Source organism: Akebia trifoliata, chromosome 15 (assembly GCF_017979445.1).
Source record: "Akebia trifoliata isolate Shusen 1 chromosome 15, ASM1797944v1, whole genome shotgun sequence".
Taxonomy (NCBI): Eukaryota; Viridiplantae; Streptophyta; class Magnoliopsida; order Ranunculales; family Lardizabalaceae; genus Akebia; species Akebia trifoliata.
Window position 1 is genome coordinate 22,692,676 of NC_141389.1, and position 72,089 is coordinate 22,764,764.

Genomic DNA, 72,089 nt, shown 5'->3' on the forward strand with positions numbered 1-72,089 from the left:
AAGACATCCATGAGAGAGGGAGATGATTGTGTAATGTATACTTCTTAGTGAGAATAGAACTATATTGATATTTATGAAGACTTTAGAAAGTGCACCAGTGACATATAATACCGACATCTCTGAAGGTTGATTTCAATGTTATTGGTTGGAAACCAACACATCTAATGCCCAGTTCTTGCTAGATCTACCCGATAAATCAGTTGAATATCCAAAGAGTCAAGTCGAGCTTGACTTCATGCATTTTCAGTTTTAAAAAAAATTTGCACACAGAAAAGTCGGAAGCCGATCCTCTGTAGTGTGTTTCCTCTGCATTAGTCTGTAGTGCCATTTAACTTGTAGAGATTGTCATCTTCAAAATAAAATCTGACGACTCAGTCCTGATAAGATGTTTTTTTAAAGTCCAATAAAGCTTTGAAAATGGACGGTCCATGACCTCCAATTTTTTAACGAAACAGGTGTTGAGGAGATGTGTGAAGTAGCTCTCCTTCAACCGTCAAATATCTCTGCACGGTACTGCAGGAAAAGCAACGAAAGAGGATCAGCTCCCCATTAAAGCGATTCACAAAGTGCCAAAAACTACCACCGTGTAAAATTTGGAGGCTCACTGACCCCCCATTTTCAAAGCCACGGATCACGCATTGTGTTTTTTTATTTTTTGTTAAAATAGATCTAAACCAATAAACCAATATTCGTACAAGAGTTTCGTAATTTTATTTTTATCAAATGTGACCATCTCTTGATTGTAATTGAAGCATCATAGAGAGTTACAGGAAAACTGAAAGAGCAGAAATCCACTCTTAGAAAAGTCAATTTAATATTTCACAAATGTCTTATCAACCATTCAATCTTGTTTCCCCAATATACAAAACTATCTTCATTGGGTTTCGTGTGATTAGTCATACCTTATTCTGTGAAGAATGATACTAGAGTGATTTTAAAATTCACGTACATTCACACTTTTCTAATGTAGATGCATGTGTACTGAACGGTAGATGTTTTTCATTGAGATACTAGTTAAAACATCTATGGTTCAGTTCCACATCAGCAAAGTGTGAATCGATGTAAAGTCACTCCAACATGACTCTTCATTGAAATCTCGAATTATAAAAAAATTTCTATTATTTCTAATAGGGTGTCAATGGGTACTCATTTAACTTGAATTGAATTAAAATCGAAACTAATATATGTTTATAAAGTGAGGTTCATATTTTATAAGAGGGGGCTTTACATATTTTTAATAAAGTAAGCCCTTGTTGTCGTTGTCCCCCATGGATCGAATCACACAAAAGAAAAATAAAGGTGATTTTTTAGATCCTATGGCATAAAATCACACATCAAGCTGATTTTTATAGGGTAGATGTGATAAGATCTGAATTATATGTTTACATGGTTGATGGGCCTAAAAGATATTTCACCAGCATTTTAGGAGGCTAACATGAAAATTTTTGGGTGATGTAAGTGCACTACAAAAACGACTTCTTTTTACGGTGGAAAGTTCACGGTGTTTTCTAAAATCCATCGCTAATAATAGATCAACAACGGCATTTAATCTTATACCATCGATAATCCTATCGTCAATATTTTTTAAACTTTATTAATTATTAAACGACGGCTCAAAAATGTTGGTAATACCATACAAATAACGACATTTTTTTAAAAATGTCGTTAATTAGCTCGATTAATTTTTTAAAACATAAAAAGATATTTAACGGCAGTTTACTTGTGCCGCTAATACATATGAAACAACGACATTGTTTACAAAACCGTCGATAATCCTTCCGTTAATAATTTTTAAATTTATTAATTATTAAAATGCATCTAACAACGATTTAAAATTGCTGGTAATACCATACAAATAATGGTGTTTTTAAAAAAATGTCGTTAATTAACTGAATTAATTTTTAAATACATAAAAAGATATTTAACAGTGGTTATGTTGTGTCACTAATACCTATGAAACAAAGGCATTTTCTACATAACCGCCGTCAATTATCTCAATTAATTTTTAAATAAAAATATATTTAACGCCGGTTATGTTGTGCCCATAATACCTATGAAACAACGACATTTCCTACATAAATACCGTTAATTACCTCGATTAATTTGTAAATAAAAATATATTTAACGGTGGTAGGCGAATTTGAACGAATCTTTGAAATTAGATTTAGACGAATTCAACCCGTAGACGAACCAATCAAAGCTCTTTAAATCAGGACATAATTGGAAAGTTAAATTATTCTTAAGTTTATAAATACCAAAGCCTCCATGAGTTGGGGGGCATGATTTGAATCACTTTCTCTCAAAGATAGAGCTCTCAAACCCTGCTTTAGAGATGAAGAAAAATTCTTCAAGAGAAATTTGGATTCTGATTCAAGAGAAGGTCAAGCTCAAAAATCCTTCTTCAAAAGTCAATAAATCATTCTCAACCGATAAAACGTGAAGTCCAGAGAGAAAAAAAATCTACATAAACCTCTACAAAAAATCAAGCATCAAAAGTTGCCTTCTCAACCGATCAAATGCAAAGTCCGAAGAGAAGAAAGCTGCACATGTTGATCTGAGATTTATGCTGGAGGTGTGCCTTTCGCAACCTACGTGCCAACGAATCGAAATGCGTAAACCCCAATCAAGTTCTTCAATATATAGACTCACCTTCTTTATCCTCTCTATTTGGATCGACTAGGGTTCTAGTTATTAATGGATATCACAACATTCTAAACCTTATAAGTATATTATGTGTGTCTCTTACCATTATTACTATGATAGATTGTCGATCCACTTATATAGATAGAGATAGAAGGCCTAGAGATCCTCTCTTCGTAAGATTCCTATCTATCAAGGTTTCCTACTAAAATTTAAATAGTATATTTCTAATTTTAACAATATTAGAAATCATCTTTAATATATAGAATCCTTGTGCAAGTAAAGTTACTAAAACTGTGTAAGTCAATAGGCCACACTGTAGATACCCCATTTTTTACTTTGCCTAATTTGACAATTCGTCACCTGGTTGCCGTGAATTCTTAATGATGATCATAAAGCACTCAAAGACTTGTGAGTATTGTCCCTGATTCCTTCCATTTCTAGTCTTTTCATTTTCCCACTAGCTACGACTCGACATAGAAATTTATACACGCTTAGGATTATTACACTTTACACTCGATTTAGCAAACATGTACATTTAGGTTCGATAACTTAGAGACCTCGCTACGCTAGGAAAATATGACCTCGAAACTTAAAAATAATCACATTGGGAATGAAAGAAATCTCATGTCAAAATTCGTAAAAATTTGTATAAAAAAAAAAATTTAACAAAATGACGAAAATACTCATGAATTTTAGACCTCCGAAAAATCTCAAAATTACCTCCATTGCACTTAGAATATGATTTCGAGTGTAATGAGATCAAAATCGACGAAAACAGATAAATTTATGAGAAATCACAAAAATGACCGAAATGTCCCTCAATGTTCAATTCTAACTTAGAGACCTTGATCCTTAAGAAAATATGATAAAAAAAACAAAATCAAATCGAAATCAAATTGAAAATTTAATCTAACGAAAATCAAATTTAAATGAAAAATCAAACTCAAATTAAAAATCAAAATCCAATTAAAAAATTCAATTTAAAGATTAATCGACCAATAAAAAAGTTCAAATTAAAAATTACTCAACCAATTAAAATGAAAAATCAAATTAAAAATTAAAAATCAATCAACCAATAAATTCAAATTCAAATTCCATTGAAATCCATGTAAATTAAATTAACAAATTCAAAATTCAAAATCAAACTCAATCGACCAAACCAAATTTAAATTAAATCTTAATTGAACAATCCAAATTTGAAATCAAATGCAAATTCAAATTTAAATCAAAATAAAAATTTTAAACATCAAATTCAAATTTAAATCAAAATGTCAACAAAACCCAATTAAAATTCAATTCAAAATCAAATTAATACTCAAAACAAAAAAAATTTCTCAACCACTGGAATCAAAATTAAATTGACCACTCACAACTCATTGACGGAGGACTATGGTGGTACGAGTAACGTGGAATACTCACCCCCATTCTCCTAAAAAATATGGAAAATTGGAAAGAAAGAAAAAATGGAAACTTTGTTTCCTATAAAAACGTAGAGCATCTCTCTTCATCGATTTCCTCTCTTCCCCACGTCTTTAAGAATTGGACTTCCTCTTCCTTACGATCTCCTCTCTCTTTACCCTTATCTCTCACATCTCAACAGTAGTGAATACTCACAAGTCTTTGAGTCAAATTTGAAGGAATCAACTTGTTGCTATCTCGTTTTATAGGCATGTTTATTTTAATTTTTTTATTTATTTTATTTTCTTCTTTTTCTCCTTATTTTTCATGGAAAATTCGTTGTTTTTTCCTCTCTATTTTCATGTGTTCGTATAATTAAATCTACCCCTACATTAATGTCTCACGTTAATTTTTGGCATCATAATCATCGTAGAGTTCATTATGAAAGAGATTTTTTTTTTTGTATTTGCAACGTTTTGTAATGTTTTATAGTGTCTCACATTATGTAAAAAGGACTCGTGATAAAAAATTTAGGATATGAAACTGAGATTTGAAATTCATATGTAAAAAGTACATGCAAAGATTTTGAAGAAAATATTTTAAAAGTGTTATATATTATTATTATTATTATTATTATTATTATTATTATTATTATTTGAGAACTTGAAAATAAATTAACAATGCAATTGTGAGCTAACATAATACCCCAAAATCTAAATAAAATATTGTCCTCAATATGCAACTAGTAAGAAATAGATTAAAATGTTAGATCACACCTGAAACAGATTGGGCATTAATGTGTAAACGTTTATTATAACTAATTTAAAAATAGTGAAAGTTATAACAATGATAATTTACATAATAGTTTTATATAGAAGAAATCCTACTTAAGAATAGAAAAAATAAAAAATAACCTAACTAAAAAACCAAGAACATCCTAATTTAAGAAATAAAGGCATCCTAATCTGAATCTGAACTCTCAATAGCCCATGTACTTACACACGCCTTCTTTTCCTTAATATAGGCCACCATCTATCTCTACTGCTCAGACAAACAATTGCTGACCAATCTACAGATCCTAGTAACATTGGATGACTAGTTTAATTGAGAGTTAGGTTGGAAAAGAAGAGAATGAGAAAGAGCTTAAGGTTTAAAGGTTTTTAAGTGAAATTTTTCTTGAAAAATAAATTTTTTCCCTTGGAAAATCCCAAAAAAATAAATTTGTCAAGAAAAGATATTAAGAAAAATTCTTGAAATTTTCAATCGTTGTACCCCTTTTTGGTGAGTTCAAATTGAGATAAGAGAAACTAAGGTCCTATGTGGGAGTCTATAATTACAAGAAAACAAAGAAATATTAACTACACTACCTTTCTTAAAAAAATAATAAAAACATATGGTTACCTTTTAGAAGTTCTAAGTTTAACGTCTTCAGTCGGCATATCAAAAAGTCTGATCCTAAGGAATTTTCCTAACATCTAATTTGAGAGATACTTCGATTGATTTTGTACCCCAAATGTTAATCAAACGGATTTGTATCGTATTAAAAACATGAAAATTATTTAGCAAAATGATTAATTTCATTTGTATGTCCTCAGTCATCACCTTTTTAACATAATTTTCAACCATCGGGCTCCAAAAAAAAATGAAAATTTTAATACAACTAAGGTCTTTATAATCTTATAAAACTATTGGTTGGGAGAGAGATGAAGTTTGAGTTGTCTTATTGACCTCCAAAAAGGTTTCGTACTTGGTAATGGTTAGATTTTTAGGAATTGGTGTGACTAACAAATCAAAATTGTTCCTTGATTCCTTTTGAACAATATTCTCCTTTGATAGTGGAATAATTTCCTTAGTCATACATGCACAATTATCTTACTCGTTGGGAGTTTAAAACACAATATGACTTTCGAGAGCTATCTCATTTGAAAATTGATCATTCACTCTTTCTTCTAAGGGCAAGGTTAGTTGATCTAGTTGGACTACCATCATTGCTATAATTGGATTTGTCACCTCATTAATTTGTGTTTGAATTTCAATTGATAAATGATTGTCAATCATTGGTCACTAAGGGTATTTTGAAAGAATGGTAGATTTTTTGGAATTCAAATATCCTCATTTTTAATTTGATAAAATTTTTCTTCTTCTAAAAATAGTGTTAGGTGACTCAATTAAGTCTCAATTTTGATTAAGGCTTAACCAATGTCTTGTTGTTGTTAGAAGAATTATTGTTATTTTATGAATTGTTGTTCTTGATTTGACAATTTAGTCATCAAGGACTCTAATGATGAAGATGGAGGAGATGACAAATATGAGTGATTGGACACTAACTATGGCTCTACAATTCTATATTCGAAGAATTATTGAGAATCATAGAATTGTTAAGAATCATAGAATTGTTACGGAATTATGGTTTGATTCATCATCAATGAGTCGTGCATATATAAATTCTCATAATTACCAAAATGACTACCTTGAGTGAATTCATTCTGTCTAGATATGTTATCAAAAGGAAACCAATTATCTATGTGGTATGGTTGATCAAACTAACTAGGTGTCAGTATCCAATAATTTTTTGAAAATGACACATATTGGTCTGCCTAGCACGAAGCATAGGCAGACTCGGACAACACTTGGGAGAATGACCATAATTATCACACGAGACGCACGTGATCCATTACTCTCTCCTAAACTCTATGATAACATAAATCTATTTGATCTCCCTAAATTGAAATTTTTATCTCTATTTTTACTTATCAAACATGCAATCTAAAAATCACACAAAGAAAAGACTGGACTTATGTAGGGTGCCTAACTCTAGACAACTCCTAACTATTTCAAAGGGATAGTCTAAGCTTCCAACCTAGTTCTCTGAAATTCAAGTCAGCCAGTTTAATCCCCAGATGAGAGGTGACACACAATATTGAGAAAGGGCACTCTTAAATCACCTTCTCGTCTCAAATAGATGTAATATATTCCTCTCATATAACAAGGTACAATAAGGCAAGATTTTGTTTAAGTACTGACCTTAATTAAAAAGTGTAATTGGTACAACTTAGACTAGCTTTGCCTGTTAAGCTTTGATAGGATGTAAAGTCAAGTCTAACAGATTTTAAATTATTTTGAATTTCTATGTGGATTCAATTAAATTAATAAGGCAAGATATCAATGATGAAATCCTATTCTTATCTTATGGTGTCATCCTTGTAAAAGTGCCATCTTTACTAAGTGCAAATCCAAATATGTAGGAATAATCAAGCAAATGTAGTACAGAAACCCACTAGTAGTAGTTTCATGGGGGGAACGAGTCTTACCTCCCGTTCTAGACGGGGGATGAACTAATTGAGTTAACTCGGGCCATTGACACCAATTTAAATATACGAACCTGAGGGGTCAAGATAGTTACATCCTATTATCGTCCTTCCCTAAAACTATTACACTCCGACTCTTCTCGATAAATAAAAAAATTATTTAAAACTAAAGTAAAATTCTACTATAAGTCTAATTTTGAAAAGAAAAGAAGAGAAAAAAAAAATTATGCTATGTTGTTATGAAGAATTTGATCCGAATGACGAAATAAAACTTCAATCAAAACTTCCTTTTAACAACTTGCCCTAAAAATAGTAGACGAATCCAAAGTCAAAATTTTACAATTTAAATATTTCATTCGATTCACAATTAGTGCAGAAAATTTCTACAAAAAATCAAATGCATGTATCTTGAGGATTTACCACGTTGCCCAAAACATTATAGGCAATATGGTAAAATTTTGATATTTCTGAATTTTTTTCTATGTTCTTCCGACAAACTGAGGATTAGAATGAAAATATATTTTTTTAAATTTTAATAGATAAAATTCGGATTCAACAGAAAACCTAATAAAACTCGTCAAAAAGAAATTGAATCAAATTGTTGTTCTCGACAATGGCACATGTTTGTTCAATGTAGATTATTAATAAAAATAGTAGAAAATATATATATAAAACTTTGGTAAGCAACTATCGATCCACAAAGACAACGTTGAACTAGCAATATCTTTTGACTTAAAAATGTTAATCAGATTCAAAGTATTCAAGAAAATTAAATTAAAACTAATCTAAAATAAATAGGAATATGATTCACAATGTAAAAACTAGATTAGTCAAATCCACCAAAATAATTTATCTTATCATGTTATTTATTTCTTATTATCTCGATCCAATTCACAAAGCTAATGTTATTGGATCGGAAGATAAAATCAGTTAATCCAAACATTAATCATAAAATTCTATGATAATATTTAATAAGATGAAATCAAAGATAAAATATTTAATCTCTAATCAAACATAGTTTAACTTGATCTTATCTAAGTTTAAACTATTAAAATCATGTGATTATTTATTCTATTCAATGATTACTACTTAACAAACTGACATCATAGTAAAACATTCACACACAATTGAAATAAACAATTATCTAAGATGATCTTGTTTGGTCTTCAGTGACCTCTCTAACGAAGATTTAGCCACAAATCATATCAAGAACAATAAAAATAAAATAGAAATAAAAGAATAGGAGATTAGGGAAGAGAAAGAAAATATCTTTATTAATCCTGACTTGAATCTGGTAGAATAATCCTTCTATTTACAAAACTTCCATAAAAACTAACCTAAAAATTATAAACTAAGAAAAAAGAAAAGGTTGGAAGATTATTCTTTTCCTTATTTTTTTTCTCATGATATTTTGATCTCTTATCTGACCTCTTATTTATAGAGGTCAGATTAAGGTTTATCTTGAATTTAGATTACTTCCATGTTTTACAAAAATTCATAATCTAATTTGTTTTGATATGAATCACGCCGCCTTATTGATGTACGAATCTCGAGGAAAAATTTGCCAATATCACCGTGCCGCGATGCTTGTGGTCCCAATGGACTTGAATTTTGGTCTGCAACTTTGTCTTGGGTCCTGGATTACAACGTACCTCTTCTTTCGTCCTGATTTATCCTTTTAACTCTCGCAATTTTGACCTATTACACGTAAATAACCATAATTAGTCCGAAAATACGCATGGATTATAAACATATTTTATTTATTTAGGAGATTTTATGCATTTTTCAACCTTAAAGTCTCTGTAATAGGGCCCTAGGATCAACTTTCTAGACCCTGATCACATCGCCCATTGATTTTTGGGTCTTGTTAACGTGTGCCCTTAAACTGCAAGAAATACACTTTGGAAATTGGAAATTGTACCGAAAATGCCCTTAAAAAATCATTTTTACTAAAATACCCTTAGATTCCGATTTCAAAAGTGTATTTATTGCACTTTAACGTATGACCTTGTCACACTTTAACAAAATCCTTGATTTTTACCAAGGATTAGTCTCGAGGCACGTGCAATGCCCCTACATCACATGCACCGGGTAAGTGCGGGTGCGCCCTCATGGGTGGCCCTTGAGGAATTAATGCTCATGCTACGTATCGAACTCACGATGACCTACGGGCATTAATCGTTTATCGATCTAAAATTGTCATTGATCCAACCCCTCGGGGTTTAATCATTATTTATTTTGTATTCCATCATCCAATGATTAACTTAATAAATCGAATTGTGCAATGCATAAAATAAGATTATTTATTTGAAGCATCATCCATTGGTTCTTCATCAGATTCATAAACTAGAAAGTTTCTCTAGTCATTCGCCTAATCGAGATCAAAGTTCTGGAAATTAGAAATGTCAAAATACGTATAACACTTGATATAATTAGTGTAGGATGCAGTTTAACATTTTTCTACTTTCAATTATCAAAATAAATATTTTATGTTCAATCAACTAGCTCAATAAATTGAATTGTCAGGATTCAAAAAATAAGATTATTTATTGAGTGGTAGAAGGGATCCCATCCTTAGTTGTCTCGCATTTGTTACTCCAACACCTCCCTGATTATGGAATCAAACTGTAGCTGTCCCATATTTATGAATCAAAATCGTTTTCTTTTTTAAATGGTCGCACAATCCAAATCTTAAAATACTTCGTTTTTTTAATAGTTAAGAAAGCCAGAGCCAAACCAAATCTTAAAAGACTTGGATTGTAACATTCGTGATATAGGTATCGGTTGGACATGTACTTTTGTAATTTGAGAGCCACCAAAATGGTACATTTTAATGCATTTAGAACTTGGTGGTAAAGAAGTGAAATAAAAAATTCTTATTTTTTTATACAAATATTATTGATTAATTTTGTAAGGTGTTAGCCATCTTAGTTGGTAAAGTCTTTGGGTAATGATACCAGAGACATGGGTTCAAATCCCGTGAGCACCGAGTTACTGAATTCCCTAAAAACAGGCTTAAGAAAAAATAAAAAAAATAGTTGAATAATTTTAAGATTTTTCTTGTGTTCCACGTCAAACATCATAAAATGAATGTGTATCAAGCGAGACAATATATTTGACCAAATGTTGACCCAATTAACTGACCGGGTCAATTCCAACCGATCCAACCGTTGATTCAAATCAATCTGACCTATATCATAAACATTGAGTATATATTTTTAGCTTCAAAGACTCATACTTCTTCAATATATTTCTTGGACCTTAGACCACATGAAAATGGTAGGATTTGGAGGTAGAATATGAGGAATTTTTTATGGAAAATCCTAATTATCAATATTAACATTCTATCTACTTAACCTTGAAAAAAACAATACCATCTTCAATCTATGATTATATCTTCTTGTTCAACCTGTAAGAGGTATGAACATTAGAGCTTGATTTCACTATGAAGACAACTGGACAAATCTATACAATGAATCACTTCTATCACTTAACTTCACCTTCTTCTACGTATCAATCTTCTTAAACCTTTCAACCTCTCTTCTCTTATGTTTTTTATTTATTTAACTACTCTCTCCGCTAGAAAAGACTTAGATTTACGACAAAAGAAAACAAAATCCCTCCTTTTAGAAGTGCTACAAAGTGGGCCACTTATATGAGTTACAAAAGCCCAAACCCAAACTATTTTGGACCGACGTAAAAAAACACACACTTGGACTAGAACTAATTATTTTGAGTCATACTTCAACAATCTCTACCTTGGCGAAAAAACAAAACAAAAAACTCTTCCACGCCTTGAAAATGTTAGAACTTCGATGTGTATATAACACCTCTACCTTGATGTGAAATCTCTCATCCCCATGTACTTGAAATGAGGAAATTCCCTCAAGTCTCAACAAGCAATGAGATTAAACAAATTTAAGTAATGCTCAAACTTGTACATTGTAACTGGCTTAGTGAGAAAATTTGAAGCATTCTCATCTGTACAAACCTTTTCAACATTAATTTATCCCAAATTGACCCAATCTCGAATCCGATGGAATCTAGCATCAATGTGTGTTGTTCTAGCATGGAATACTTGAGTTTTAGCAAGGCAAGTAGCACTTTGACAATCACATTCGAGCTTCACCGAGTCTTGTTTCAATCCCAACTCATTTACTAACATGCTCACCATATAGCTTCCTTGGATGCTTCTGTTATAGTCATATCCTCTGCCTCGGTAGTGAATAATACACTTATAGTTTGTAGTATTGATCTTCAAGAAATCGGACCACCACATAATGTGAAGTCATAGTCCGTAGAGGTTCTCATCTTGTCAAGATCTCTAGTATAATCAGAATCCACATAACCAATCACACAAGCAACCCCATGTTTTCTTGCAAACACTATTCCCCAGTTTCTTATTCCTTTCAAATAACAAATAACCTTATTGCTTTCTATTGCTCTTTTTCTAGATTCGTCGTGTATTTTGAAACCACGCTAATGGTTTGAGAAAGATCAGGTCATGTGCTTACTATAGCATAGATGAGACACCCAACAACACTTGCATATGGCACCTTCATCATCTCTTCTACTTTGACATCGGTGGAAGGACATTGTTTTGCACTCAAAGCAAAGTGTGGAGTTAAAGGAGTAGAAACTAATTTAGCATCAAGCATACTAAACTTTTGAGCACCTTGTGGATATACTTCATTTGAGACAATCACAACTTTCCAACTTTCGTATCTCTCTTTATATCATAGCCACTCCAAAATCTTTCAAGTCGAACTCTCTACTCAATAGTGTTTTGAGTTCATCAACCTTCACTATATCTTTGCATGCTATGAGCATGTCATCCACATACAACATGAAGGGAATGATAATATAAACAACCCAATTCGCACAGGCCCACCTCGAAAAAGCCCCTAAAAATGATTTTTTTGTCAAATTACCAATCAAAGGCCTAAGAGCCCAATATTTTAAATTTCTCACCTTTTGTTACAATGAAATAAGCCCCAGGCTTTTAGTTAGCCCATGGACTTGCAAATGAATTTCTTACTCTTCATTTTGATCCATGTCCCCTAAACCGTCTTTAACTCACCCACCATTTCTTTTAAAATCCCTAAATCAATCCAACTCCTAAAAGTGCATCAATCTAACCTAATCTAAACCAAAACCTCAATTAAGTTCTAACTTAACCCCAAGCCAATTCTAAGCCCAATACCCTACCTATAACTAAATCCAAGCCCAACACTACCTTAAAACCTAAAATCAAGATCCATTGACCAAGATTAAAGTCCACAAGTCCTCAAAAAGCTTATGCTCACAAAAATAAACACATGCCACCACCACAATTAATATCTCAAATCCAATCTATCCAACCTCATCATTACCCTCAAAATCTACATAACTCATACCCCTCAACCCACACCAATGTCATTAGCAAAACTATCATTTTCTCTAAATTTTCATCACAAGTCATCCCCACACCCTTCTCTTTAATTAACTCACATAATTCACACATTTCCATACATTTGTCATATATCATCACCATACTCACCCTCCCAAAATCTAACCAACTAACCTCTTATATTAACCATATTTTTAACCAAACACCTACATTCCCTAACTTAACCGTCACTTAATTTTGTCTAACCAATTCATTTGAATTTTATTCATAGGTTTGGGTCAAAAGCAACTCATTGAACTCCTTTACCACAACTCCCCCTCTCTAACCTCAAAATTCAAACCTCTCGTTCCTAAAAACTCATGCCATTTATTCTCACATTTTACCTTTGACTTTTTTAACCCTAAAAGCAATCCTAAAACACTATATAAAAAAAAAAAAAAAAAAACCTCTCCGATTAAAAAACACATGCTCTCAAACCCCCCTCTCAATCTAAAACTAAAAAATATATATCATTACGCTATCATTTACTCTCCCTCACTCACTCCCTTCTCTTAAAAAAAGGACTAACATAACCACTTCATCTAGCACCTAAGAAGAAGAATGTCTCAAGAAGTAGAAAGAGGAACACAAGCTTGAAGGTAGGTGTAGAATAAGATTTTTAGTTTTATGTCCCCTCTCTCCTCTTTTTATTTAAATACATTTTATATGATAAGAACAATACAAGAATTGAAGTATTACAGTCTTGTACTCTGGTTGATCTCACAATGGGTTTATAAATGCATCAGACAGCCTATACACTCTGTGAATCCACCCTTCGACCTTGGATAGCGAAAATAGGATTGTTCAATAATGTTATTGATGCTGTCAAAATTTTAAATAATCGCCATATTATTACTCGAAGGATCCATTTAATAGAAGTCTAGATCTTATAGTTTCTTCTATCTGAGCCCGTCACTTAGGCAAGAAGGTGAGATTCCCATACATGAACACAAGTTATGTACAAACGGATTCACCAGTAATCCCCACATGAACAACTTCCATTCTTGAAATGGTGGAACCGTTGCATGTCCCTCACAACAATCTCTCGACCAGTTACTAAAGAAATGTATTTAGTAGCGTTATGGCAATCACCACATACACGAAGGTTCTTTCGTAAGTGTATGGTAGTGCCCGGGCTAGTATTTATAAGTCCAAATGCAATTGCAAGCTTCTCACTATGGCTGTTAAGAAGCTGTTCGTGTACATCAGCTTCCACATCATGTATCGAATTGGTATCGGGAACATAACCAACAGCTTTGATCTCATCAACTAATGCTTCTAGCGTTGCATATATTCTCTCGGATTGTAGATGCGTTGTGCAACCGGAATAGAATGTATGAACCTCATTTCTTAACTCAACCAAAGTGCAACCCGGGGTTTTCTGAAGCCCTTTTTTCTCCATTAATGATCTTACCTTCGCAACGTCCCCCCACATTGAAGCATTGGCATATATATTAGCTAACAAGACATGGTATCCACCTTCTTCGGGTTCTAGTTCGAACAATCTCTTGGCCGCCTTCTCTCCCAATTCAACGTTCTTGTGAATCTTACATGCACCCAACATGGCACCAAATATACTAATACCTGGTTCAACGGGCATCTTTTGGATGAAGTCCCAAGCGTCTTCAAGTCTTCCAGCACGGCCGAATAGGTCCACCATGGCTCCATAGTGATCCATCCGAGGATCTAAGCCATAATCTTCTTTCATGCTAGTGAAGTAATGCTGCCCCTCATCAACCAAGCCAGAGTGACTACACGCCGACAAAACACAAAGAAAGGTTACACCGTTTGGTTCGACACCCCTTCTTTGCATCTCCTCAAACAGTTCAACAGCAGCCTTCCCAAGCCCGTGGGTCCCATACCCATCTATCATCGCATTCCATGTCATCACATGCCGTACTTCCATCTTGTCAAAGAGTTTTCGAGCAATGTGGACACCACCGCACTTTGCATACATGTCTACTAAAGCAGTCATCACAAAGACATTCTTCTCCAAGCAGGATCTAATAGCGACTCCATGTATCCACTTTGCTTGGCGTAAAACTGATAAATCTGCAAGGGCAGATATGACACTCACCATTGTGAAAGAATCTGGTTCTACATTCTCTTGTTGCATCTTACAAAAGTGACTAAGGGCCTCGTTTATACGTCCATTTTGTGCATAACCCAAGATCATGGCATTCCATGAGACGAGAGTTTTACTACTCAAGTTTTCAAATATCTCGGCTGCAATGTCTACTTGGTTACACTTGGAATACATGGAAATCAAAGAGTTTATAATCGAAACATCCGATCCAAGTCCAATTTGATTAGCTAATTCATGGATGTACTTCCCCTGTTCAAGATTACCCAAGTCAGCACAAGCATGTAGAGCCCCCATGATAGTAACATCTGTCGGTTCCACCCCTTCTTTCATCATCTCTTGAAAAATCTCCATCGCTTCCTCTGAATATCCCCCCTCTGCATATCCATCAATCATAGAATTCCACGAAACCACATTCCTCACACGCATCCTATCAAAAACTAATCTAGCGGTGCCCACCAACCCACATTTCGAGTACAGGTTCATAAGAGCCGTAGAAACATTCACCAATAACCCAAACCCAGCCCTAGTAACATAACCATGAATAGATTTTCCAATCCTCAACGACCCAATATCGGCACACGCAGGCAAAATGGTAATAATCGTGATTGAATCAGGTCTATGTCCTTCCTCTTGCATCAATAAAACCAACTCCAAAGCTCTCCTTGCCAACCCATTTTGAGCATACCCAGCAATAATCGCATTCCAAGCTACCAAATCTCTGTGAGGCATTCGATCAAACATCTTGTGAGCCTCACCAACACGATGACACTTTGCATACATGTTAACGACTGCAGTCATTGCAAAGATATTAGAACCAAACCCATCAACAATCATCTGAGAATGAAGCTCTTTCCCTCTTCTAAGATCAGAATTATCCCCACAAGCCTTCAATAAATAAGTATAATTATAGATAACAGGGTGAACATCATCGTACTTCATTCTACGAAAGAACGATAGAGCGTCTTCAAGAGACGAGCTTTTAGCATGACCCTTGAGTATAGTATGATACATAGCGTCGATTTTGTTTTCAATTGGATCGAAAACAAGATAAGCTTCACGTAAATTACCAAATTTGGAGAACAAACTAACGAGCTTTGTTTGGAATAAGTGTTCGGTGTAGAGACCATTTTTTATTACGAGAGGGAGGATTTGTCTGAGTTCTTTGATGTCTGAGCACATTTCGAGTAAGATTGCAGAGGGATGAGTGTAGACATGAGAAGGAATGTAGATTCTTTGAGAAAGCATATGTGAAGATTTGGGAGATGGAGAGTGAAGGTTAGCAGTAGATGATGGTGGGCATATTTTAGTGGAATTTGGAGTGGTGGAGAGAGGACTGAAGGTTAACAGAGTTGAACCCATCTCTCTCACTCACTTTTGTTTTTCTTCAAATGAAACCGTTGGAAGTGTGAACAATTGAACAGAATCTTGGCGGGTTTTATTTCATCGAGTCTAGATTAGTGGATTGGTCCTCTATTCATCCAGACCGCTCATCTGTGGGCCATCTCATTTTGTAGCATATTTTTTTTCTAGGATCTAGCATTGCTAAGGATCATGCTTACCCGTAAGAATCAGGATCAGCTAAGGTGTCGCGTTCCTACAAAATAGGAAAGAGTTGCTCAATTGACACCCCTCAATTGACAGTCTTAGAAATCGTAGATCTGCTCTCCTCGAAATAGAAACTGCACATTGTTATGGGAAACCGTAGTTCTATATCTTGAGGAGAGCAGGTCTACGGTTTCGAACCTGTCATGTTAGGGGTGCCGATTGAATATGCCATGTGAGTAAGTCAAATTATTATGATTCAATAGGAAAGGATTCTATGTGACACCTTTTGATAGAATTTAAAACACACTATGCGTTAAATCTCTAACCGAACCGTGCCACATAGACACCATATTTGGCTATAGGAATGGGACACCATTCTAGCTCAAGCAATAATACTTGAACACCTGTGGCAATTTACTATGGTTGCATTGGTCAACACTAGAGAACATAAGACTCCCTCCAAACTGGACCCTCTAACCTTTAAAAATGCAAAAGAAAGTCTCGGGAAAGTAAAGTCCTACAAAGGGACATGTTGAGATGGATGACTGAAAAAATTAATAAAGATAAAATTACACTCGAAGGCATTCATGAAAATGTAGAAGCCGAGTGGGATAAATTAAGAGAAACTCGATTGAGATGGTTTGATCATGCCACAATCAAAAGGGATATGCAAGTTTAGGGTTACAAAAAGGATCATCGTGTAATATTTTCTTAAGGGTTTTTTCTATTTTTGGGAAATAAGTGACATAGGCACATTGTTGAACCATGTTAATTCTTGTGGGCTGATAAGGTCCCAATTATTCGATTTTGGGACCGTAATTGCATTAAGATTACCATTGCATAAATGTTAGTTCCTTTAAATAATTACAAAATTATTTTATTTATCCAAATTAATAAAGTTAATGATATATTAGTGTTAATTGTAGCGCACATGGAAGCCAACAAATCGCGAAACAATTACGGTTACAATACACGAGCCGAAAGGAAGCATCCAGAAAAATCTCGATCGATTTGGGCGCCACGTCACCGCGCCGCGGTTAGGCATGACCGCGCCGCGGTCATCTCGAGGAATTTGTCCTCGAGATTTTCACAGAAGCTTCCAATTACTTCGGTGGTTGTAACTGAATGGGTAGTTCGAAGCAAATCATCCGAAAAGTTGACCCGATTACTCGAATACAAATATTATAAATTGAAGGGTTGATTTTAGAGAAGGGTCCCTCTCCTTGCTCTCTTCTTCTGCAATTTTTGATTGTTCCTCTCTTTAATTTTCTGTAATTTTCTATTGAGAGATCTCTTGAGTGTAGTGAGAACATCAAGAGTGCTCAATTCTTTATCTTTGTAATTTGTTGGAGAGCTATAAATAAGGATTTTAGATTGATTATCATCTTCTTCACCCATGTTCTTCATTCTGTTATTAATTTCTGCAATATGAATCTTGCGATGATCGGCTAGACTCTCCGTAGAGAGGTCAAGAATGCCGGAGCAATTTCATCCTACTTATGTTGTTTTAAATTCTTTCTTTCTACTTTATGTGTTAATTCTGAAATTCCTCTTAGAACAAGACTAGCAAGCTTATACATTCAAATCAAGCTTAGATGATTATTACTTAGATAAGCTCAAGAACAATCATGCTATGTGAAGAATTGAAGTATAAGTCAGTTACACTTGTTTGAAGTTGGAATTCTCATGAATACTCTTTGGTTACCATCAATGTTTAACTCGATTTATCTTCCGATCCACGAGCAATGACTTGCTACGTGGATCGAGTTATAATTAGAACAAATCAGCATTTTGGATGAATTGCAAAGGTTGAATTGACCTCTCCACACCCTCTTTCCTCAATCTCTATTTGTAGTTTCAATTTCATTTACAAATTAGTTGTTAATTGTTTCTCTATTTTAAACAAATCAATTTTATTTTTTAAGAAAAATCTGTTTTCCAATTCTGTTTTGGCATTTTTATCCGAATGAATCCTTGAATCCTCATTGTCCCTGTGGAACGAATTCGACTTACCCAAAGTCCATTTCTTAATCTTAATCTCTGCATCTCTATTGCAAGCTTTACAATCGATCATGGGCATTTTTTGTCTCTTTGTTATTTCTTTTTTTCACATCTTGAATATGATTTTACTGAAAGCTTGATAAATTTGTGTCACGAAGTTACACAATAGTGAACAAGAAAAGTCATTGATTAGTGATAATTGAAAGTTTTTATTTAACTAACTTTGATCCTAAATCAGGAAAACCAAAGGCATTGATCTCTATTGAGCATGGGATACATGAAGTTATTTCATCACTCATAATAGAGATAATTTCATAGATTCTACTTAGTTCAAACAACTTTACTCGGATACTTCAAAATTCAAAATGGACGTTGTGCCCATGTGGAGCACTTCGATTTGATGCGTGATGTGTCTGCAATGTACCCTTGTTCAAGTCTACGTTGTTACTCGTAAAAATAGATGGAATTATATCAGTACTTGGTACCATAACATTGTCTTTATTCAAATGCGTGTAATATGCCTAGCAAAAACTGTGAAATCTAACAAATGAATATGTTGAATATTTTCAAAATAAAATAAGTATTTTGTGATTTTTTTGGTTTGTTTTTCCTTAAGTTAGATTTTGAGGTTTTTTGTGTATATAAGATTTAGTCCCACATCGCTCACAAGTAAGAAAGTGGTGTACCTTATAAGTAATAATCAACATAGATAGTTGTATTTGTGTCACACCTTTAGGCTTTGATCCAGTGCTTCGAGGTGGTGCGAAACACCACCAGCGCATGCACACGTGCGACGTGTAAAAGGGCAATTAGGCGTTTAGGGCGCATTAGGCGCGTTGGATCAAGGTAGTACCTGATCAGAACGATCAGGTGCGATGGATCGATATAGTACCTGATCAGAAACGATTAGATGCGTTGATTCATGATTTACCTGATCAGAAATGATTGGATGCGTTGATTCATGATTGTACCTAATCAGAATGGATCAGGTGTGTTGGTTCATGATTGATATCCGATTAGGAACGATCGGATCCGTTAAATCCAATGGCAAATGATCGGACGCGGTTAGAGCCACTAGATTGAACAGATTCAACTAAAAGGTGTTAGTTAAAAGGCATGAGACACATACCTTCGATAGGGTGCAATCTGGATCATTAGATCTCAGATAAAACACAATCTAACGGTATTAGATCAAGGGACATTAAATCATGACTCTTGGTCAACAAACATAAAAATGACTATAAAAAATCAACCAGAATTCAGTTTTCTTCACTGAAAAATTATGTGTTCTCCTTTCTCAAAGCTTAAGATCTAGGCATCATCAGTTTCTTGTTTTTTCGAGTGTTCTAGGCTAAATTAAATTGTACATAATCTAATTTAGTAAAATTGAAAGTAAGGCTTCTTTGTATCCTGAAGGCATTTGTTCATTGATCCCTTGTGTACTTTGATTCAACCAATAAGGGAGAATATTTGTCTAAAAGAGATCGAATTTTTTCAAGCCTAGAAGTTATTTTTCTTCCTTCATCGTATTACTCCCGATAATTTTTTCCAACAGTTTTAGACAGATATCCTTTTTATTTGATGGAGGCTTCAACATTTCATTCTCTCCAAATGATGAATCAAGACATGTCTCGTCTTGACCGATTTGATGGACAACACTTTACTAGATGGCAACAGAAAGTGTTATTCTTCTTAACTACACTAAACATAATCTACGTTCTAGATGATGATCTAGAACTTATTCCTGAGGCTACTCCAGAAGATAGTACATAATTGAATGAAAGGCGTAAGAAACAAAAAGCGGATGATTTTCTATGCAAAAACTACATTCTCAATGCTCTCTCCAATTCGATATACGATATCTACCTTATAGTCAACTCAGCCAAAGATCTCTGGAAAGCCTTGGAAAACAAATACAAAATAGAAGAGGCAAGTAATCAAAAATTTCTCATTAATAATTATTTTGAGTTTAAGATGTCCAACGACAAACTGGTTCTGTCACAAGTACATGAAGTTCAATTAATCGTTGGGGATCTTAAAATTGCCAGAATCGATCTTCCAAAAGATTTTCAAGTGGGAACTATCATATCAAAGCTTCTTCAATCCTGGAAAAGTTACAAGAAGAAGATAAAACATGAGGAGAAGAAGTATATTTTGGAATCTCTACAACGTCACCTTCGTATAGAAGAAGATATTCGTAATAAAGAACATAAAGATAAAGAAATAGAGAAAATCAGAGTTAACTTGATTGAGGGTGATAAGCCCAAGAAAGTTGATTTTAAGTTAAAACCTAATAAAACTTCCTCCTTCAAGAAGAAATCTGATAAAAATAAAAAGAAAAACAACAAGTATTTTTATTGTAACAAGTCTGGTCATTATGCACGAGAATGCCAATATCGAAAGAAGGAATTCAAGAAAGAAACAAATATAGTAGTGATAGAGGAACCAATGGTTGCAACAGTTTTCCATACTCGTTCACTTGCAAATGTTGTGTCAAACAAAAGTGATTGGTGGATTGACACTGAAGCAACAGATCACTTCTGTAATGATAAAATTCTCTACACAAGATATGAACTTTGTGGTGAAGGTACAAAAGTGAAAATGGCAAACAGTTCTCTTTCCAACATTCTCGGAGTTGGGACTGTAGGTCTTAGATTTACTTCTGGAAAAACTGTACTTCTTTTCAATATTTTCCATGTTCCAGAACTCTCTAAGAATCTCATGTCAGAAGACTTGCTTAATAAATTCGGTTTCAAGCTTGTGTATGAATCGGATCGACTTACCTTGTCCAAGAACAATGAATTTGTGGGACATGGTTATTCTTATAATGACATGATACGTCTAAATTTAGATAATGAAATTTCTTATGTTTTGTATATTGTTGATTCATTATGTTTGTGGCATAGTAGATTAGGACATGTTAATTATGGTTTAATTAAACATATGATTAATTTAGGACTTATTCCTAAATGTAACTTAGAGAATATTTCTAAACGCCAAACTTGTATTCAATTTAAGATAACTAGAAAATCCTTTAAATCTGTTGAAAGAACTTCTACTATCTTAGAGCTTATTCATAGTGATGTATGCGATCTCAATAGTAAAACACGTGGAGATAATAGATATTTTGTTACCTTCATTGATGATTACTCAAAGTACGCATATATTTATTTAATGAAAACTAAAGATGAAGTTTTTTAAAAATTTCGAATCTTTAAGGCAGAAGTTAAAAATCAACTTAACCATAAAAGTAAGATTCTACGTTCTAATAGGGGTGATGAATACTATCCAAATGAGTTTGTGAAAGTTATGGCATTATCCATCAACTTATGGTTCCTTACACGCCGCAACAAAATGGAGTTGCAGAAAAAAAGAATAGAACCTTAATTGAAATGGTAAATGCTATGATTATTAGTTCGGGATTATCTTGCTCGTTAGTGGGTGAAGCAATCATTTCTACTTGTTATATTTTAAATAGAGTTCCAACAAAGAAAAATAATGTTACCCCTTATGAACTCTGGTTCAAAAGGAAGCCTAATCTTAATCATCTTAAAGTGTGGGGTGTCTTGCCTATGTAAGAAAACCCAGTCCTAAGAGACCAAAGATAGGAGTTAGAACCTACAAGTGTATGTTTATTGGTTATTCTCAGAATAGCCTAACTTATCGTTTTCTAGATCTGGAAACTAGTGATATCATTGAATCTGTAGATGTAGAATTGTTTGAGAATTTGACTAAGTCAAATCCTCAAATTTCTGAAAATTTTATTCCTAAACAGATTCATCAACCTATTCAAGATAACACTAATGGTGACCCAGGTTCTGATCAACAAGATCCTGAACCTAGGAGAAGTAAGAGAGTTAGAGTTGAACGCACATTTGGACCTGACTTTCTAGTTTATCTTGTTGAAGGAGATAAATATGAAGTCAAGTATATTACTAGGTTCTTATAAATGTAGAGAAAGATGAACCCTCTATATTTTCTAAGGCTATGAACTCCAAAGATTCATTATTTTGGAAAGAAGCCATTAATGATGAAATGAATTCGATTATTTCTAATCAGACTTGGGTTCTCTCAGATTTACCCCTAGGTGCGAAACCTATAGGGTGTAAATGGATTTTTAAGAAGAAATTGAACGCAGATGGATCAATAAATAAGTTTAAAGCTAGATTAGTTGCTAAAGACTTTAAACAGAGGCACATGATAAACTATTTTGATACATATGCTCCAGTAGCTCGAATATAATCTATTTGACTACTTATTTCTCTTGCTTCAATTCATAAAATTGTTATCCATCAAATGGATGTAAAAACAGTTTTTCTAAATGGTGATTTAGAAGAAAAAATTTATATAGAGCAACCGGAAGGTTTTGTTAAACCTGGTCAAGAAAAGAAAGATTGTAAACTTATTAAATCTATTTATGGTTTAAAGCAAGCTCCTCTTCAATGGCATGAGAAATTTGATAAAATAGTTTTATCTCATGGTTTCAAAGTAAATGATGCTGACAAGTGCATTTACTGCAAATTTAAAAATAATGTTGAAGTTATTATTTATCTCTGTGTTAATGACATGTTAATCTTTAGAACTAACATTGAATATGTAGAAGAAACCAAGAGGTTTCTATCTACTAATTTTGATATGAAAGATTTAGGGGAGGCTGACATAATGCTAGGAATTAAAATCCTAAGAAAAGACAATGCAATGGTTTTGTCACAATCTCATTATATTGGGACAATTTTAAAAAATTATGGTCATTTTGATCATAAACCAGCCCTTACCCCTATGGATCCTAGTATCAAATTAATCAAAAACAATGGTCGTGCTAAAGCTCAATTAGAATATACCAGTGTTATTGGGAGTCTTATGTATGATATGCATTACACAAGACCTGACATTGCACACGTAGTAGGTATGTTATGTCGTTTTACTAGTAATCCAAGTACCGAGCATTGGAATGATGTATCTAGAGTTTTAAGGTACTTGAAGGGGACTTTAGAGTATGGACTACATTATCAAGGATATCCAAATGTATTTGAAGGGTACAGTGATGCAAGTTGGAATAATGTCAAGTCAAATTCAAAGTCTACAACTGGTTGGATCTTTAAGTTAGGTGGAGCTGCTATTTCTTGGGCATCTAAGAAGCAGACTTGTATTTCGGACTCTACCATGATATCAGAAATAATAGCATTGGCAGATTCATGTAAGAGGCAGAGTGACTTAGAAATCTATTAATGGACATACCATTATGGAAGAAGCCCACTTCAGCTATAATGATCAATTGTGATAGTTAGGCAACATTGTACAAAGTTAAAAATAAAGCATACAATGGAAAATCAAGACACATAAACCTTAGACGCAATTTTATGAGACAATTATTTAAAAGTGGAGTAATTACAGTCGACTATGTGGAATCCAATAGGAATTTAGCGGATCCTTTAACTAAAGGACTTCCAAGAGATATGATATCTAAAACTTCTAAAGGAATAGGGCTAAGGTCTATAAAATAAATTAATCACCTTTGATGAGAACCCAACCTTTGTCTTGAAATAGATAGATAAGGTTCAATGAGTACAAACAAGTCAAATAAGTGATTTAGCAGGACACTAGAACTAATTTACCCCACTTTCTAAATCTAGTGTTGGTTTCTGCAAGATAAAAGATGGATGCAAATCCTTAATAAGTTCTAAAATTTTAACTAGTGACTCATAGAATCACTTCAAGTGAACTTACCATATGAGTGAGGAAATCAGGCCGTTTCTTATGAAAATTAGACCGTTTCTAAAAACACACATGAAAACAGGATATAGTGTATGGCCATTAATGTGCGAAAAAAATAGAACACTCAACCTTATGGAGAAAAGTATGTGTGAAGAATCCGGCTCGTTTCTAAGGGTCCTTGGTTCAAGATACGTTCACCACAGCACCTTGACAAAGCTCTGAATATTTACACTAAGTGAAGGTTCAGATCCAAAAGATACCTCTCATCTATATACTAGTCTCTACGATAAGGCCAAATGTTTTTGTAAATTGATGTAATCGTTTAATCATTCTTTAGTTGTAAGAACTACAGAAGCTTGATCCCTATTAGGTACGTAGGCAGTCACTTAAGTGGTGCAGCTATTTTAATATTATATATATGGGAAATGTTCAGCAACAAACATTTTAACAAACATTTTGGCAAAACATTTTTCAAAACATGGGTTAGAGGTTTCAGAATGGGGTGATTTTTGGTGAGGATGATCTCTACGATGAGGAGATCATCATTACCAAAAATCAACTCATTTCAAAACTTCCAACCCCATCAAAAATAATTTACAAAAAATGGACGGTCCACGATTTTTCAACTTGTAAACATAGGGCTAGAAGTTTTGGAATGGGCTGATTTTTGGTGAGGATGATCTCCGCACCGTAGAAATCATCCTCACCAAAAATCAACCCATTCCAAAACCTCTAACCCATGTTTTGAAAAATGTTTTGCTAAAATGTTTGTCAAAATGTTTGTTGCTGAACGGGATATATATATATATATTTTCAACTATTTATATTTTGAAATAGTGGGGGATTTGTTGAATATTTTCAAAATAAAATAAGTATTTTTTGGTTTTTTGGTTTGTTTTTCCTTAAGTTAAATTTTGAGATTTTTTGTGTGTATAAGGTTTAGTCCCACATCGCTCACAAGTAAGAAAGTGGTGTACCTTATAAGTAATAGCCAACATAGTTCGTTGTATTTGTGTCACACCTTTAGGCTTTGATCCAGTGCTTCGAGGTGGTGCGAAGCACCACCCTCGCACATGCGATGTGCGAAAGGGCGATTGGGCGTTTAGGGCGCTTTGAGGCCCACTTTGCACTTCGCACGTACGCATCATCGCGAGGAGTTGGGGAGCCTTAAAGTTTTCAAGATACGAAATCATCTAACGGTTGTGGTTGATCCGTCACGTGTGATGGATCAGGTGCGATCAGCACCGCACGATCAAGTTAATATTCAATTGGGAACCAATCAGATATGATGGATCGAAATAATACCGGATCGAGAACGATCCGATGCATTAGATCAAGGTAATACCTGATCAGAACGATCAGATGCGATGGATCGATATAGTACCTGATCAGAAACGATTAGATGCGTTGATTCATGATTGTACCTGATAAAAAACTATTGGATGCGTTGATTCATGATTGTACCCAATCAAAATTGATCAGGTGTGTTGGTTCATGATTGGTATCCGATCAGGAACGATCGGATCCGTTAGATCAAATGGCAAATGATCGGAAGTGATCAGAGCCACTATATTGAACAAATTCAACTAAAAGGTGTTAGTTAAAAGGCATAAGACACATACCTTCGATAGGATGTAATCTGGATCGTTAGATCTCAAATAAAACACAATCTAACGGCTATTAGACCAAGGGACATTAAATCATGACTCTTGGTCAACAGACACAAAAATGACTCTAAAAAGCCAACTAGAATTTAGTTTTCTTCACTGAAAAATTATGTGTTCTCCTTTCTCTAAACTTAAGATTTAGGCATCATCAATTTCTTATTTTTCCGAGTGTTCTAGGATAAATCAGATCGTAAATAATCTGATTTAATAAATTGAGTGTAAGGCTTCTTTGTATCCTGAAGGCATTTGTTCATCGATCCCTTGTGTACTTTTGTTCAACCAATAGGGGAGAATATTTGTCTAAAAGAAATCGAATCTTTTCGAACTTAGAAGTTATTTTTCTTCATTCATCGTATTACTCCCGATAAATTTTTTTTCCAACAGAATATGGGGTATGTGTATTGCCAAATGCCCTATCCTAGCTTTGCATACCCATCATCTTCTTTGTCTTTCTGCTCTCATTGCTACCTTCGATTCTAAATGGTAAAGATTCGTACTACTTGCGCCTATCATATATTTTCTCGATGCCTACTTAAGTGAAATCTTTAAAACAAATTTACACATATTTCCTTATCAAATTATTCTATACAGCCACCGTCTCTCCATCTATCTACTGAATTAATGAAAATCTAAACCATCTCACCATCTTTTCCATCCATTATCTCATTCTTCTCCACCATCTACTTCTCCCTTTCTCATTATTATTCTTCATATTCATCTTCTTCTAAGTTTTATAAGAGGTTGAATCAATAGAGATTAGGTTTTAGGGTTTTATTTCAAATTATATTATTTCTTTGAAATTTCTTTACTTTTTTGCATTTAATCATTTAGGAAGATGGAAAAATCCACCATTAAAACTTCAAAAACAACAATTTTGAATAAAAAAACTTGAATATTTTTTGATAGATTTTACTCGATAGGTTCAAATCAAACTTGTTTTAGCAGATTCGATAAGTATCCTATTGAACATTACAAACCCAATTCTTAAATACTTACCGAACATTACAAAATAGATTCGGTAGACTTGATTGAGGTGTTAGGGTTACAAAAGAAAGTTTGATTTAGTAAGTACTTATCGAATCTATTTTGTAATGTACGGTAGGTACCTACTGAATCGATTTTGTAATGATAAAAAGTTATATTCAGTAGGACACCCACTAAACAAAACTTCTCATGATTGGTATGATGGTACATATCGAATTGCGTTTGTAATTTTCAGTTAGTATGTATTGAATCAGCTAAAACAAGTTCAATTATAAACCTACTGAAGGTCATTCAATGACTTCTAAGATTTTTAGTAAATGGGCGTAAAGAGTATTATGAAAAATTAGGTGGGTGCCACAAGTAAATGTGCGCCGAGAGCATATATGATGGGCACGATTAGCATGAATGAATGGTAAATATTACAATGAGTCAAGCTAGACTAACTAAGTAAGATTTCAAATCTTACTAAGGGTTGTAACGCCCACATGGATCACCAAATTAGCAAATCTAACAACACAGGCCTCTAGATTTCAAGGAAATACTCGTATCTAAAACAAAATTTAAGAAAAAAAAAATTAGCTTGATCCAAGGTCTTCTAATTTAAGACTAAATTCAATGGTAGAAATTAACCTTTTATTTTATTTTATTAAGTTCTTAGTATTATTTTTCCTCTAGTATCTTGTGGCATCGGATCATAGTTTTGGATTCAATAAAGTGATGCGGTGACAAAAATTTCCTTACTAACTTGATAAGGAAAGTGTTTTTCTATTATTTTTGTCATCTCATGCCAAAAATTGAGTTGACACACTTGGGTCATCTCATATAGAAATAGTTCAACTCACTTTACAACATTTATTAACCTAGATTTATATTCAAATACTTATAATTTTGAATACAATAAGGTGATTGGAAGATGTTTAATTACAAAATTATATTTATTTAAGATAATAAATATTTAAATAAAAAAATATAATTGACTCGATCGAGTTTATTGACTAGGATGATATTTTTAAAGTAATAGACGAGTCAAATACGAGGGTTGGGATTGTACACAACTCCTTGGATTGAATCTTATATGAAACCAAACATTGGAGTTTATTTGAGGAAGTGGAGCTAACTCCAAGAACTCGCACTCTAACTAACTCCAACGCCAATTCCATCTACCTTCCTCTTCCAGACATATCCTAAGTTTAGATAGATAGGTGCAAGTGCAGCTAGCTTAGTTGGTAAGTTCTTCGGATGAAGATAACAGACCCGCCAGCAACAAGTTACTGAACTCATTAAAAGCAGGTTACCGATCTAAAAAAATAATTTAGGTAGATAGTCAGATCTATTTCATCCTTACCTTCTCCTTTTCATCACCTAAAAGGTATTCACACAAATAAAAATTGAGTTGACTCGTTCAAGTCATATTTCATTAGATGAGTGAAATCATTTAAATCGAAATTTTTATAAATATTGTAGATGCAATTTCTTGCACTACCTTGAGATCCTCTTCAACTATTTAGATCTGCAATCTTTGAGTTCCTAGCTGTGCTTGCAATATAGCCTCTTCGACGTCCAAGTCAAATTAAGTACAAAAAAAGTAGGATAACAATGAGAGAGAAAAATTGTCCCTTATGATGTGTTTGGTCATGTATTTATAGGAGTAAATCCTTAGGATCTTCTTGATCTTTTTACCAACTTTGTTCGTATATCAATTAGGAATTCGAATCTAAATTAGAATATGTCTAATTCAAGTTATGTCCTTATTCATTCCTTCAGTTTAGAAGTTTCCCTTATCTGGATCAATTCCTGGTTTATTGGGCTAATAACAGATTGTGTCTTATCTCAAATCTCTGATTTTTTGGGATCTAGATATTGCATTGCTCTTATGCTTCTCACTAGAATACTTATACAAGATCCAGGACTGCAACAATCATCTGATTTTTAAAGGAGGATCTTATCAGAGTTCCACCAAGGGAATCTGTATCTTCAAACTTGGGTTATTCTCTCTGAAATGTTGAGTTAAGTCGGATCCCCCCCCCCCCCCTGGTGCCACATGTTGTTACCTGGTGTTTCACAAAAAATGTCCTCAGACAAATATATATTTTTTAAATTTATTGTACACACATTTATCATAACTCATATTGGTATCATTTACAAACAAATAGGATATTCACTGTGTGAATTAATATTCACATTGAATCGTCTGAAGTCTTTTAGGACTCGTCCAATATTTTTAAAATATCCCCCCCGCCCCCATCTTTATTAATCATCCATGGATATAATTACATGTTACATCGTCTAGAATGATTCTCATGAACTCTTGAGGCATGACACCTTCATCTTCAATTATAAAAACAAAACAAAAAATCTCTCTCTGGCTCCTAATTGAGCCAAGAAATCAACTGCTCTATTAGTTTCTCTCATGTAGAACTCAAAATTGGAAATGGCAATTGAGGTGACTAAAAGTTTAATTGCCTCTACTTCTTCTAAGTACGTCTAAGATATCATGATTTCACCCTTAATCAATTTTATGGGGTATAAGGGATCAGATGAAATTAAGATTTGGTTAAATCCTCTTAATTTTGCATACCCCATAGCTTCTTCATCGCTTTCAACTCAATGGAGATCAAGTCATCATCTTCACAACCAACCCAAAAATTCTCTTAATTTTTTTTTACAGGATCAGAAACATTAGTTTTGGATTGCCAATTTGATAATTCATTTGAGCTCAATGATCCTTAGTAAGATTTGAAATCTTACTAAGTTAGTAGGAAAAATACTTTTCTAAAATATTTTATTGTTTTTGACTAATCTTGGGCTCACCTTTTGGCATTCAAAAACATGATCGGATGCTTCAATATTATAGTGGACAAAAATATATGAACTTTAAAAATACAAATCCCAAAAAAATAGTTATTTTTCACTATTGTATTTCAATTTTTAGTTTGAGAGTTATTTGAAAGTTCAGTAGCCATCAATTTTCAAAAACTTTGATTAAACTCCAAAAAAAATTTATTTCTTGAATTTTATTTTTTGATGAGTTTTTTAATAAAACTTAGAGGGTTGTGATAGTGTTGGATTGGTGATGTCGTTATCCATATGAGTAAAAAAAACCTTAGTAAGGATTAAAATCTTATTACGTTAGTAAGACAAGTGTTTTACTATTTCAATTAAATGTTTGGATTTGAATTTAATTTATAAAGAGTATAAGAATTATAAACAAAATTAAGATGGAGAGGGACTACCCTAAAAATATTCCAAGCAATCCTCCAATAGCATCGCGCGTTTACTATCCGTCAACAAATCGCACTCACGTGCATGTATCAAACAATTTCCTTGGTTTGAAAGATTGGTGGACGTTAGACCACCTCGCAAAAAATTCAGGAGACTCGGACTGGTGGTTACTACCAATCCACGTGAAGCTCAGCTACTCCTATAGTCATCCTATCTTTTGCCATATATTCATGATTGAATTACAAAAATACCTGGCCCGATAATACCCTCTACATGTTTTGGTGAATATTTGAAATATTCCTATGTTTTCAAACTATCGCTTGACCTATGTCTTCTCTAATAGATTAATGAAAATTACATAAATTCCCTCACCTTTAACCTTTGATTAAAAAAACCCCTTCATTTCATTTTCTTACTAGGGCAAAGTTGAAAATGCAAGATTAGGTTAGTCTCAAATATGAAACATGACTCTCAACAAGACTACTCAACATGACTCGCAAATGATCCAAGTTAGCAAAATTGGGTTGAGCCTTCTTGAGTTGTAATGGTGTCGATTTGTGTAATTCGATTATTAAACAGGTTGTGTTTAGATTAAGAACATCAACTTGTTTGAACCTATTTAATTATACTGTCATTAACGTGTCATGTAGACCCAAATACAATCCAATCTCATATATAATTCATTTAAATCACGGAATACAAATTAAGTAAATTATAATCATATTGACTCACATACAATCCAATCAAACCCTATTAAGAAGTTTATAAACATATTATAATATTGTCGTGTTCACAAGTTATGTGTGTCAACCTAAATGCAACAGAACCTAACCTGTTTATTAAATAAGTTACATGAATTGTGTCAGGTTACCTATTTAAGAAAGGGAATTTTTTTTTAAAAGGTTAATTTTTAATTAATTATTAAAAAATTCAAAAAATTATTGAAAACGATTAACACATTGAACTGTTCAATGTTTTTTCAATTTGCTTAGTTGTCCGACATTTTAGGATTCTTTTATATTTTAGTGGAAGGAGTAACGCTAGCCTAAGGGTCGTTGAGTTCACCTTGTGACATCCAAAAACATTATCTAATGCCTCAGGAATGTAAAGGACAAAATCCAATGAACTTTAAAATTAAAAAGTTTATTTTTTTGTGTTAAATTTAAATTTGCAAGTTCAATGGGAATTTAGTAGTTGTCCATTTTAAAATCTTGGGTCAAGTCCAAAAATCCTTTCTTTTTTTTTTTCATCTTGGTTTTTCCACGAAATCTAGAGGTGTGTAGTGTTGGATTGTCAATTTTGTAATTCATCTAAGGTTAACGACTCCTAGTAACATATCATTAATAAGGAAAGTATTTTTTATTACAATGCACATACTCTCAGCCAACTCCCCTTAGCATTTAGAAGATGTTGGAAAGGCTAGATGCTGGACAGTCCAGCGTATTTAATTGGTGGGGCTTGTAATTTTTGTAAATTTCTTTTACAATTAATTAACTTTTTGTTAAAACAAACCTACAGATCTGAAGTATAAATTAAACAAGAATACATAAACAATCACACAAGACACAAGATATATGTAGTTCAGTCAGAATTAACCTACGTCCACGAGCGAAAGTAGTAGTTTCACTATATTAATCAATCAAAGAACCAGCTTATAACCTTCCTCTACCTCTTGTATCTCTTTAATAATGTGGGTAGGATTTCTTCTCTTTCTTACACCCTAAGAAAGAACCCTAAAAATACCCTTTATATACTTAGGATTACATAGAGGATAGAACAGATCGAATCAAAACCCAAATCAAATGGATCCAAAATTTCGGCCAGGGGGTAATACAAGTCATTAACGGATCATCAAGAATCCGGGTTGAATTCATGACAACTCTCCAACATAAAAAATAGAAGATATAACTCAACACTTTTTAAAAAAAGTGATTATCCTTTTAATAAATGAGTTGAATTCAGTTGTAAGATTTTGATACGTGCTAACATAACCATGGTTTTAAAACTTGTCTGAGACTGAGACATATCGTCCAAGTTAACTCAGTATCGGAGCTGAATGAGACCAACTCACAAGTCACTTTTTTTTTATCAAGATTTAATACCTCACGTTCAATTTTTTTATTTTTTAAAAACTAGACGTCTCAAACATATCAGATAACTCGTCCAAAACAACTTGGTATCGAGCCTAGACAAGACGAGACGCAAAACCGAGTTTTAAAACCATGAACATAACAGCCCTTGTACGAGGACGATCAAACAAAAAAATACTCGATTTTTTCTTCTTATGTCCACCTAATTTTCAAGATTGAGAAATAAGAAGTTAAGGTGAAGGAAAAGTTGAGTCGCTTTGAGGCAACCCTAGACCTCCAAGTCAGATAAAGTAAAGGATAAATTATGATGCCTTTATTCAATACCACATCCCCTATTTATATAGGACTCTTTGGCAACAACTTCGTAAAAAGAGCAGTAAAAAAAAACCTACAAAACAGTAACAAGTAGACTTTTATTATCAACAACTTTGACAAACTACATTAACTCCAACTAATTCTCTACCATTCAGCTTGAGCAGTGGCATTTTGGTTATTGACTCCAAATACTAGGGCAATAAACAGAGTCCTTACTTATTTCTATTAGATACCAGAAGGAGAGAGAGAGAGAGAGAGAGAGAGAGTGAGAGAGAGAGAGAGAGATGGCTCTGGAGCGGGTTGTCTCGGAATTGCAAGTCGAAGATTACGTATTCCCATCAACCGTAAAACCACTCGGTTCAACCAACACCTTGTTTCTTGGTGGCGCAGGTCTTAACCTTCGCACCTTCCGTTCAATATAGTAACAAGCAGGCATTAATATTAGTCTTTGGTTTTTTTCTAGAGATTATATTGGCACACCAACTTTTACTTACAACACAACAATCAGTCGATCATTTTAAGATTAAAAGGTTGTCTGCACATAGATTGGTTTGTTATAAGCAAATGTTTTGTGTTTTAATCTAATAGTACGCCGATTTGGTTATTTTGCGCAGGGGTGAGGGGTTTGGAAATCCAAGACAAGTTTATCAAATTTACGGCTATAGGCGTTTACTTGGAAGAAAAAGCCATTCCGTTTCTTGCCGTTAAATGGAAAGGCAAATCTGCTGATGATTTAACGGATTCCGTGGATTTCTACATGGATATCGTTACAGGTAAGTGACTGAATCCTCAAACGATGTTTTACGATCTTCATCAAATGAACGGTTGAGATGGGAGGTTGTTTTACGACCTCTTTAAAGCTAATTCTAAAGAAGATAAAAGATTAATAATGTCACTTTGCTTTCATTATCTAACTTCCAACTACTTTTTACGCTGTTTTTCAGAGCCACGACTGAGATAGGTTTTAAATGAGAGTTACTATTGACACACCAACTTTTGCTAATGCCATATAGGTTCCTATTAAAAAATTGTGCAAAGTTGGTGGGGGTGTTAGTGAAAGTTGGTGTGGTAATAGCAGATCCCTGTTAAAAATCCTATTGTTTTGGGAAATTTTTATTGACATGCCATGAAACTCTAAGGCCCTCCAATTTTTAGGAACATCTCTAAAAATAAAATTGCAGGCACTCCTTTCACTTTCCAATGATTTCGATGACTCAAGAGGAGGAGAATCAACGAAAATGGAGGAAGAGGAGAAGAAGAAGAAGAAAACAAAAAAGAGGGAAAGAGATTGGAGGAGGAGGAGGAGTGCCATGAATTTTTTTTTTTTCTCTTTTACTTTGGCCCACCCTTAGAGTTTCATGGCGTGTCAATATAACTTCCCAATGATTTTCTAACTCTAAATTTTCCCTACTCGATTGACGTGGCAAGGGCATAGAATTATTGATATTTTCCTTGTTTATCTCGAAGAAAAAGATTTATGGTTCTTTTCTCTTGCAACGTCGGTCAAGTATAGATTGAGTGAAAAAAATTTAGTCACACAATCACGACTCTTTTGAAAACAACGGATTTGTTTGTTATTCGGTATATACTCGAGAATTAAATAAAATAAGATTGATCGAGGTTTGTGTTGAACACAATGTCCTGAAGACAATTTTGTTCCACAACTTGGTGCCCACGATCAATGAACAATTGTCTCTTAGGATACAACAATATCACACGTGTAGAACCAGCACTTCAATCCACACGTCTAACGAATTGAACGCAAAGGTTATACTCTTAACGAATGCAAACGAGAAATCAGTATGCAAGCACGTTAAAATAGCAGAAAAGAGAAAAAAATTTGAATGAAAAAACTAAGGTCGAAATGACCTATTTATAGAATATTAAGAGACAAGGTGTCTCTTGCAAAAAAAAAAAAAGGAATTAAAGAGTGCCCAAGCCCAACACGTAAAGCCAAATTGTCGAAATTTGCAAACCCCCCCCCCCTGCGCACGCATTCAGACCTTTTTTTGGACCAATGGATTAAATTCTTCTTGAGCCCATAGGGCTCTTGTGCGCGTGTGTGAGCTTATATAAGTCTCTCTCTCATATACACTTAAGTGATATGAGAAGTTATATATAAAAACTAGACAATTTTCTTATTCCTATTCGATGTGGGACTAAAGAGTTTCACTAATAAACTCAATAGTTCTACAATCCACATATAATAAATCATGGTTAGTAAGGGTTATTTGGAATCGTTTTTTCATTCACTCAAAATAAATTTTAGACAACTAAATACATGAAATTAATCTCTTTAATGAGAAGAATAAGTTTTCAAGTGGTCTCGTCTCAAATAAATTGTGGAACCCACTTAAATCGTAGCTCAAATAAACCCACTCGATCACAAAAATTTAGAAAAACTAAATTTTTTCCAACATTGTTAACGTGTGGGCATAGTAACAAAAAACTACGATTTTTTTAGAGGAAAAATAAAATCACGCATCTTACATCTTTGATGATTAAAATGAATAAAAAATGCGAATTTTTCATTTGTGTCAGAAAATACCATTTTATTCTTTTTCATTTTTTACTTTTTATTTTTTACAAGGAAAAAAAATAAACACTTTTTGCATTTTTTTTCAATGTGAGATTTGATACATAGTAGAATTTGGCGAGTCATAAATGTAAAATATGGGATCTGGTGATAATAACTTGATTTTATTAATTTTCATTAAATAGATATATTTTTAAGTTTTAATATATATTTTTTTATTTTTTATTTTTATTGTTTTTTTCCTACCCCTCTCTCTTTTTCAACGTTTTTTTTCGAAATTTTCCCTTGCCAATTTAAACCCATACTCCTACTTTGTGACTATGCATGTGGGCACACGTTAAAGTTCAATAAATGCACTTAAGAAATTGAATTTTGTACTGAAATTAACCTTTAAAAAATTATTATTTTTACCAAAATACCCTCAGATTTCAATTACCAAAGTGTATTTATTGCACTTTATAGTTTGGTCTAGGGATACGTTAACAAAACCCTAAAAACCAAAGGGTTTTTTTTAGGAATCCCAAGGAGTATAATGTTTTTAGGAATCCCAGGAATATAATGAGTCCAACTATTCTTACTAAGTTAGAAAGTATTTCACGGCTAAAATCATGATACGATGATTCAAGGTTGTTGAGGACAAAATTCTATGAATTTTGAAAAAAAAAAGATTATTTTCACTGTTGAATTTTAATTTGAAATTTGAAATTTAGGTGAAAGTTCAGTGTCCATCTATTTTCAAAACCTTAGATCAAGTCCAAAAGAATTTATTTTATTTTTTTAATCAAAGTTTTTCCACGAAATCAAGAGAGCTGTAGTGTTGGATCGCCAATGTGGTAATCCATTTCAGCAAAACGACCCTTATTAACAAGGCTTAAAATCTTGCTAAGTTAGTAAGGAAAGGATTAGTGATATGATATAGTATTTTATTTAGATACGTGTCCTACTCTTACCTCTATTTGTTGTTCTCCAAAAGAAATTTCACTTGTTAGGTACAAAGTATTTTACCAATTTACAAGATTCCAACTAGTATTACTAACATAAGTAAAGGAAAAAAGTTCTAACTAAGACTCATCCATTGTCAAAACAAGTTCTCGAGATTCAAAATAAGACCTCAAGTTTGTAACAAATCTCGAGGCCATATTTTGACGGTGGATGAGCTTTAATAAGGTCTTTTTTCCTTACTAAGTTGGTCAGAAATGTGTTTTCTTTTAATAAAAAAAATATATATATGAATCCATGATTGGCTTTTTAATGGCGCCAAAGCTAAGTAAAATAGTTTTACTTTACTAAAGATGGCTAATTATAGACTTTCAAGTGAAATTTTCTTTAAGAGAGAGTAATTGTTTCTCTGTTTTTTTTTTTTTTTTTTTTTTGGGTATCCCCACCCTTTGGGTGAGACTAATCCCACGGTCGCATGCACCACCCTTTGAAAAGTCCTACGTGCAACTGGTTGAATAATTGTTAATAGAGTACAAAAAGTTAAAAAGAAATGAATATTGTTCTGAAAGCGCTCCACATCATAAGATTTTTTTGAACATTAACGATCTCTCATTGCCCGTACCAGCACTCACTTCACGCTTTGGTCACTAAGATTGAAATATGAGGAAATCCAAATTTATTTAGAGAGCATTATCGATTTTCTAGAGATCAATATAAACTTCCTACGGATACATTTTTCTACGGGATCTTAATGAATTTTTCTATAGATACAACTTGAACTTCTTTACCATTGGATTTAAGTATTTTACATAATGAACAAGGACAATGGGTAAAGAAGATTAAGGTGTCAAGCCTTTGATGAAAATGGTCAAATCCAAGGTTGATGAATAAGGTATCCATGGAAAGGCTGAACATCATCATCATCATTTACATCTTATCATGATTAATGGGATCGGCTTTGTGAATTATATTTCATAAGTATTTATCTATCATGAACCATTTCTTCAATCAAGACATGTTCTTTAAAAATTAAAAATTAAAAATAAAAATTTAACATGTTTGATTATGAGATGTTTATCTGATGATGAAAAACAATGGATCTGACGCTCAAATTGTTCGATCTGGTTGAAGGTCCCTTCGAGAAATTCGTAAGGGTGACCATGATCTTGCCATTAACGGGTCACCAGTACTCAGAAAAGGTGACTGAGAACTGTGTCGCATATTGGAATGCTGTGGGAATTTACACTGAAGCAGAAGCCAAAGCTGTAGAGAAATTCAAAGAGGTCTTCAAGGAAGAAACCTTCCCCCCTGGATCTTCCATCTTGTTCACACAGTCCCCACTTGGAACTCTAACGGTACGACACCACCAAATCGTTACTTAGCTTATTCATTTATTGTCTTTATAATCTTTAGTTTTGTGTTTTTGTTTGTATGTGTGAAATGTAGATTGGATTCTCAAAAGATGGATCCATACCTGAAGTGGGGAAGGCAGTTATAGAGAACAAACCATTGTCGCAGGCGGTGCTTGAGTCCATTATTGGAAAACATGGTGTCTCACCCGAAGCCAAGCAGAGTTTAGCAGTTCGAGTGTCTGAATTGCTGAAAGATGGATATGGGGAGAGAGCTTAGAGAGATTGAGAGGACACAATAGTGTGGAATAAGAGAGGAGAGACTAACTTGTCCAATATGAGTGTGGGATGAGAATTTCTTCTGTTTAGTATAGACTATGAAGTGGGCATTTCTTCTTGTTTAGAGAACTTCTATTGCCACACCAGATTTTACTTTAACGCACCAATAGATGAAATTACACCTCAACACACCAATAAGATAAAGAGCCCTTATATGGATTAGAAGTTTTCGCATGAGCTGATTTTTTTTGTAGGAAGATCTCTATGGTGAAGAGAGATTTACAAAAACGTGATCAATTGCTGACAAATTTACAATTCCGGCTCATTGTTCATTTTAATTACCACAACCTGAACGATAACGAATTCGGAAGTTTAAAGGGGCTATTTCACATGTTTAAAGTGACAATCTCACAAGTTTCGCTATTTTTAGCAAAATAATCACTTTAAACCTGCGAAATTGTCACTTTAAAACCTCCGAATTTGTTATCGTTCACGTTTTGGTAATTAAAATAAACAATGAGCCGGAATCGCAAATTCGTTATTGTTCATGTTTTTGGTGATTAAAATGAACAGTGTGTCAGCATCGTAAATTCGTCAAATTCAGCTCATGAGATGGTAATTCACCCTTTATAATACCCTTTTGATTCTTTAAAATGTGAAAATGGCCCAACCAAACATGTTTGAGTGCTACCAACAGAACATTGGTAAGAAAATAGAGCCTGGCAAAGGAAGGGTAGGTTACAGATAAAGCAACAACATGAATACAACAATTGATACATTTGCAAACAAGGGAAGTACAAAAAAAAAAAAAAAAAAGCTGAAAAGTAAACTACACTGTGAACAACATACCCTTAAGGGGTGTGTGATAATTTACATGGGAAGAGACAAGACAGTTAAGCTAATGTTGAGGTAGCCCTGGTCTCTTCTCCAACATTTCATAATGAAGAACAAAGTTATCCTGCAACACGACAACACGATAAACTGAGTACTTTTAAAAAATAATATTTCAAAATAATTGGGAAGGTTTGTTACAAAGCCCAGACCTTGCGAATTGTTTCCCATGTGTTGGGATCAAAACAGTGGTAAGATCCTCTCTCGTATGTGCTCGTCTTTACAAGTGGTTCCATGTTTGGAACTCTAATAAACCATAACCGGTGCTCTCTATGGTAGAACCACCCTCTAGTGTACCTGCAAAACAATGGTTAATGACGCTCTTAGTTGTTTTCATTCACACTTGGATGTTAGATCATTTTGTCCCCACTGCCCTACACAACTATTTAACCAAGATGAACTAGGTACACTGCACATAAAAGTTTCCAAATAGTTGTTTCCATAGGTATGCTGCAAATAAATCAATTTTATGAGTGCTCGGTTACACAATGCAAATGATTTGCATTGCAAAAAGTCAGCATGGATCACCTAAATTCTTTAAGAAATATCAGCAAATTATTTGGAGAAACATTTTCCTAAGTAACGATTTGAGCCTTACTAAGGGTCGTTTTGCTCAAATGGATTACCACCTCAGCAATCCAACACCACAGTCCTCTAAGTTGCTTTGAAAAAGTCAAATCCAAAACAAACAAAAAAATCGGAAAACAATTTTTTTTAAACTTGATCCAAGGTTTTGAAAATGGACGGTGGCTACCGAACTTCCACATAACTCCCAAACTTAAAACTGAAATTCAACGATGAAAAATAATTCTTTTTAGGAATTTTTTTTTTTCAAAGTTCATAGAATTTAATCCTCTGCAACACAGAAGCATTGGATCATGTTTTTGGATGCCACAAGTTGAGGCCAAGGACCCTTAGTGAGGATGAAATCCTTAGTAAGGCTAGCTGGACTCAATCATTTGCAGCATAAAAAGTATGGCTAATCATTTGCAAAATTATTCAACTCCAACTTACATATTTCAAAATTACTAAAATATTCCTTATCAAAAAATAATCAAATTACAAAAATACCCTAAGTCCTTGTCACTGCAATATATACACAAAATTTTACAAAAACACCTGTCATCAAAGTTAGATTTTATTACATATTAAAATTACAAAAATACCCCTCCACAGAGAAAATTTTAAATTACAAAAAATAGTCCTCGGTACTAGCTATAATAGCATGCATTTCAATTCAGAAAACTACATCTCATCAAAGATACATTTACTTGTATATTAAAATAACAAAAATACCCCTAAGAAATGTTTTTATAACAATATCGCTCGTCATAGGGTTTTGTAAATTCATGTACTTGTTCTTGTAACAAGTACAGGAAGTATTTTATAGTTTGAATCATTTCTTTGATGATAGAATTTTGTAATTCTAGTATGTAAATATAGCAATATTTTTGTAATGTATGTACGTTAATGTAGCAAGTTTATATTTAGGATACTTTTCTAATTTAAATAATTTATTTCCTAAGATCGAACAGGTTAAAGTAATTTCCACTTTTTATTTAACAATAAATCACTTCGAAATTTTTGTGTTACAAATATCAAGTTATCAACCAAACACGAAAAATGATTTATGAAGATATTTCCTGATGGCTACCAAGCAATAGTAAATTTTTCAACACAAAACATTTGCATTGCAAATGCAAATGATTTGTATGGTGTACCAAGCAGGGCCTACAAGATTTTTTGGGGAAAAAAAGTGTTTCTTGGTCTGAGACACCCGCACCCTTTACCTAAAAAAGAGATTTCTTTCTTGGAGTTCCACCAAGAAGAATTAAAAAAAAAGCATGGATTCTTTACATGGGAACATTTCAAAACCTAATAATAATTGAGCAGCTATATAAAGAACAGAAGGTTTCATGAAGAGACGTACAGTTCATTAGCAGCGTACAACTGGGCCTCATCTTTTGGCATACTGCAGGCACAACAGAAACATATTACCATCATTTAGCTAGCATTTAGAACTTCATGCCATAATAATTATAGATAGCTGCTATTGGCACCCCAACTTTTACTTATTACACCTCCAAATTTTTAATTATTCATCACATCCGAATTAAAGATTAAAACACACTTCAATTCTTTACATATAGAAATCTAGCACAAAAAAAAATAAAATATGAGAGCTTCTGTTGGCACCCCAACCTTAACTTATTCTCAACCATTCACTTATTTTCTTTATTTTTAATTCGGGTGTAATAAGTAAAGTTGGGGCCCCAATAGCAGCTATCTAATTAAAACAAATAGGTACAAAAAAGATGCAAACCTGTAAAAGATATAAAACAGTGTCTCCAGCTGGAACTTTGAAAAGTACCTTTGCTGCATCCACCAAAACAGAAATTAAAGTAAAAAAATGCTACAAGATCAAACAAATGTAACTCATACCAAGGGTCAGGAATAGCTCACATGTAGTTCGGGTGGTGGTTTCGCATAGTAACATTCAGGAACGTTATGCTCCAGGTCTATCTTGGCAGGCTCTTCGGACCATGGAGACACAAATGTTTTGTGAAGGTTATCGGCTGCATTCAAATTTAGCCCAAGCGTTGTCAAATCAATCCCAAGTGCAAGGGATGTGAGGTCGGGATCACTCATTCTTATGATACTTAACAAACCAAGCAACCCAAATCGATCGGGAGAAGCTTGTGCTGCTTGAATGGACTTCATGTTCTGATCTCTATATGTATGACTAGCAGCTGACATCTGTTGGAGGCGGAACTGTGCCTGGTTTTGCTGCTGTTGGTACTGCTGAATAAGCTGATCATACGAAACTGAATTCGGAGAGTTTAGTGGTCTTAATCCAATGCTAGATGGCCCGTTGGTCTGAACCTATGTGAAAACAAGAGAGAAGAGCACGACCAATTTTAGATTAAGGTACAGACAAAAAATAACACATGGTAAATATAAGAAAAAAAAACTGTTTTTTTAAAAGTCTCGTTTAAAACACATTTTGTAACTCTAACAATTAAAACAATAAAAAAACAAACTCATCTTTTTCCAACAACAACAAAAAAAAAGCGTTTTTACATTTTAAACTCTTTTTTTCAAGAAAAAAAAAAAGCATTTGTTTATAAGCATATGGTCAAGCTTTATAACCTTATGGTTGTTTATACTTTTGGTCTATGAAAGTTGTTTAATGTGGGACTTGATGTTATGGTCGTTAAATTGTTTCAAGTATCTTATTATGCTCAAAAGATATGATGGTTAAAAAAATTGAACATCATAACATGTATAATTATATATGTGAAAAAAAGTTATCATGCACAGATATTCAATAGTATTATTTTTACTCAAAAATATATTGAAAACTTAGAATAAATGTCTAATGTATTATATATATTATATTTTTTTCATAACTTCAATTCTTATTTTTTATTTTTTTATTTATCATATTTTATTCTCATTTCTTTTCCGTCTTTTCCAAAGTTCTCCCTTGTCATTTTAAAACCATATTCCAACTTGGTGTCTATTGTACCACATATGCAATGAACTATTAATGGCAGCCAATGACCATACCTGTGAGTGATAAGTTCCATGGGTAGATGGGAATAAATCAGAACCATGTAACTGAAGAAGATCTTGACTATTGGAAGGTGAAAAGGAGACCCCAGTGCTACTGACTGATGGAATATGTTGATGCTGTTGCAGTGGGCGATGAGATGAATATGTTCCTCCTAAGCTGAATCCAGCGGACCTACCCATCTAAAAGCAAGAAAAATGTTAAGGCCAGACACAAAAAAAGCACAAAGAACTTCCACAAGGAAGCCAGGACTCACTGGAAATTGCTGGGATTGCATCATTGACACGGCATTATCATGAAATTGTTCTTTCTGGTGCAAATCCATTGCAAAATCAGAATTGCCACCTGGCATGATTAACTTCATGTAAGTATAAATCTGTAACTAAGCAATCATTCGGATGCCATCAAAAAGATAGAAGGGGTGTGGGGGGGATGTTAGAAACACCCACCTGTAAAATTGGCAATATTAGGTTTACCCCCTTGCAAAATACAAGATTTGGTTTTTCCCCCTTGACCATAAGTCAAGGTTGTTTTTTCTTGATGATTTAACAGTGAAATTTTTTTCTTTTCCAAATTTTGCTTCAATAATTCAAGTATTTAAATAGCATTTTGAAAAATTTAAACTCTCACCGTTGAATCATCAAGAAAATACAACATTGACTTACGATCAAGAGGGGTAAGCCTAATCTTGCATTTTGCAAAGGGGTAAACCTAATATCACCAATTTTACAGGGGGGTGTTTCTAAAATACCAACAAAAAAAAAAGCTTTCAATTTTAGTACATGAATTCAAAGGTAAAGATACATTGCTCTTGTATGAGATTATTGCAATCAAATTTAAAAGTAGTAGAAGACCATATGAGCAAATTTGTAATAAGCTCAAACAACGGATTGCACAGAAAATATACACATGTGTGCTCGAACTTCTAAAATATTGCATAAACTACAAAGTTGTACCCACATACTCCCAACCTTGGAGGTGGGTACATTCTATACACTTTTCGGGGTCCACTCATATATAGGATCATTGCTTTCAACAAGGCTATTGGTAAAGGCAAATTAAGAGTTCATGTTGGACAAGGCAAGCATGACTACATATACTTCTATACAGCAGCTTGACTAGTATTCATGTCCTGCTATGTACCATGTGTTACATCACAAACAGGTAGATTAGTCTTTTATCCTTGTCATTAGATATTTATGTTAGTTCTCCATTGTCGGGTTCTATAAGAGATGTACCATCATAAATTCATAATTTAAATTATAGTATTTTAAAAATGTCCCCCCTCTTAAATTGTTTATGACAGGCTTACCCCCTTGACCGTAAGTCAACGCTTGTTTTTCTTGATGATTTAACAAAATTAGTAATTTAAGTATTTGAAGAGCATTTTGAAAAAAATCAAAATTTCACTGTTAAATCATCAAGAAAATGCAACGTTGACTTACATTCAAGGGGGGTAAACCTAAGCTTGCATTTTGCAAGGGGTAACCCTAATATCAACAATTTAAAAGGGGTATTTCTAAAATACCATTTAATATAATTGTTTGTTTTATGTTCTTCACTGTTACTAACACTACATCCCCAAAACATAAATCAATAGTTCAATCCCCTCACTACATAATGCCCACAAATTGAACTAACAGTGTTCTGCTCATGAAAGGGAAAAAAAAAAAGGATGAAATATTTTTTAATGACCCACTAGACCTAACATAACATACAAAATTGTGGATAGACAAGTTATGGTTGTAAAAGCAACTCCAACACACGACTTACCCCACACTCCATCCCCTCTCAACTGCCATTTTGGGTCATGAAAACAAAAATAGGGGTCTCCAACGCACTACCCATCTCACTATCCATTTTGGATCGTGGGATTTTCACAACCCATTTTGGGTAACAAGATGCAACATCTCCATTTTTTTTAGGGAAAATGTTTCAGACTGTTAGCTGAAAAAATATTAAAATTTCAGATTGTTTGAAATTTGGGTTGAATTAAAAAATATTAAAATATTTATGAATAGTCATTTTGAGTAGCACGGTTGGTGTGCATACCCCATGAATATACAAAGTGACTATTCATAAACACATGGTTACCCATTAATTGAGATGGAGATGGGTATCCCTGTTGGAGTTACTTTAATTATAGCAAATATTTGTCCAATAATGCCCGTATCATAATCCAGGTCCAAAGAAAAATAAAACACCTTTAAATCCAGGTAATGCTGGAAAATCTTCATTTTGGATGCTGAATTCTTGGTTTTGTTGGACAATAGGACTAACACCAACATTTTGCTTTCGAAGTGAACCTGAAAAATTAAAGCGTTAATGGTCAGAAAAAATATATATATATATAATAAAAAAGAAGCATTCAGTAGTTGAAGGTTGACTTTTTAAATACCCAATTGTCCTTGAGGCCCTCCAGCAGAACTAGGCCGCCCAGTCAACTGAGGGAAATCATTGATGTCAAAGGGAGAATTGTCATTGGAGTTCATATCACTTAAAATTCCCATTGAACTGTAATTATTCCCTGGTTGTCCTCCACCAGTAGGATAAGAATTTCCCATCATAGACATCATCTGCGGTGTTCCTGAATCCAGTACAGAATCCATGTACTTACGTCAAATATAAGTTTCAAATACAACAATTTAATGCAACAATTCAGAAAGAACTAAGATTTCTACAAGGAACCGGCAAACAATAAATGAAAAATATAAAAGAAACAATAGTTTGAAACAGACAAAAGATAATTAATATAAATTCTCCCATACGAAAAAAAAATAAGGCTCCTTGCATAAAAAGATACCCTCTAAAAAACATTGGGGAAAAAAAGGCTCTATTTTTTTCACCCGTTAAATGAGCCTACATATGATGAATAGAAAATTACACTAAAATAACAAATTCAATGAGAAGTAGGCTACGTTTTGCCCAAGAGAAATATCAAGTGCATTAGAATCAACCGTGGGTTCTATTAATCAACTTAAATATATTAATTAATGAGAATGAATTTGGAAATTTCATAACCTGGACCGATGTAACTGATATAGAAAAATAGTTCAACTAGATTTTGATGAATAATTTGAACTGTTTCAACTTAGTTCATACATTTCAGCCATAAAATAAAACAAAGCAGGAAAAAAAATTGATAAAAAACATGAAATTTTTTGGTTGAATTGTGTTGTACAGAAGCAATTCAAGCAAACCTTACAAACACTTTAAAAGCATAGAGGACATTCTTTCACTTGAACTTTGACTTCGGGGGTATTTTGCTCAAAACACAACCACCAAACTTTTTCAGCATTTTAGATATATATAAACAATAAAAAAAACCGGTGATCATTGAAAACTCTAGAATCCTGTCCTTCACTCCAAACACTAATATTGATAGTGAGTAGAAAACTCAAGCAAATTTTTGTCCTAGTGTGGAAAAGCCAGTTTTGACTACAAGATAAAAGAACTGAGTCGAGGTCGGTTCTTTGCCCGCATGTGCAGATCTTTTATAGTTTTATGCTAAATTTTGCAAGAGGGATCAGTATGAGAGAGATTTTCCAAGAAGATTACAACAGCTAAGACTAAACGTTGCCAATAAGATTTTTTTTATATAAGTATAAAATATATTGAAGAAAGGAGGAAGAACGAAATACAAGAAGAGAAGGATGAGGTAGACCCTTAAAGAAAAGCAAAAAACGAACGAAAAAAAATTCCAAAACATCAATGATTACACAAGGACTTCCATCTAAAAACAAAGTCATTGAAAGTAGTCCCCGCAAACTCTATGTTCAAATTTAATCAAAGGTACAAAAAGCCCAAGATCTCCTAGAAAACGCCATGAGAGCTTCTCGCCTTACTTTTGAACACCTTGATATTTCTCTCATTCCACAACCCCCAAGCAATAACCGAGGAAAGCATAGTCCAAAGGTATCTTTTTCTGGAGGAGAAAGCATTATTGGCTCACTCTACTAACAACAAGAAGAACTACCGAGGTAAGACCCAGTTAATATGAAAAAACCGAAGGAAAATGGACCAAATATCATGAGAAAAAGAGCAGTGAATTAAAATACATCCCCTCAAACAAAGGGAACAGCAATTGGGAGTGATCCAATCCCGTGCAATCAAATTGTCCATCATAAGAATCCTCCCTAAGGAAGCCAACCAAACAAAAAAGGAAATTTTAGAAGAAACTAACTTGGACCAAATGATAGACTCTGAGAAGGATTGCTCAGCGAAAAGAATAAGCCACTTGTGGGAAGAGCGGACAAAGAATCTCAGATCCTTCGCCCTCGTCTATTCCTACTTATCCTGATCGCTTTCATTGAGATGAAAAGAATTCAAGAGGTCAAGGAAAGATGTCACCTATGTTAACTCCCAATCATTAAAGTTTCTCCTGAACTCCAAATCCCAAGTAGAAATGGAGTCGTTGCGAATCAAACATTGCTGGATCGAGCAGTTCTTTTTTAGAGAACAAGTGTACAAAGGCAGAAATTGAGTTGTCAGAGACGATGTGTCACACCAAATATCTTCCTAGAATCTGATTTTGTCCCCCGTGCCCTCTCTAAATCTAATATTTCCTTCAAAGTCCTTACTCACCTTAAGAATCCCCTTCCACACACTGCACCCATACGAGCCTTTAGCCTCACCGCTATACTAACCTAACCTCTTCACCCCGTACTTAGCCATAATGACCCTCCTCCACAAACTACCCCTCCTCGCTAAACCTCCAAAATCATTTCCCTAAAAACGCTCTATCAACCCATCTAAGGCCCCCTAATCCCCAACCCCCCCATTATTCTTGGGCATGCAAATCAAATTCCATCTTACCAGGTGGTACTTCCTCCTACCATTCTTGTCATTCCACAAAAAATTTCTCGTAAACCTTTCCAATCTGATTTCTACGAACTTAGAAAATGAGAACAGGGAGAGAAAATATATCAGTGTACTTGTCGAGGTGCTTTTGATCAAAGTTACTTTCCTTCCTTTTGATAAATATTTGGCCTTCCACGTGTTCTCAATCACACCTTCCCAAATTTTGTTACTATCATAGGGAGCTCCCAACGATAAACCCAAATAGGATGTTGGTAAAGTATCATGCCTACAACCCAAAATTGCGGCCACATCTCCAACCCCAAAAAGTTTACTCTTCTGCAAATTGATATGTAATCCTGAAATAGCCTCAAAACAACACAATAAGACACGCAACACTCTCACCTAATCCCTCGAATGGTCCAAAAACACCAGAGTATCGTCCGCAAATTGTAAGAGAAAAATCAAAAGGAAGCATCTTAAAAGAAGGGAAAATGTCTAAATGACAAAACAGAATATTCTTTAAGTCATTATCAAACTAATTAACATAATAACACTCTCTTACGACGTGAAAATCAATACCTGGTTGAAGCACACCACTCATTAATCTGTTGGGCCCTTGGACACCCAGACCAGCAGAACCACTACTGGAATTCAAGTTTAGGCGAGATGCAAGACCTGAAACAGACAATCCACCACCAGAGTTTATGCTCCTCCCAATATTGCCTCCACCAACAATGTTACCCATCGAGCTTGTAATCCGAGAACCAGAATTTCCCAAAATTGGAGATACCAATCCTGGAACAGCACTTCGATTACTAACACCAGCAGATGTTGGGGGAATCCCAGGGATTGAACCACCGACAGCATTCATGCTACCACTAAATGCAGGGCTTCCAACAACACTTAAACCTCCTCGATTTGTGACTGTTGAATGTCCATGTGAGCTTCCATGAGATATCTGAATATCAAAGGTAAAATGAGTATAAAAGTCAAGTTTCAGAACCGAAAAAGAAAAGAAATTTAGCAAAATATTGATTTAGGGAGATTCTATTGCCCCACCAACTTTTACTAATAACACATCAAATCATATGGTACCAACAAAGAATGGATAAATTACCATTTCATGCACTGAATAAGACAAAATTCTGATTCCTCAGTACACTGTTGATTTTAATTCCCAAAACATTTTTTCTAGCGAGTTCGTCACTTTTATAAACTACCAGCGATCTCACCATTAAAAATAGCAAGGGTATTTGAATTTGATATTACTTACAATCTCGTAGGTAATATATCAGTGAGATCGCTGATTATTAAAGTGACAATCTCACTGGAAAACATGTTTTGAGAATTAAAATGAACAGTGAACTGACACCAGAATTTTGCTATAAACTGAGCATGTTTACGGAAATTTCTCACAAAGAATCACACATTTTGGGGTGCTCTTAGTTAAAGTTGCAATAGAAGCTCTCTTGATTTATTATGTCACATCAAGCATGAGAGGACCATGTGTTACATGCACACAAATTTCTATACAAGTACCTGAGAGAGAGCAACAGGGATATTGTTTGAAGCAAATCGTCCACTTGAGAGGCCTCCCGTGGGCTGTTGAACACCACTTGCTGGGGAACCATTTATGGTTGAATTTCTAGATGCAAGTGTGCCAGGCATATTGGGAATGTTGAAGCTACCATGGATGCTATGAAGTCCTTGCATGGATCCTATTAAGAAGATATTTCAATTACGCAAGATGACATATATTTGTGAGAAATATAAAGTTGAAAAATTGAGAAGAATCTCCACACCACTGTGATGAAAAACAGGGGCGGACGCTGCAGATTGGGCAGAAAAAGATGATGTAAAAGATCGTCCTGTGGTGTCCTGAAGATTTGAAGTCGATCCGTTGAGTGCTGACTGCAAGCAGAAGTTACATAAGTTTTACACGAAGAAAAAAAAATTCTTGGAAATATTAAAGGGAATGGCAAACAAAACCAACTATATGATCATCAGATAGCAACAATGTTCCATACACGAATGAATTATAGTGCGTTCATGTCTAACTGACATGGTGGGAAGCTTGGTTTATCCAAATACTTAATTAAAAACATACTAATAAAAAAGAAATTAAGTAGATAAAATATCAAGGACAGAAAAAAATATAGAAGAAAAATAAGATTATATCATATTAAAAAGAAACATTGACTCGCCCAAGCACGCATACTGAAAAAACAAAAGTTGCAGTCTATTGCATGGTATACCCGCAAGTCTCATAACTCAAACAACATTAATGTAAGTTATGAGAGATGCAATAACTATTGAGTCTGTGGATACATCAGATTTACATTTTGAAAGATGAGCGTAGAACAACAAACGGAATCATCTATTTCTTAGTCAAAATAGCCATAATGCTCGGATTGTTTCTTCACAAGACATATTACACACCTCACATTTACATTTTGAAAGATGAGCATAGAACAACCACTGGCATCAACTATTTCTTAGTCAAAGTAGCCATAATGCTCGGATTTTTTCTTCACAAGACATATCACACATGCACACGCACACTTAACAACCAATATGTATAGTACAACATTTAAACATTTAAAGGGCTATGTGAAGAACAGAGGTATACATTAAGTAGCCCAGACATTGCACAAAACTCATAAGAAATTGTAAGAGATCATCTGTTGCAAAGATGTAGCCCTTCTTTGTCTTGATCTGGCTTGACAAAGGCTTTTAAATCTAGAAGTTTTCACTGAAGAACGAGTCTCTAATCTGAAAGATATCACATAAGGATAAGAAGAAGATTAATAAAAAATCACATATGCAAGAAAGAAGCTCTCAGAATTATATTCTTGATTTATCTCAGCTATAAAAATGAATTACTTCTTGATCAAGAATAATATAGTCAAAACTATAACCAATAGTACATATAGGTCTCCATCCACTTCTACACAAGTAATTATATTATCGTACCCATGCTTCTTACAGAGAAGTCCTTGCTACACAAGTAAGTTACTTCTTTTTGGCACATTAACGCTCCTCATATTCAGCACTCCACATATAAAAAAAAAAAAAAAATTCCAACCTACTACTAAAGTGAGTATTTCCATTAGATAAATAACAGGTATTTGAAATAAGGGTTGGGTTCCGTTGACTCAAAAAATGACACAAGATCTTGATCGTGTAAACACAAAATCTAAGATTGAGATTTTTACATGTATCTCAACAATACATATCCCGATGATACTTATCTCAAGGATAATTTTCAACTGTTAGATTTTTTGTTTACATAGTCAAGATTTTGTATCATTTCTCGAGTGAACGGAATCCAACCCTTGAAATATATTTACTAGGAAGTATGTATTCTTAGTTTTTGTTCATTGGGTTACAATTCTGTACAATTTTAAGCATAAAAACATCCTATTTTAGTGAACATTAACTGTAAAAAGGAATCAAATTAAAATTAATGAAGGGTTGCCCAGTCAGTTCGAATTCAAGCCCACTTAGTTGCTGAAGAGTAATTTTTACGACTCGTTCTGAAAAAGAACCATCAAGACTAAGAAAATTCAAACTCTAAACACTAATAAACAAGAATTATTTCTTCCCAACAAACAAAATTAATAAAAGGAAACAAATCCAACGTCCATACTTCAGAAAAAGTTGAATAAATCCATCATACAGTATAGAATCGATCTGACCTATCTAAATGGCAATTTGCAAGAAAAAAAATTTCAAAATAACAAACACTAAAACTAGCTAATAATCTCAATCGTTTTTTCTTGAAACACCCAAATCAGTAAAACCTTTACCCATACTAACTCAAAAAACCCTAGAGATTTTTAAATTACAAGAAGATGATCGAAATTACATATATGAAATGGTAGATCAGAGACAAAGAGAGATCTTACTTCGTCAGTTTCGGAGTGAAAAATATAGGTCGAACACGAAACAAGAGAAAGGGAAGAGACGATTAAATCCAATCCAAAAAGGAGCTATTTTTATCGGACAAATTCTACATGTTTTTTTAGACTCGTTTAAGACCCGGAACGACCGGGCGAGATAGTCAATGTGAATCGTCAATCGTTTTGGTTCGGTAAGTTCCGACATGACTCATCTGATTTATTAAAAATATTTGAACGAGTTTATAAAAACTTGTCTGAGTCAACTGGGTTTTGTGATTTTAATATAAAATAATTAGTTTTTTAATAGTTCAAACAAAAGAACTTCGATTTGAAGGTTTTTAAAAAGGAGTTATTTTTATCGAATGAATTCCAAGTGGTTATAAAACTCATCCAAGACCTAGAAGTGACGGGGCAAGATATTCAATGGGAACCGTCCATCAGATTGATTTGAGCGACTCTAATTCGTTGGATACGATGACTCAAAACTCGATATTTCTTTGAAAAATATTTGAAGATTTTCGGAGTTTTTTTATCGAAATTCCAACTCATCCAAGACCTAGAAGTGACGGGGCAAGATATTCAATGGGAACCGTCCATCAGATTGACTGAACCTAATTCGATATGACTCACTCGATATTTTTAAAAATATTGAACGAGTTTATAAAAACTTGTCCGAATCAACTGGATTATATATCTTTTATATAAAATAATTAATTTTTTTTAAATAGATTAAAAGTTTTTATCTATGCATAATAAGATTATCTAACTAATCATCTATTAATCAAATTTATTTTATAAGAAAAAGATTTATAATTATTTAAATATATATATGGGTCGCGTTCTATGTACACTTATTTCTACTCATATCTCCACAACTTGTTTGGTTCATCGGATTAAAACAACATCTACAAACGAGATGGGTTATAAACTTACAAAAATTTCTTACCAAATAAAATTTTCAAAATTAGTTTTACCTCCCCGTAATTAAATCAACTCGTACACTTCGTCTTCTTCATTTCTCTACTGGAAGAACGACTCGTTCACAACTTCTTTCTCACCCTCATCTCTTAGGCGGCGAAGTTGGTGACGAAAAAATGCAAGAATTGATCCGCCTTCAATAATCTATTAGAACATATCTTACTCTCAGTTCATTATCTGCTTTTCAAATGTCTCTAGTTGCATGACCATGGATCACTATGTCAAGAATGAAGTATAGAATGCAAGAACTTGAGGATATACCTCTTTTCTAACATATTTCTTTGGACAGATATGAGAGGTCTAGACCTACAAATCGGTTCATTCACCTTAAAGAAAATTAAAGCTACCACAAACGACTTTGATGTTCAAAACAAGATTGGAGAAGGTGGTTTTGGTCCAGTTTACAAGATATTGCCTGTAAATTGAACCATCATTTATCATCTCTCTCTAAAACGTCTTCTTTCTTCTTCTTCCTATCTTTCCTTCTCTCGCTAACCTGACGGCAACTTGATCTTATCGAATTATACTCTCCTTTATTTGGTAATGGAAATCTCGTCCGTATGGAAAAAATGTTTGTCTCTTCCTCGACCGTTTCACAGGTTATTATAAATAAAAAATAACGATTTTTTTTTGCTCTTTTTTTCTTTTCCACATCCCTTATTGTACAAGTAATATTTATGCTCAACGTACCAATCAACCTCGGCTCTACTTCGTTCCAATCGAAGGAAATTAGTAGAGCACAAAACTCGTCGATCTTGCTATTGTTGAGAATAGATCTTGGCTCAATGGAATTCTCCTTAATTTCCCATAGACGAAGATAATCGCCTGAGGATGCGAGGAGATGGCGAAGAGATTAGTTGTTGGTGGTGGTGATGGGATGGAACATGATCTCGGTTTGGGGATAAGAGTGGTCAAAGGAGAGATTGGGATCGATTTTGAAAGTCAGGGTTTCTTCATCGAATGAGAGGATGTCAACCTTGTTAGTGAGATCTTCAATAAAACTTCCCACATCGATACGATGGGTTGTTTGTAAGGAAGAAGAGATGGCCATGGTGTAGATGGAATACGGAGAATTGTATGTGAAAATGTTTTCAGATCTCAGGTGGGATTCTTGGCTGAAATTGTCCATTTTTGTTTTTTAAGTTTGATCTATGATTCTAATACTCTCAGGGGGGCTTATGATAGATTGAGAAGGCTTATACAGTTTTTCGAGTTTGATGATCTCTCTCATTCTCGTTTTCGTTCACACTCTCGCTCACTTTCTCTCTTTCTCTCTCTTCTCTTTGTCTTCAATGAAACACTTACAGTGCAGAACGACAATGAAGAGGATGAAATGGGTGTGGGGAGGTAGTTACAAATACTTAAAATTGTAAGTATTTTTATTAGGACCACGTGCTTTAATTTCTCTACTTTATAACATGAGCCGTTGGATCATCTTTAAATCCGACGACTGTGTTGATTTGTTGCTTTATGAGTTGTCTTATGTGTACATGGAGTGCAACCCTATACATATCAATAAATAACTCTAAATGATTCAAATGGTTTGACCCATTGACAAGTCAATTTGATATTTTGAGAGATTAGATGGGACAAGATATCAAGTTTTAAATATATTATAATATTCAAAAAAATTAGTAAAACAACGTTAATTTTATTATTTATTATAAAAACATATTCTTTTTGAAAATTACCAAAAGAAATTTAAAATGTGAGACCGTCCAACATTTTATGAAATCTCTCATCTATTTTTAATACTCCTAAAATAATCCTATATATATTTTTGGTGTATCCAGTGTTTTATTGAAGTCGCGAAAACCTCAGCAATTGATGTAGAGAAACAATTCAACAATTGATGTAGAGAATTATTAAAATTTTAAGCGATGTTGGATGGTACAAAAATTTCAAAAAATGTTGAATAGTTTAAAGTTTTGAATCATTTTTTGTAATTTTGAAAAATTACTATCATTATTCTGATAATAAACAATGAAATTAACATTGCTTTTGTAATTTTTCTCATACTTTCTTGAAGTTTGTTATTGGTAAAATTATTTATCCTCCTATGTCCCAATTTAAGAACTAGATATTGTAATTAACTTGATGGTGTAGATTCTATTTTGAGCGGTCGAGACATTATTCCCTAATTTATTTGGCATATAGTATAAAAATTGAAAAATCATTTTAAAATACAGCACACACCACTTATTGGTCATGAGAAAATATTTTATTTTCTATAAATCAGGGGTGGAGCCAAGATTTTTGGTCAGTGGGGGCTAGATCGTCGGTTTTGTATTTTATTTTAAAAGAGATTTACCGAGTAGACCTCAATGTTGCATTTTTATTACAAAACTCTCTTGGAGTTCCGACAACTCCAAGGAAATCTTACTTTATTAAATTTGTTACCAAATAAATTTTTGACTGGGATCCACATCAATTTAAAATATTAAATACCTATAATACTTTCATTTCATTAAATCAAATACCTATTGTAGATACGTGAGCTTCGAAACCTTTGGAGAGGTTTGAACTCATCTACACGAGTTTAGGAGTCGTCACCATTCAATTAAAGTGTGAATAAAGATTATAAAAGATTTTTATCTAAAAATATGTTTTTCGACTTGTAGTGACTCACATATCTAAAGATAAGGGGGAAATGTTTTACCTAAAAATCTAAGGTAAGGATGTTCGGTTAAGGGACAAGGAAGGTGTTAGGCACCTTGTCCCTCTCATCCTAAAATGGTTACCAATAGATGATCATAGGTGAAGATTAGAAAACTCTTTTTTTTTTCAGACAAAAAAAAATATATAGAAAATTAGGAAAAATTAACTATAACTTTATTTTTTGAAAAATGAACAAATCAATATGATGAGCAAGCCCCTACTAGAAGTAAGTGCTTGTTGAAATTTTTTGTGAGCTTGAGATTTTTATGGAAATCCACATGGATATCATCATTTGGAGTCCCAAAGCTTCAAAACAAGTTTATGTGCTCCCTAGGGAGACTTTATTTATTTGTTTAATCTTTTGGTGAGGTTCATGATTTGAACCACACCATGTAGGAATCAAGATTACGCGCATGAGATTTTGTTCATTTTTTTATTATTTTTATTGGCTCTAAAAGTTGAATATAAATCCATAGGGACCTACACTCTTATTTGTGGTCATTTTAGAAGTAAATGTGTGCAAAGTGTATACATGTGATGGACTTATCAAAAGAAGATTACCTTTAATGAGGGTTTACTTTCTAATTTTATTGCCATCAAAGAAAACAAGATAAGAGACAATTATTCTAGAATTGAAATTTCAAGGAATTGAAAGCCTTTATGCTATAAAAAATAAATTGCATAAAAGTAAATGAAAATAAAACAACATAATCTAATGCCCTCAAAGTGCTTATTGTGAACTTATTGGGAGAGATTACCTCAAAGAAGAATTACTCTCTTTCCCCAAGCCTCTAGACTAAAAATCTAGGAAACTACATTAAAAAAATATATGAAATTAAACTTGCAAATAGAAAAAAGTGCTTAATTTAAAGAGGGGGTAATAAGAATGGGGATAATAGAGGGTTTAACCTCATCTTAATCTTCTTCTTTTTGTTCTCGAGTTGAACTTCTAGGGATTTTTAAAGAGGTTTTGAGAGAATAGGGAGGTTTAGAGATTTGAGAGAGATTTGGGCAAAATTTTAAATCACCAAATGAGCTCTTCCTTTACCTTGGATGGGGAGTTCTATTTATAATATTTTGGGAGATCCTTGAGGATAAACTTGTCCTAAAGCCTAGGATTCCCAATATTTTTAATAAAACCTCTAGAGAAAACCCAAATTACATCTCCTTTGCTTGGACTTGATGGTCTTTCATTCACCTATAAGTCTCACCAATCATGATGATCAAGAGGATATGATAATAAAATGTCATAGTTTCTAAAGAATTCTTTGAAGATGATAGAAAGGTCTTAGGTCATTAGCTTTGGGTCAATTAAGAAGGAATTAGACTAGATGACATGTAAATATGAATTGGGATTTTGGATATTAAGGTCATCTAGCTCAACTAATTCCCTAATAACTTAGTGTTAATTTAGTATTTGCTCACAAGTGTCAATGTAATTAGACCAAAGTTCATGGTTTGTGACAATTTTGTCTAACAATATGGGATTAAGGCAATAATTACACTCATGTGAAGACCAATTCGATTGAGGTTCTTTGTTAAAGAAAAAAAATTTACACGAAAATCAAAGTAGTGAGATTATTGAAGAATTGAAGGAAGGTTAAAAGATGGGGGGATTTTCGTGAGTGACAAATCATTAAGGAGTGGGTTAAAGGGTAATTATCCCTAACAAAATTTGAGCTCACATGAGCTTGTAACAAAATTGGCATTGGGTGAACTAAAGCCTGAACAAAAATTATGCCTGTCCGTGGGTCATCCTTAGATTAGCAAAAAAATATGTTTGGCCAAGATTGAGGTACGACTAGGCTTAATCCAGAATCTAAAAAATGGCCTTCAAGCATTGCGGATGTTTAAAAGTTGGGTTTTTGAATCCTCCTGAAAGTTACCTTGGGTCAAGTCCTTTCTCAGAAGGTTTTTGATGCTCTTAGGCTCAGCCTAGGCAAAAATGGGGTGTCTACACCTATTATATCCTCTCCCCCCCCCCCTCTCTCTCTCTCTCTCCCCTCTCAACCTTTATTATTATTATTATTTTAAATGTAAGTTTCATTAGGAAATACATTTGGTTGTGACGTTAGATTGCCAATGGATGTATGAAGGTCTAATAATGATTTTTAGAAGGACAATTAATGATCAGAGGAGATAGGATATAATATGTATTTGATTTAAAGAATGAGGGCATTTATAGGTATTTCACTTTTAGATGAATGTGGGTCCCACTTCAAGGTTTGTTGGGTAACAAACTTGATAAAGTAAAGTTCCCTTGGCATAGGCAGAGTCATAATTTTTGGTTAGTAGGGGCTAGATCATTGTTTTAAAAAAAAAAAAAAAAAATTCACCTAGTAGGCCTCACTATTGCATTTTTATCACAAAAACTCTCTTGGAGTTCTAACAACTCCAAGGGAACCTTTCTTTATCAAGTTTGTACCCAATAAACCTTTGAGCGGAATTCACATTATTTTAAAAATATTAAATACTTATAATACCTCCATTCATTAAATCAAATATCTATTATATCCTCCCCCTCATCTCTTTCTCTCCTCTCAACATCTATTTTCTCTTAAAACACCAATCAAACCTAAAAAGAGTTTTATTTATTTTTTAAATGTGAGTTTCATCATGAAATCCATTTGGTTGTGGTGTTGGATTGCCAATGCATCCATGAAGGCCTAATAATGATTTTGGGAAGGACAATTAATGATGAGAGGAGATATGATAAATATGTATTTGATTTAAAAAATGATGACATTTATAGGTATTTGTCTTTTAGAAGAATGTGAATCCCACTCCAAGATTTGTTGGGTAACAAACTTGATAAAGTAAGGTTCCCTTGGAGTTGTCTCAACTACAAGGGATTTTTGTAATAAAAATACAACAATTCATCCTGATAAATCTCTCTTTCTCTCTCTCAAAAATACCTACCTTATGGAATTAGTAAGATTTTAACTCTTACTAAGGGTCCTTGAGCTCAAATGGGTTACTGCATTGGCAATCCAACACCATAGCCCTCTACAATTCATGAAAAACCTGATCCAAAAAAAGAAAAAAATCAATATTTTTTTTCGGTCTTGATCCAAGTTCTGAAAATGTACAGCTACAAAACTTCCACGAAACTTTAAATTTAAAATTAAAATTCAATGGTGAAAAATAATTTTTTTGTTCTTTTTAAAAGTTCCTAGAATTTTGTCCTCCACAATTATGTGGCATCGTATCATGTTTTTTGGATGTCACAAGGTGAGCTCAACGACCCTTAGTAGGAGTTGAAATCTTACTAAGTGAGGCTAGTCGGACTCTTTTAACTTGGGTAAAGGCATGTCATAAGGTAAAAAAATGTACTTTCCTTACTAATATAGTAAGATATTTAGCCTTAGTTATTTTGCTCAAATGGGTTACCACGTTGGCCATCCAACACCACAGCCATCTAGACTTCATAGAAAAACTTAGATAATATATATCAATTTTTTTTTAAGACTTGATTCAAGGATTTGAAAATGGATGACTATCAGGCTTCTATCTAACTCCCAAATTTAAATTTTAAAATTTAATACTGAAAAATAACTTCTTTTTTTTTTTTCAAAGTCCATAGAAATTTGTCCTCTACAACCCTAAAGCATCGTATCATGTTTTTCGATGCCACAAGGTAAGCCCTAGGACCCTTAGTAAGGGTGGAATCCTTACAAACTTAGTAAGCCTGGTCAGACTAAAAGAAAAACATGTGGTTATCAGTATTACCAATCAAAGTGTAGGAGTTAATCTTTAAAAAAATGTGGTACTCTAATAATGATCAAAGTCTAGGGGGCTAACAATTTTTTTCCCGAAAGTTCCGGGGCGAGCTATAGCCCACACTCATCCTTACATAGCTCTGCCCATGCTATGAACAAGCCAAAAATGGATTTGTAACTCATCTAAGACTAACATGACTTGTCCGAGTTATCTCAGTCTCGAAGGCAATTGAGTTAGACAGTTATTGTGAATCGCCATCACATTTGACATGACTTGTCTCATATTTGAAACCTCAACTAAATTTTATATGTTTATATAAAATAATTAAAATTTAAAATTTATATGGTTGTGATCTATATAAAATATGTTTAAGCTTAAACAAATCTACCTTACGATAACAAAAAAACATCAGTTTTAAGAGTTTGTCTTGTTCAAGATGAGATGAGTCACCTTGTTATATTCTCAGATCCATTCGATTCCCATAATAGAAGTTCCATCATTTCCCATTGCTCGTGCTCATGCCTTTTTTGCATGATGATCAGTGAGCATGGTTTTTAACCTCGGTATTAGGTCTCGTCTCGTTCAGCTTTGATACCAAGTTGACTCGGATGATATGTTTTCTCTCGTTCGAGTTGTCACATTGGACATTAAGACAATGATTTTAATTATTTAAAAAATCTGAAATGATTCCTATTAAAAAATACAAAATTAAAAAAAATTGATTTTGGGGTGAAAGAATAGAGGGTTGAGGCTTTAACTCGTTTGTCTCAGTTAACTCAGACGAGATTTTGAAAATCTCGTCCGATACGTCCCGTTTAACTTGTGAGTTAATAATTTTCTGTGCTATCTTGTTTGTATCACCCGAGATATTAAAAAATATCGTCTGAGACGACTCGCTTATCTCACGATACACGATCGTCTCAAAATACTTTGTGAGTTGGTCTCATTCAACTCTGATACCGAGTTAACTTAGGTGATATGTCTCGGTCTCGGACAAGTTTAAAAACCATGTCAGTGAGTGAGTGGTGCAGATGAGTACAATAAAATTAGTTAAACTGCACACTTAAGAATTGCCATTTAAACTCAGGAAGTGTTGTTTTGAAAACTAAGGATGTATGATTGCATAAAACAATATTTTACAGGGAAAACCATTTTCCAAGAAAATGGTCTTAAGAAAATAGATTGTCACAAAAGAATTTACTGATTCCAGATAACATCGTTGCCTCAATGTGCTTTGTGGTGCATATCAGAGGGTCCTAAATCTATTTGGTGCCCGATTTCCACTACCCTAAAGTCATTCATTGTACTTTCCCTTGTAACTGTAGGATCTTGAAGGTTCATTCCAGGCACTGATGTGTTATAGCTCGTTGGTGTGGCAAAGGGTGGCCCATCAGGCTTAGTGACCTCACCCACTTGCCCTGAAAACATTAAGAATGACCTAACTTAGAGCTAACACTTCCTGATTATAATAAATCAATATTATATCATGTATGCACTTCTCCATAATCATGTTTATTTTGCATCCCAAAGTACTTTTTGACATCGAACCTTATATAAAATTACAAAGTCAATAAGAAAAATAAAAGAACACAACAAGATGTTTGTGATTCAATAGCGCCTATGTCCAAGGATGAGATGATAATATTTCACTCAAAATTATAACTCGGGTTTCTCCCTATTATTCTCTTAGATCTCCCAAACTTGAAAGCATTAATTTTGTTGTTCAATTTACTCTTTTAACCTTAAAATGAGTTATGTGACATATATGCATACATGTGACATTCAAAATATCAAAATTGCCTGATTAGGTACAAGTGCACAATACTTCCCCAGTGATATATCAATCAACAAATAGATTCAAAATGAACAAATGCACGACTTGATCATAGTCATTAGTTCCGTCATGTATTTAATTAGAATACTACAAAAATATAATAAACATCGTGATTGAAGTTGATGAACCTTTGAGCTAAATTGGGTGAGAAATGTAAGTTAGATAATTCAAAATCACGTAAGGAAATGAAGTTGCTGACCTGAACTGAATGCTACAATTTCTGTGATTTTTTGTCGGTGGTGAAGGATAGCAAGAACTCCAAAAATAACCCAGAAAACGCCGAATATTGCAAGTGCCACTCTAAGTATAGTTGGTATCAGTTTTTTACTCTTCTTATCATTGTTTGAAGGTTGAGTATAATTGGTTGAAGTCTCTAATGAAAAGTCAGATGATGTTACAATTGTCCAAGGTGGTGTTTCACTGCTCAAAAGTATCCTGGTGCTTGAAGTCCCATATGACTCGTTGGATATGCACAAATCTGGATTGCTCATGATGCTACAATTCAAAAGAACAAAAAAATCAAGACCTTCAATCGTCAAAGAAGTCACACTTGATGACGACGAGGAATAGTGGAAAGATGGGTACTTAATGATTCACTTACTTTAACTTCAAATTTTTGTTTTTAGATAGTGAAGATGGAATAGTTCCGAAAAAATCGTTGTCTGCCAAGTTCCTTCACGGAAAACAAATATCATTTTTCAGGTTAGTTTTAAAGAAATGTGTAATTTTCATAAGACCATAGAAGAACATGTTGGAGGTGCAATAGAACTCACAAGTCTACAAGATTGGGGAAGGAACCAAGGAAAGCAGGAACTTCTTCAATAAAGCTATTATTGTGAAAATCTCTACAAACCATGAAAAAGATCCAAGTTTAAAAACAACAAAGATTGAATCATCAATTTTACTTCGTTGTTCTCCATAACCCTTTTCACTCACATGGTTTCAAGAGCATCCATCCCACTAAAATCAGGAATAGTCCCATATAATCCAAGGCCACTGAGATATCTGGAAAACCACATAGAAAAAATAGACAAGAGATCCAGTGTTCAATCCCAACAAATTAAATTTGATAAAGCCATAAATATATATAAAGGAAAAAAAAATTATAAGTCAATGAACCAAATACAAATGATTTGGCATAAATAATGATATTAGAAGAAGATTTACAGTGCTGTAATTCGTGGTGTAGCATCAGAACTACATGCGACCCAATCCCAAGTAAAGGGGGCGGGAAGACAAGGGTCACCACTCCATTCCTGTAGTTCAATGAAGTTGTTTTGTAACAAAGTTAATGCATCCACTGGAAAAAAACAAAAAAGAAGAAAAAATAATGATTAGTCTACAATTCTCATAGTTCTTATTGCATCATAAGTAATAATTAAATTGAATAAATTATGATTAATTTAGCATTTTTTTCCAATAGGGTCGAATTTTAGATTTAAAAGTTGGAAGGAAATTTCATTGCGTCATCTACGTCATATCCCATTTAGTCTTTGCGATGTGTGATTTCGAATTCTTTTGGAGAGAAAGCAATAGAGCAACACATTTCTTAGCAAGGTTGGGAAGTTATTCTAATGATATTTTTGTAATAGAGGAGGCTACTAGTATTCCTCAAGAGCTTTAGCGCATTTTAGAGGAAGGTCTTATCTGTACTTACACTCGTTAGTTGTGTTTTTTTTTTTTTTTTTTCTTTTGAACCCCAGCTTATCAATATTAAAAAAAAAACATGAATCTTATTTTGCCCCCCATCTCTATATATCATGACTCATATCTTGATGTATTCCTTCGTATATTTGTTTACTACCTTCATCTATGTCATTTTCAAATTTCTATTATTCTTCTAGGGTTTTTGATTTGTACTAAAGTCTCCATTTTCACTAGTGTTAGTATTTATATTCTTGTCACAAGCCCAAATAACTCAAAAATAAAAGAAAGGCATAAAATTTGAATGTTTAAAAATTAGAAACACACAATCTTTTGCATTGGTTCCATCAGTTAGTGCATCACCGACACTGAAGACCTCCATGGCATTAATTAGTGGGGGAAGAGTTGAGTCCGAGGTGGCCACCAAAGAAAACAAAGTGTTTGCAGAAGCAGTCATGTTTCCAATATAAATCTCCAAAGTACTCCCATAAGATGGAATTATGGGATTTGTGCTAGCCTCATTGTTAATGTAAATCTGAAACGATTGCTTCTCCATTGAATCCAGCTGAGCTAGTTCAGCAAAGTATGTGTTGATGTAGATGGGTACTTCAACTGTTGGTAGATTAGTGTTTAAGATTACGGAGAATGATACATTTTTCGGTGTCATTGCACTCTGTAACACAGATCTTGGAGGGTTATCTTCAACATCAACCTTCATGAATAGTAAGTCACTTGGAACCTTAACTAGTCTATTGGTTACTATTGCAGGAACCCAAATACGATCATAAGCGTCATCCGAGAACCTAAACCAACATCAAAAGTTATACATGTAAACATTGAACCCACAATAAAAAATAAAATAAAACAAGAAACATCAAATACACCAAGATTTACATTGTATGATGGTATGCCTACATCCACTGATGAGATGAGACCAATTGACTAAATTAGACTAAGAAACAAATTAAAGCTTTGGAATTTTTTACTTCTACCTTTCGTAGACCTTCCAAACCCTCATTTCTATGTTTTCTTTAACTCTTATCATGTCAGCCTAAAACGAGTAATATTGACTTCAATGGAATATTGTCAGCCTTCGAGACTATGTTCGTTACATAAGTACCACTAAAAGGCATTTTTATTTTATCTTTTACTACAAAAGGGTAAGGAAGTTATCGTCTTTTTGATCAATAGTGTTTTTGTATTGTACTTTTGAGAGTTTGTGATATTTATAGAAAATGTACCGTTGCATAAGGACAACACAACCCTTGGTTTTTGTACTACAAACATTTTAGGAATAGAGAGATTTACCAAAACGTAATCAATTTTTGATGAAATTTCAATTCCAACTCACTGTTCATTTTAATTCCCAAAATGTGACCAGTAACGATTTCTGAAGTTTTAATATGACAATTTTGCAAGTTTAAAGTGACAATCTTGCAGGTATCAAGTGCCTATCTCACAGGTTCGTTAAAAGTAGCGAGATCGTCACTATATAAGCAAACGAGATTGTCACTTTGGGAGAAAAACACCCAGTGAGATTGTCACTTTAAACATGCAATCTCGTAACTTGAAAAACCTGCGATCTTGCACATTCATGTTTTGTGAATTAAAATGAACAATTAGCAGGAAAGGAAATTTCATCATATTTGGCTCCCGAAATGGTAATTCACCCTTAAGAATTTTCATTAAAAAAAAACATGATTTTGGAGTTTGTTAACATTCCATTGCAGTCTTAGACGACAACAAATAATACGTATCCAAATTCTAAAATTCGAAGATTGCCCTTATTAATCCTAATGAGTGTGTTTTATTTTCCTAGAGTACAATGCACCCATGGTAATTAATTACCAACTAGATTTAAGATTCAAGACATCTATAGCAATATAATGAATCATAGCAAAGGAGACACATTGGATATTTTTCACATACCTTATTGTTTTATTTGTACCAAAAGCAACCCTCTTTCTCAAGAACAAAGGATAATTTGAATCAACATGGCTGTACATACCGATATCCAAACTCCTTACTTCAAGTGTTGATATAAAGGGAAACTGATTATTTTGTGTTTGTGCAACACATACACTTATGGTATTCCCTTTTGCACTATATACTGCTTCATAATAAACTACATCGTCGCTCGATGTCACCACTGTTGCCCAGTGGTTTCCATCAAATTGCAGATCGAAGGTTGGTGGAGATGATTTCTTGTCATAGTTTCCATAGAAAAAGCCAGCACGTACAAGGACACGATCACCCTTGTCAATATCTATTGTGTAGCAATTCTTCTTGTGAGTAGTGAATACTCGAAGAGTGCTCAATACATGAGAGACTGAACTCGGTGTCGGCACAACATGGTTTTCACCATTTTGAACATAGAGATCATCTCCAAACCATAAAATAAAGTTTTCGTCAGAGTAAGAACTTGAGGTACCACAATCAATGCTCACAAACACTGTAAATTGGATAACACACGGAAACAACATGATTTATTAGAAGCAACAAAGATAATCCTCATCATTATCTATGCCTTATTCCAAAACCAAGGTTGCAACATGAATCCTATTTTTCTATATATTTAGAAAAAGAAAAACAGTGGGTTTTTTTTTTCAAATAGAGTTGCCATTATGAACATCTGACTTTGGCTTAACCTTACTTGAAGTGTTAAAACTACCATTTTTTTTTTAATTCTTACAAAATTATTCAAAATGAAAAACACCAGGATATTTGCATGAATCATTAGTCAAAGGGTGTAAATCTATATTATTATTTTTTTATTGAGAGAGACATGTCTAAAACATCTAATTTGTAAGGGTGGTAAATATATAAAAATAATAACTTAGACTGAATATCTAGACAATGGAGATCATAATTCCTTTTAACCTCACCTTCTGCTGATACCAATACAAAGGAAAGAGACAGAGATGATAATGACAGAAGAAGAAGATGAAGAAGGTTAGCAGCCATGGAGGTCTAAAAGATAGAAAGAGCCTCTGGGCCTAGACCTTCATTAATGGGGGAATGAAGTTTGACCTTCTTAAGGATTTGACTTTTTCTTCTTCTTTTCAAAAACAAAAGTAATCACAGCTCAGTAATGAAAGGGTTATCTTGTTAAAGGGTGTTTGGTATGTATTTTCTTCTCGTTGGCTTTGACTTAGATAAAATTATTAAAGACTTTGGTTTATTTTATTATTATTATTTTTTTTTAATTTTAAAACCGGGTATCCCTGTAGATAGCGTGTCGGACCCATGAATCATGGCCTTGTCGAAGAACTAGTCTCGGGGCACATGCAACACCCGCACCTCACATGAACCACATAAGTGCGAGTGCGTCCTCACAGGTGGCCCCTGAGCTCATACTGGGCATTGAACTCATGACCTACCGGCATTAACCTTTTATCGGTCCAAAATTGCCATTGAGCGAACTCCTGGGGTTAAGACTTTGGTTTAGTTGATTCCCCACTCATTGGGTATATTTGTTGATATTAAACAGATGAATGATTGGTTTGTTAGCTGTTATTCTCACAGACTGTAATCCTATGTAGAAATATATGTTCATGAACAAACGTGCATGCCACATTTAATTTTTAAGTATTTTTCTGCCAATTGACTTATGATTAATATTGATTAAACAATAATTTTAAAACTCAACTTGAATGATCATCATGTTGTTGATGACACATAAATTGATTTGGATGAGTCATTAAAAATATATTACATTTTATTTATTTTGAATACGTTATCATTTTAAAATAAATAATAATATCTAGTTTTGTTCTCCAATTTTTTTTAAATATAGGGTAAATTATACTTTGACCCCCTATAGTTTGGCATAATTCCATATTGACCCTTAATGTTTTGATAATCGCACTTACCTCCCCTTTCACTAACAATGTTAAAATTCAGATGTTATTTTACTATTTTATTTTTATTATTACAAAAACTAAATTTTAAAACGATAATTAAAAATGCTCCCATCTAAGCATTCACATCTTAAGTATGAACCCATTTTTTGACAGGGATAATTTTGTTTATCAAGAAAAATAATATTTTAAAAAGTATAAAATGAACTTTTCAAAAATAAAAATCATTTTTTAAATATTTGGTTGACGGGAAGTAAATGGAAGGGGGAGAGGTAAATCAGCCCCTTAGGTAACTATAAGGGAGGCAAGTGCAATTATCAAAACTTTAGGAGGTCAACATGGAACTAAGCCAAACTCCAGGGGATTAAAATGTAATTTACCCTTAAATAATTATAGTTGCATAACTCGGTCTTGTTTCTGATCCAAGTCGAAAAGCTGTTAAATTGACTTAAAAAGTAGGCAACTTTGATTTTTGGAGTAGAGTCAATTCAAAATCCAATTGAGTCCAGTTGACTTGATTGAATATTGAGTCAACTCAACAAATTTTAAAACTGGATGAAATACACAGGCAAAGAGTTATATCATTATGATGGTTTGTGATGAGATTCTTATTGTAATTGATTGATAATCATGACCTAAAAAGTTATTTCTAAGATCCTATTTACAGAAATTTTAAGGCTTAATCATACGCTAAATTCTCTAAATAGACATAATTCATTAATAGTCTATTTTTATTATTGTTTATGATTTTTTGCCTAATTTTGATTATTTATTTGTGATAGGTCAAAGTCACAAGATCCAAAAAGGACGAACTAAGACAATCGAAAGAGTACATTGCACTTCAGGACTCAAGACAAGACTACGGACCAAAATCCAAACCCATTAGGCCCATAAGAGTTGTGGCATGGTGAACTCCTTGGGCGGCGCGGTGAAGTTGGCAAGAACTACTCAAGTATTTGTGCAAATTTATGACGGCTTGATTTGTAACCTAATAAATTAGGGTTTAAACATTTTGTTATACACGGAAGTTTTTCAAATCTATTAAACCTTATTATGGTTTCTACAAATAAGAGACCAGGCCATAATGGAAAAAAAAAACTCTTTCCTATCTTCTTCTTCTACCTCATTTGTTTTTATTTTGATTTTAGGTTTTTAATTTTTGTTTTTACTATTCAAACTTTGTAATCAATGAGCAACTACTGATTTCAGGCTAAAGATCAATAAATAAGCAACTTCTATTTTCTCATCTCCTCGCTCTCTTTTTATGTTTTCTATGCTTTATTTATTTTTTCTTGTGATGATCATCGGCTAAACCTCTATTAGAGAGGTTAATGAAGCCATGAGTAAGATCATCGTAATCAATTTATTAGTTTATATATGTGTTTAATAGTTTATTTGTGATAATGATTTATTAAGTAGAGATCATCATATCTGATTTGTTATTCATGGTTTTGATGGTTTAGACTTAGTTAAGTTCAAGTTAAATTATACTAATTAAATATTAAGTTAATCTTTTGATTTCATCTTATTAACTTAAATCATAATTTTTTGAGTTAATAATTGTGTCTAATATAATCATTCTCTGATCCAACAACATTAGATTGTTAGTGGGTTTGAGATAAGAATAAATACTGATAACTGATGAAATTACTTATTTGTGGTGGATTTGACTGATGTAATCTTTACATTGCAATCTTATTTCATGTTCTTCTATTGTTTTTAGTTTAGTTTAAAATTCTTTCTGAATCAATTTTTTATTAGTTAGTTATAAATCTTTATCGTTTTAAGTTAAAAATTGTTGGATCAACGTTATTTATGTGGATCGACCCTTACTTGCCAAGATTTTTGTATTTATTCTTATTTTATTTTGCATGTTAATCTACAACCAACAATTGATTTTGCAAATGATCATAAGTCTATCTTCTTTTTTGCCACTTGGGCTAACCAGGGTTCATGGACTTCCAATGATAATGCCTAGTTTATGGTTGCCAATGGGTCGGGCTGGGGAATAAACTGCCGAGGTTAAATAGGCCTAAAATCCTAAACCAAGCACAACCCACCTAATTTCAAATTTGAGCCCAGTAAGAAAAGACTTCTCGAAAACCACTCTTTTCAGCGGATAGTTATCGCGTCAACCTAGGACACCAACGAGCCTAGCAACCAAGTTCGAGTCCGACTTTGAAGCGGCCAGGCCACTTCAAAATTTTAGAGGAACCCTCGTCGTTACAAGACATGTGGCTTTTTCACGCCCCCTACATTTTTGTTGATATTTGGGATACATCCTTGGAAATGCCTCTTGTAATCCACAGGAGAGGGTTTGAACAAAATTTTGAAGCATAATGGCCCTTCAAAGTTTTTTCCCCCAAGTTCAAGCCAAGCCCTAAAGACAAATTTGGGCACAATTCAGTCCAGTCTGATAACTAAATGGGCCAAAATCATTACCAAATCCAATCCATGATTTGCTGGTCCGGACCAAAACCCAACCCATTAACAACCCTATATACCTAATTATGACAATCCATCATAGTAAAATGTTCAATTCTAACAAATTATCAACCAACATTAAAATCATGGACTAGTGCTTTGGAAGTGTGTACTACTTGCGTGCTAACAAACAGGAGTTAGTGTATATTAGTTGGCTTTTTCGATGACTCAGTGAAGAAAGATCAAGGGAGGAGAAAATTATCTTTTAGTATTCAAATAGGTAAATAAATAAATAAATAAATTATTTCTGTTCATCGATTAGAATCACCAACAATGGTGCAGCCCTAATTTTGAATGGTGGATGAAAATTTGGAACATTGAGAGAGAGTCCACAATAACATTCATAAAAATGAAAAGGGGATTATAAAAGATGGTGTTTTTTATGACGTTCATCATCTAATAAGTCAAATTCATTATTTAATCCTACATATAAGCCTTCTACAGGTATTGGTATTCCAATCAAGGCTGGTAACAGGTTGGATTTAGAATGGGTGAAGAATATATCTGTATCATATCCGATATTATATATGATTTCGTGAAGGATATACGAGTCCAATTAAACAATTCTGAATGGAATCTGAGTCATATATATACTAGCGGATGTCCGTGCCAACATTGCACTTGCATGTATTCCTGACTCTTTGAAAGTTATATTTGTTTGTCTTAAAACCCAATTGAAAGTGCATGGACCTCCTTTTCCTTTTCAATTGATCGATCTTTTAGGTTAAAGAAGGTAATTTAAAAGAGTTGCCTTGGATAAATATAGAATTTCTCAATTGATTTTTGGTATTAGTTCCTTTTTTAATCTATTGTTTTGAATTATGTTATTTAAAGGAGTTTATGTAGGTGTTTTGTAATTGGATCAAGGGTATGATATTTTCTACTCATCTAATCTAATGGAGAGCCTTGAATGTGGGTTGAGAGTAATGTGAAAAAAAATCAAAATAACAAAGAGAACACAATTGTATGAACACAAGGATTTACGTGATTCGACAATGTATCTACATTCACAAAACAGAACAAGAACAATCACTATTTTCTCATAAGTTTTATAATTTTTTAGATCTCTATTTATATAATCGAGAGTTATCAAAACATGTAAAACTTTTCAAAAATAGAAAATCTCTTAAGAAAATATTACACGATTATTCTTTTCATATCTCTTAAAAAATTCAGGGCATGTGCTCTATCCCTGCCCGCTGATCGATCCACGAGACTCCCGTGGCTCTGCATAGCGCTATAGAATACAAGACATTTACACAACAGCTAGAAAATTTCATCATTTTATTTGGTGGGTTAAATCTCTCCATCAAAATGAGGGTTGAGATGTTATGGGTTTCCAACAAAGAGGAATCCCTAGAAAAACTGTATAATCCCAAGAAGATATGTACTAATATTTAGGAAATCTATACCATAGGGTAGAAAAGCCCTTTTTATAGTTTGTACGACTGAGATGGAAGAACCTCCTAGGGATTCCTTTGAAAATAGATTGCCAAAACAAAAAAAAAAAGATCAACATTGTACCATATTGACAATGTGTTTTTTATCCCATATCAGCACCCATTGGATACTCAAAACCATTTGGCGATCTAAACAATCTAAGAGTTCATTGGTTACACCAAATTAATGAGGGAGGTAATCTAAAAAATCACCAAAATCTCGATTGATTTGAGAGGATTATATGTAGTGCAAACAACAGCATAGCCCTCTAGATTTCATGGTGTGGATCAAATTAAATGTGGGTGTTTGGTGGTGGTTCACTTTCAAAATCCTTAAATCATGCCAAATTAGCTTTTTGTTTTCTTTTTAATAATTTGTTCGAATCAAATCTAGACCATAAACTGAAAAAATCTGAGGTATTATCGAGTCACGTCGACCAACATAGCAACCCACGTGACCCAAATGAGAACCTTAGAATTTAGATTGAGGTAATGAAAGTTGATATAAACATCTTTTCCATAATAAATCACGATTCTAGATATAGTTAAATAAAAGAATATAATTTAAAAAGATCTAAAAGAACTTGAATTGAGGTAATGAAAGTTGATATAAATATCCTTGTGATAATAAGGTATGGCTCTAGATATAATTGAATGAAATATCATATTTCATTCAACCAAATCCAAATTTTTGGATTCAAATTTTATGGTGATGATCACAGGCGGATTTACAATGGGGACACTTGCCCCCACAAGAATTTTTGAAGCCTATGGATTAGTGAGTTATTGCGACAAATTTTAGCAATGGATAAAAAAGTCTGCCACTATTGCCCTCACAATTTTTTTTTTCCACTTCTAGTTGTCTTAAATTTTTTTTTTCACTCTTAGTTGTCCCCACAAAGAAATCTATACTCTTGGTTGCCTCCACATGGGGAAAATCCTGGCTCCGCCCCTGGTAATGATGATGTAGATGATCACGAAAAAAATAGTATAGCTACACAATTCGGTATTGTCATTTAGTTTCCGGAGGTGGTAGTTTTTTGAAAGTAGGGTCTGGATGATTAGGTAGAAAACATTTTATAGAGAAAATCAATTTCTTGGAAAATAAATTCTCTCAGAATATGCTTGCTATTGTTTCACCAAGGAAAATGTCATAAAGAATTTTTTTTCCAAGTGTTTTTAAGGACTATCCCATTCTGACAAGAATAATCATTTCTTGGCGATTGGGTCAGAAAATATTTTACCACCAAGAAAGACAATTGTTTTCTTTGGGAAAATAATGGTTACCCCAAAATGCACAATCACACGGTGGTAAATCCCATAGATAATCATTTTCCCAGGTAATCAAACTGACCTTGAGGAAAAAAAAAAAGTTTCCCTTCTTTACAGATGGCATTTAAAAATGTGTGGTTGGACAAATATCTAACCTATTTAGTGGGACCAAAGATCCATCTTTTAGGATTGTTTTTTACACAACCAAGACAACAATGATGTACTGTTCTTTTCTAGCCTAGACCCCATAAATTTCTCATCTTGTATCCAAACTTACAACACCCAATTTAAAATAAGTTTATAGTAAATTAAACCTGAAAAACACCACAAGAACATTAGTCTTTAAATGAAATCCATAATAGTTTAAACTTTACACATTAAGGTGGAATTTAAGTATTCTTGATAACATCATAGCCTCAATGTGCTTGGTGTTGATGTCTAATTCTATTTGGTGCTCAATTTCCACAACTCTGAAGTCATTCGTCGTAGTTTGCCATGTGACTGTAGGGTCTTGATGGTTCATTCCAGGCACTGATGTGTTATTGCTCATTGATGTCGTTAAGGTTGCCCCTCAGGCTCAGTGCCACCGCCCATTTGTCCTGAAAAACATTAAAAAAACATAGCTTAGAACTTGCACTTATAGATTATAATAAATCAATGTTATGTCATGTATGTACTTCTCCTTAATCATGCTTATCTCGCACTCCAAACTACTTGTTAACGTTGAACCTTAAGTAAAACCATGCAGTTAATAAGAAAAATAAATGAACACAATAAGACATACATAATTCGATAGTGTCTATATCCTACGGATGAGATGAGAATATTTCACTCAAGTATAATCCGGGTTTCTCCCTATGATTCTCTTAGCTCTCCCAAACTTTGAAGTGTTAATTTTGTCGTTCAATTTTACTTTGTTGTATCCTTAAAACGAGTTACATAACATATATATCTCTAAAATTCAAAATATCAAAATTGCCTATTTACGTATAGATGCATTATACTTCTTGGTGATCAAACAATACATAGATTCAAAACAAACAAATGAATAGATTAATTATAATCACTTATTGTTCAAGTTGTAAATGATAATAAAATAATAACAAAAGAAAACATTGGCAAACAAAAGTCGAACTACAGAGACAATGTTAATCCAAAGTATTTTTAATTCCAATCCAATTCAAGTTTATGTAACCGATTAAAAATAGTTTTTGAGAGAAATTTATCTAAAACAAACTACTAAAATAAAAACTAAAAAATAAGATAGAGAAGTGTAGATCAATTGGATCCACTTTCACAAGCTTTATCAGTAAATTCTGATTCTTTATTTATCTCGATCCACTAATCAAAAGTATGCAATAACTTAGGTCGAGATTATTAGATAAACATTGACTATTCTCTATAAAGCATGGATCTTCTTAAACTTATCAAAGAAAGAAATCATCAAAACTTTGAAAATATTCAATATTCAACTTGATAATAAATACCTACGCTATCACAATAAAACTATTAAGTCATTACGAGAACA

General features: G+C 33.5%; 4 protein-coding genes, 1 non-coding gene and 1 pseudogene across 6 annotated transcripts; 2 read left to right on the forward strand and 4 right to left on the reverse strand.

Annotated features, from left to right (window-relative positions):
* LOC147384643 (3-ketoacyl-CoA synthase 12 pseudogene) overlaps positions 1-11 on the reverse strand; it is a 2,168-nt pseudogene extending 2,157 nt beyond the window's left edge.
* Positions 12-13,420: 13,409 nt separating this feature from the next.
* Positions 13,421-16,411, reverse strand: CRR22 (Pentatricopeptide repeat (PPR) superfamily protein). Its single transcript, XM_086426777.1, has one exon. The coding sequence runs from the start codon at positions 16,220-16,222 to the stop codon at positions 13,748-13,750; it is 2,475 nt and encodes an 824-aa protein (XP_086282903.1). The 5' UTR covers positions 16,223-16,411; the 3' UTR covers positions 13,421-13,747.
* A 16,221-nt stretch (positions 16,412-32,632) lies between these two features.
* Positions 32,633-37,634, forward strand: LOC147384645 (chalcone--flavanone isomerase-like). Its single transcript, XM_086424801.1, has 4 exons — positions 32,633-32,792; positions 33,017-33,175; positions 37,009-37,232; positions 37,324-37,634. The coding sequence occupies exons 1-4, from the start codon at positions 32,687-32,689 to the stop codon at positions 37,504-37,506; spliced, it is 672 nt and encodes a 223-aa protein (XP_086280927.1). The 5' UTR covers positions 32,633-32,686; the 3' UTR covers positions 37,507-37,634.
* Positions 37,635-38,220: 586 nt separating this feature from the next.
* LOC147384646 (putative NOT transcription complex subunit VIP2) lies at positions 38,221-50,796 on the reverse strand. Of its 2 annotated transcripts, none has more exons than XM_086424800.1 (14): positions 50,679-50,796; positions 49,400-49,542; positions 48,573-48,681; positions 48,310-48,488; positions 47,350-47,728; positions 44,369-44,557; positions 44,175-44,276; positions 42,227-42,315; positions 41,967-42,152; positions 40,860-41,273; positions 40,720-40,772; positions 40,327-40,368; positions 38,549-38,693; positions 38,221-38,463 (listed from the first exon to the last, which is right to left on the reverse strand). In XM_086424800.1, exons 2-14 carry the CDS (start codon positions 49,415-49,417, stop codon positions 38,404-38,406), a joined length of 1,965 nt encoding a protein of 654 aa, XP_086280926.1. In that variant the 5' UTR covers positions 49,418-49,542; positions 50,679-50,796; the 3' UTR covers positions 38,221-38,403. The 2 variants fall into 2 exon arrangements, with proteins under 2 accessions (XP_086280926.1, XP_086280925.1); XM_086424799.1 differs by having other exon boundaries at positions 40,860-41,279.
* Positions 48,573-48,653, forward strand: LOC147384647 (small nucleolar RNA snoR35). The gene has a single exon (XR_015173167.1). It is a non-coding gene; the product is annotated as a small nucleolar RNA snoR35 (small nucleolar RNA).
* Positions 50,797-59,252: 8,456 nt separating the features above from the next.
* Positions 59,253-64,470, reverse strand: LOC147384648 (uncharacterized protein At1g24485-like). Its single transcript, XM_086424969.1, has 9 exons — positions 64,392-64,470; positions 63,436-63,958; positions 61,834-62,309; positions 61,030-61,162; positions 60,799-60,867; positions 60,636-60,707; positions 60,464-60,535; positions 60,062-60,357; positions 59,253-59,446 (listed from the first exon to the last, which is right to left on the reverse strand). Exons 1-9 carry the CDS (start codon positions 64,468-64,470, stop codon positions 59,253-59,255), a joined length of 1,914 nt encoding a protein of 637 aa, XP_086281095.1.
* Positions 64,471-72,089: the final 7,619 nt, after the last annotated feature.

Bases quoted from the DNA above. Each gene is read 5' to 3' on its own strand.
- CRR22 (XM_086426777.1), bottom strand. From the start codon at position 16,222: ATGGGTTCAACTCTGTTAACCTTCAGTCCTCTCTCCACCACTCCAAAT.
- LOC147384645 (XM_086424801.1), top strand. From the start codon at position 32,687: ATGGCTCTGGAGCGGGTTGTCTCGGAATTGCAAGTCGAAGATTACGTA. The intron at 33,176-37,008 runs GTAAGTGACTGA...ATCTGGTTGAAG, and splicing joins CTACATGGATATCGTTACAG to GTCCCTTCGAGAAATTCGTA. The intron at 37,233-37,323 runs GTACGACACCAC...TGTGAAATGTAG, and splicing joins CCCCACTTGGAACTCTAACG to ATTGGATTCTCAAAAGATGG.
- LOC147384648 (XM_086424969.1), bottom strand. From the start codon at position 64,470: ATGGCTGCTAACCTTCTTCATCTTCTTCTTCTGTCATTATCATCTCTG. The intron at 62,310-63,435 runs GTATGTGAAAAA...ATGTTGGTTTAG, and splicing joins GGTACAAATAAAACAATAAG to GTTCTCGGATGACGCTTATG. The intron at 59,447-60,061 runs GTCAGCAACTTC...TAATGTTTTCAG, and splicing joins AATTGTAGCATTCAGTTCAG to GGCAAGTGGGTGAGGTCACT.
- LOC147384646 (XM_086424799.1), bottom strand. The intron at 47,729-48,309 runs GTACTTGTATAG...TTTGATATTCAG, and splicing joins TCCCTGTTGCTCTCTCTCAG to ATATCTCATGGAAGCTCACA. The intron at 40,773-40,859 runs GTGAGCTATTCC...TGGTGGATGCAG, and splicing joins AACCACCACCCGAACTACAT to CAAAGGTACTTTTCAAAGTT.